This window comes from Myodes glareolus, chromosome 7 (assembly GCF_982192425.1).
Source record: "Myodes glareolus chromosome 7, mMyoGla1.1, whole genome shotgun sequence".
Taxonomy (NCBI): Eukaryota; Metazoa; Chordata; class Mammalia; order Rodentia; family Cricetidae; genus Myodes; species Myodes glareolus.
The window spans coordinates 107,528,151-107,599,523 of record NC_142032.1 but is presented as its reverse complement, the minus strand read 5'-3'; positions in this window follow the sequence as shown (position 1 = coordinate 107,599,523).

The following is a 71,373-nucleotide window of genomic DNA, read 5'->3' as shown; positions in this document are numbered from 1 at the left end:
CTTCCTAATGCTTGCAAGTAGCTTAAGGCACTTTCAAAGGAAAGTGATTTTCTCTGAAAGGACAGCATTTAGAAAGTGAGGCAACACTCCATTCACTTCGCACAGTGAATTGAAGTGTTGGAACAGACTGCTTCTCTTTCAGAGAAACGCATGTGAGTTTCTTCCTAATGCTTGCAAGTAGCTTAAGGCACTTTCAAAGGAAAGTGATTTTCTCTGAAAGGACAGCATTTAGAAAGTGAAGCAACACTCCATTCACTTCGCACAGTGAATTGAAGTGTTGGAACAGACTGCTTCTCTTTCAGAGAAACGCATGTGAGTTTCTGTTAAATGCTTGTAAGTAGCTTAAGGCACTTTCAAAGGAAAGTGATTTTCTCTGAAAGGACAGCATTTAGAAAGTGAGGCAACACTCCATTCACTTCGCACAGTGAATTGAAGTGTTGGAACAGACTGCTTCTCTTTCAGAGAAACGCATGTGAGTTTCTTCCTAATGCTTGTAAGTAGCTTAAGGCACTTTCAAAGGAAAGTGATTTTCTCTGAGATGACAGCATTTAGAAAGTGAGGCAACACTCCATTCACTTCACACAGTGAATTGAAGTGTTGGAACAGACTGCCTCTCTTTCAGAGAAACGCATGTGAGTTTCTTCCTAATGCTTGCAAGTAGCTTAAGGCACTTTCAAAGGAAAGTGATTTTCTCAGAAAGGACAGCATTTAGAAAGTGAAGCAACACTCCATTCACTTCGCACCGTGAATTGAAGTGTTGGAACAGACTGCTTCTCTTTCATAGAAACGCATGTGAGTTTCTTCCTAATGCTTGCAAGTAGCTTAAGGCACTTTCAAAGGAAAGTGATTTTCTCTGAAAGGACAGCATTTACAAAGTGAAGCAACACTCCATTCAATTCGCACAGTGAATTGAAGTGTTGGAACAGACTGCTTCTCTTTCAGAGAAACGCATGTGAGTTTCTGGTGAATGCTTGTAAGTAGCTTAAGGCACTTTCAAAGGAAAGTGATTTTCTCTGAAAGGACAGCATTTAGAAAGTGAAGCAACACTCCATTCACTTCGAACAGTGAATTGAAGTGTTGGAACAGACTGCTTCTCTTTCAGAGAAACGCATGTGAGTTTCTTCCTAATGCTTGCAAGTAGCTTAAGGCACTTTCAAAGGAAAGTGATTTTCTCTGAAAGGACAGCATTTAGAAAGTGAGGCAACACTCCATTCACTTCGCACAGTGAATTGAAGTGTTGGAACAGACTGCTTCTCTTTCAGAGAAACGCATGTGAGTTTCTGGTGAATGCTTGCAAGTAGCTTAAGGCACTTTCAAAGGAAAGTGATTTTCTCTGAAAGGACAGCATTTAGAAAGTGAAGCAACACTCCATTCACTTCGCACAGTGAATTGAAGCGTTGGAACCGACTGCTTCTCTTTCAGAGAAACGCATGTGAGTTTCTGGTGAATGCTTGTAAGAAGCTTAAGGCACTTTCAAAGGAAAGTGATTTTCTCTGAAAGGACAGCATTTAGAAAGTGAAGCAACACTCCATTCACTTCGTGCAGTGAATTGAAGTGTTGGAACAGAGTGCTTCTCTTTCATAGAAACGCATTAGTGTTTCTTGTGAATGCTTGCAAGTTGCTTAAGGCACTTTCAAAGGAAAGTGATTTTCTCTGAAAGGACATAATTTAGAAAGTGAAGCAACACTCCATTCACTTCGCACAGTGAATTGAAGTGTTGGAACAGACTGCTTCTCTTTCAGAGAAATGCATGTGAGTTTCTGTTGAATGCTTGTAAGTAGCTTAAGGCACTTTCAAAGGAAAGTGATTTTCTCTGAAAGGACAGCATTTAGAAAGTGAAGAAACACTCCATTCACTTCGCACAGTGAATTGAAGTGTTGGAACAGACTGCTTCACTTTCAGAGAAACGCATGTGAGTTTCTGTTGAATGCTTGTATTAGCTTAAGGCAGTTTCAAAGGAAAGTGATTTTCTCTGAGAGGACAGCATTTAGAAAGTGAGGCAACACTCCACTCACTTCACACAGTGAATTGAAGTGTTGGAACAGACTGCTTCTCTTTCAGAGAAACGCATGTGAGTTTCTTCCTAATGCTTGCAAGTAGCTTAAGGCACTTTCAAAGGAAAGTGATTTTCTCAGAAAGGACAGCATTTAGAAAGTGAAGCAACACTCCATTCACTTCGCACAGTGAATTGAAGTGTTGGAACTGACTGCTTCTCTTTCAGAGAAACGCATGTGAGTTTCTTTCTAATGCTTGCAAGTAGCTTAAGGCTCTTTCAAAGGAAAGTGATTTTCTCTGAAAGGACAGCATTTAGAAAGTGAAGCAACACTCCATTCACTTCGCACAGTGAACTGAAGTGTTGGAACAGACTGCTTCTCTTTCAGAGAAACGCATGTGAGTTTCTGTTGAATGCTTGTAAGTAGCTTAAGGCACTTTCAAAGGAAAGTGATTTTCTCTGAAAGGACAGCATTTAGAAAGTGAAGCAACACTCCATTCACTTCGCACACTGAATTGAAGTGTTGGAACAGACTGCTTCTCTTTCAGAGAAATGCATGTGAGTTTCTGTTGAATGCTTGTAAGTAGCTTAAGGCACTTTCAAAGGAAAGTTATTTTCTCTGAAAGGACAGCATTTAGAAAGTGAGGCAACACTCCATTTACTTCACACAGTGAATTGAAGTGTTGGAACAGACTGCTTCTCTTTCAGAGAAACGCATGTGAGTTTCTTCCTAATGCTTGCAAGTAGCTTAAGGCACTTTCAAAGGAAAGTGATTTTCTCTGAAAGGACAGCATTTAGAAAGTGAAGCAACACTCCATTCACTTCGCACAGTGAATTGAAATGTTGGAACTGACTGCTTCTCTTTCAGAGAAACGCATGTGAGTTTCTGGTGAATGCTTGTAAGTAGCTTAAGGCACTTTCAAAGGAAAGTGATTTTCTCTGAAAGGACAGCATTTAGAAAGTGAAGCAACACTATATTCACTTCGCACACTGAATTGAAGTGTTGGAACAGACTGCTTCTCTTTCAGAGAAACGCATGTGAGTTTCTGTTGAATGCTTGTAAGTAGCTTAAGGCACTTTCTAAGGAAAGTGATTTTCTCTGAAAGGACAGCATTTAGAAAGTGAGGCAACACTCCATTCACTTCACACAGTGAATTGAAGTGTTGGAACACACTGCTTCTCTTTCAGAGAAACGCATGTGAGTTTCTTCCTAATGCTTGCAAGTAGCTTAAGGCACTTTCAAAGGAAAGTGATTTTCTCTGAAAGGAGAGCATTTAGAAAGTTAGGCAACACTCCATTCACTTCGCACAGTGAATTGAAGTGTTGGAACAGACTGCTTCTCTTTCAGAGAAACGCATGTGAGTTTCTTCCTAATGCTTGCAAGTAGCTTAAGGCACTTTCAAAGGAAAGTGATTTTCTCTGAAAGGACAGCATTTAGAAAGTGAAGCAACACTCCATTCACTTCGCACAGTGAATTGAAGTCTTGGAACCGACTGCTTCTCTTTCAGAGAAACGCATGTGAGTTTCTGGTGAATGCTTGTAAGAGGCTTAAGGCACTTTCAAAGGAAAGAGATTTTCTCTGAAAGGACAGCATTTAGAAAGTGAAGCAACACTCCATTCACTACGTGCAGTGAATTGAAGTGTTGGAACAGAGTGCTTCTCTTTCATAGAAACGCATTAGTGTTTCTTGTGAATGCTTGCAAGTTGCTTAAGGCACTTTCAAAGGAAAGTGATTTTCTCTGAAAGGACATAATTTAGAAAGTGAAGCAACACTCCATTCACTTCGCACAGTGAATTGAAGTGTTGGAACAGACTGCTTCTCTTTCAGAGAAATGCATGTGAGTTTCTGTTGAATGCTTGTAAGTAGCTTAAGGCACTTTCAAAGGAAAGTGATTTTCTCTGAAAGGACAGCATTTAGAAAGTGAAGCAACACTCCATTCACTTCGAACAGTGAATTGACGGATTGTAACAGACTGCTTCTCTTTCAGAGAAATGCATGTGAGTTTCTGGTGAATGCTTGTAAGTAGCTTAAGGCACTTTCAAAGGAAAGTGATTTTCTCTGAAAGGACAGCATTAAGAAAGTGAGGCAACACTCCATTCACTTCACACAGTGAATTGAAGTGTTGGAACAGACTGCTTCTCTTTCAGAAAAACGCATGTGAGTTTCTTCCTAATGCTTGCAAGTAGCTTAAGGCACTTTCAAAGGAAAGTGATTTTCTCTGAAAGGACAGCATTTAGAAAGTGAGGCAACACTCCATTCACTTCGCACAGTGAATTGAAGTGTTGGAACAGACTGCTTCTCTTTCAGAGAAACGCATGTGAGTTTCTGGTGAATGCTTGCAAGTAGCTTAAGGCACTTTCAAAGGAAAGTGATTTTCTCTGAAAGGACAGCATTTAGAAAGTGAAGCAACACTCCATTGACTTCGCACAGTGAATTGAAGTGTTGGAACCGACTGCTTCTCTTTCAGAGAAACGCATGTGAGTTTCTGGTGAATGCTTGTAAGATGCTTAAGGCAATTTCAAAGAAAAGTGATTTTCTCTGAAAGGACAGCATTTAGAAAGTGAAGCAACACTCCATTCACTTCGTGCAGTGAATTGAAGTGTTGGAACAGAGTGCTTCTCTTTCATAGAAACGCATTAGTGTTTCTTGTGAATGCTTGCAAGTTGCTTAAGGCACTTTCAAAGGAAAGTGATTTTCTCTGAAAGGACATAATTTAGAAAGTGAAGCAACACTCTATTCACTTCGCACAGTGAATTGAAGTGTTGGAACAGACTGCTTCTCTTTCAGAGAAATGCATGTGAGTTTCTGTTGAATGCTTGCAAGTAGCTTAAGGCACTTTCAAAGGAAAGTGATTTTCTCAGAAAGGACAGCATTTAGAAAGTGAAGCAACACTCCATTCACTTCGCACAGTGAATTGAAGTGTTGGAACAGACTGCTTCTCTTTCAGAGAAACGCATGTGAGTTTCTTCCTAATGCTTGCAAGTAGCTTAAGGCACTTTCAAAGGAAAGTGATTTTCTCTGAAAGGACAGCATTTAGAAAGTGAAGCAACACTCCATTCACTTCGCACAGTGAATTGAAATGTTGGAACAGACTGCTTCTCTTTCAGAGAAACGCATGTGAGTTTCTGGTGAATGCTTGTAAGTAGCTTAAGGCACTTTCAAAGGAAAGTGATTTTCTCTGAAAGGACAGCATTTAGAAAGTGAAGCAACACTCCATTCACTTCGAACAGTGAATTGAAGTGTTGGAACAGACTGCTTCTCTTTCAGAGAAATGCATGTGAGTTTCTGTTGAATGCTTGTAAGTAGCTTAAGGCACTTTCAAAGGAAAGTGATTTTCTCTGAAAGGACAGCATTTAGAAAGTGAGGCAACACTCCATTCACTTCACACAGTGAATTGAAGTGTTGGAACAGACTGCTTCTCTTTCAGAGAAACGCATGTGAGTTTCTTCCTAATGCTTGCAAGTAGCTTAAGGCACTTTCAAAGGAAAGTGATTTTCTCTGAAAGGACAGCATTTAGAAAGTGAAGCAACACTCCATTCACTTCGCACAGTGAATTGAAGTGTTGGAACAGACTGCTTCTCTTTCAGAGAAACGCATGTGAGTTTCTGGTGAATGCTTGTAAGTAGCTTAAGGCACTTTCAAAGAAAGTGATTTTCTCTGAAAGGACAGCATTTAGAAAGTGAAGCAACACTCCCTTCACTTCGAACAGTGAATTGAAGTGTTGGAACAGACTGGTTCTCTTTCAGAGAAATGCATGTGAGTTTCTGTTGAATGCTTGTAAGTAGCTTAAGGCACTTTCAAAGGAAAGTGATTTTCTCTGAAAGGACAGCATTTAGAAAGTGAGGCAACACTCCATTCACTTCACACAGTGAATTGAAGTGTTGGAACAGACTGCTTCTCTTTCAGAGAAACGCATGTGATTTTCTGTTAAATGCTTGTAAGTAGCTTAGGGCACTCTCAAAGGAAAGTGATTTTCTCTGAAAGCACAGCATTTAGAAAGTGAGGCAACACTCTATTCACTTCACACAGTGAATTGAAGTGTTGGAACAGACTGCTTCTCTTTCAGAGAAACGCATGTGAGTTTCTTCCTAATGCTTGCAAGTAGCTTAAGGCACTATCAAAGGAAAGTGATTTTCTCTGAAAGGACAGCATTTAGAAAGTGAAGCAACACTCCATTCACTTCGCACAGTGAATTGAAGTTTTGGAACAGACTGCTTCTCTCTCAGAGAAGCGCATGTGCGTTTTTTGTGAATGCTTGAAAGTAGTTTAAGGCACTTTCAAAGGAAAGTGATTTTCTCTGAAAGGACAGCATTTAGAAAGTGAGGCAACACTCCATTCACTTCGCACAGTGAATTGAAGTGTTGGAACAGACTGCTTCTCTTTCAGAGAAACGCATGTGAGTTTCTTTCTAATGCTTGCAAGTAGCTTAAGGCACTTTCAAAGGAAAGTGATTTTCTCTGAAAGGACAGCATTTAGAAAAAGAAGCAACACTCCATTCACTTCGCACAGTGAATTGAAGTGTTGGAACCGACTGCTTCTCTTTCAGAGAAACGCATGTGAGTTTCTGGTGAATGCTTGTAAGAAGCATAAGGCACTTTCAAAGGAAAGTGATTTTCTCTGAAAGGACAGCATTTAGAAAGTGAAGCAACACTCCATTCACTTCGTGCAGTGAATTGAAGTGTTGGAACAGACTGCTTCTCTTTCAGAGAAACGCATGTGAGTTTCTTCCTAATGCTTGCAAGTAACTTAAGGCACTTTCAAAGGAAAGTGATTTTCTCTGAAAGGACAGCATTTAGAAAGTGAAGCAACACTCCATTCACTTCGCACAGTGAATTGAAGTGTTGGAACAGACTGCTTTTCTTTCAGAGAAACGCATGTGTGTTTCTGGTGAATGCTTGTAAGTAGCTTAAGGCACTTTCAAAGGAAAGTGATTTTCTCTGAAAGGACAGCATTTAGAAAGGGAAGTAACACTCCATTCACTTCGAACAGTGAATTGAAGTGTTGGAACAGACTGCTTCTCTTTCAGAGAAATGCATGTGAGTTTCTGGTGAATGCTTGTAAGTAGCTTAAGGCACTTTCAAAGGAAAGTGATTTTCTCTGAAAGGACAGCATTTAGAAAGTGAGGCAGCACTCCATTCACTTCACACAGTGAATTGAAGTGTATAACAGACTGCTTCTCTTTCAGAGAAACGCATGTGAGTTTCTTCCTATGCTTGCAAGTAGCTTAAGGCACTTTCAAAGGAAAGTGATTTTCTCTGAAAGGACAGCATTTAGAAAGTGAGGCCACACTCCATTCACTTCGCACAGTGAATTGAAGTGTTGGAACAGACTGCTTCTCTTTCAGAGAAACGCATCTGAGTTTCTTCCTAATGCTTGCAAGTAGCTTAAGGCACTTTCAAAGGAAAGTGATTTTCTCTGAAAGGACAGCATTTAGAAAGTGAAGCAACACTCCATTCACTTCGAACAGTGAATGAAGTGTTGTAACAGACTGCTTCTCTTTCAGAGAAATGCATGTGAGTTTCTGGTGAATGCTTGTAAGTAGCTTAAGGCACTTTCAAAGGAAAGTGATTTTCTCTGAAAGGACAGCATTTAGAAAGTGAGGCAGCACTCCATTCACTTCACACAGTGAATTGAAGTGTTGGAACAGACTGCTTCTCTTTCAGAGAAACGCATGTGAGTTGCTTCCTAATGCTTGCAAATAGCTTAAGGCACTTTCAAAGGAAAGTGATTTTCTCTGAAAGGACAGCATTTAGAAAATGAGGCAACACTCCATTCACTTCGCACAGTGAATTGAAGTGTTGGAACAGACTGCTTCTCTTTCAGAGAAACGCATGTGAGTTTCTGTTAAATGCTTGTAAGTAGCTTAAGGCACTCTCAAAGGAAAGTGATTTTCTCTGAAATCACAGCATTTAGAAAGTGAGGCAACACTCCGTTCACTTCACACAGTGAATTGAAGTGTTGGAACAGACTGCTTCTCTTTCAGAGAAACGCATGTGAGTTTCTTCCTAATGCTTGCAAGTAGCTTAAGGCACTATCAAAGGAAAGTGATTTTCTCTGAAAGGACAGCATTTAGAAAGTGAAGCAACACTCCATTCACTTCGCACAGTGAATTGAAGTGTTGGAACAGACTGCTTCTCTCTCAGAGAAGCGCATGTGAGTTTTTTGTGAATGCTTGAAAGTAGTTTAAGGCACTTTCAAAGGAAAGTGATTTTCTCTGAAAGGACAGCATTTAGAAAGTGAGGCAACACTCCATTCACTTCGCACAGTGAATTGAAGTGTTGGAACAGACTGCTTCTCTCTCAGAGAAGCGCATGTGAGTTTCTGGTGAATGCTTGTAAGAAGCTTAAGGCACTTTCAAAGGAAAGTGATTTTCTCTGAAAGGACAGCATTTAGAAAGTGAGGCAACACTCCATTCACTTCGCACAGTGAATTGAAGTGTTGGAACAGACTGCTTCTCTCTCAGAGAAGCGCATGTGAGTTTCTGGTGAATGCTTGTAAGAAGCTTAAGGCACTTTCAAAGGAAAGTGATTTTCTCTGAAAGGACAGCATTTAGAAAGTGAAGCAACACTCCATTCACTTCGTGCAGTGAATGAAGTGTTGGAACAGAGTGCTTCTCTTTCATAGAAACGCATTAGTGTTTCTTGTGAATGCTTGAAAGTTGCTTAAGGCACTTTCAAAGGAAAGTGATTTTCTCTGAAAGGACATAATTTAGAAAGTGAAGCAACACTCCATTCACTTCGCACAGTGAATTGAAGTGTTGGAACAGACTGCTTCTCTTTCAGAGAAATGCATGTGAGTTTCTGTTGAATGCTTGTAAGTAGCTTAAGGCAATTTCAAAGGAAAGTGATTTTCTCTGAAAGGACAGCATTTAGAAAGTGAAGCAACACTCCATCCACTTCGCACAGTGAATTGAAGTGTTGGAACAGACTGCTTCACTTTCAGAGAAACACATGTGAGTTTCTTCCTAATGCTTGCAAGTAGCTTAAGGCACTATCAAAGGAAAGTGATTTTCTCTGAAAGGACAGCATTTAGAAAGTGAAGCAACACTCCATTCACTTCGCACAGTGAATTGAAGTGTTGGAACAGACTGCTTCTCTCTCAGAGAAGCGCATGTGAGTTTTTTGTGAATGCTTGAAAGTAGTTTAAGGCACTTTCAAAGGAAAGTGATTTTCTCAGAAAGGACAGAATTTAGAAAGTGAGGCAACACTCCATTCACTTCGCACAGTGAATTCAAGTGTTGGAGCAGACTTCTTCTCTTTCAGAGAAACGCATGTGAGTTTCTTCCTAATGCTTGTAAGTAGCTTAAGGCACTTTCAAAGGAAAGTGATTTTCTCTGAAAGGACAGCATTTAGAAAGTGAAGCAACACTCCATTCACTTCGCACAGTGAATTGAAGTGTTGGAACAGACTGCTTCACTTTCAGAGAAACCCATGTGAGTTTCTGTTGAATGCTTGTAAGTAGCTTAAGGCACTTTCAAAGGAAAGTGATTTTCTCTGAGAGGACAGCATTTAGAAAGTGAGGCAACACTCCATTCACTTCACACAGTGAATTGAAGTGTTGGAACAGACTGCTTCTCTTTCAGAGAAACGCATGTGAGTTTCTTCCTAATGCTTGCAAGTAGCTTAAGGCACTTTCAAAGGAAAGTGATTTTCTCTGAAAGGACAGCATTTACAAAGTGAAGCAACACTCCATTCACTTCGCACAGTGAATTGAAGTTTTGGAACAGACTGCTTCTCTTTCAGAGAAACACATGTGATTTTCTGGTGAATGCTTGTAAGTAGCTTAAGGCACTTTCAAAGGAAAGTGATTTTCTCTGAAAGGACAGCATTTAGAAAGTGAAGCAACACTCCATTCACTTCGAACAGTGAATTGAAGTGTTGTAACAGACTGCTTCTCTTTCAGAGAAATGCATGTGAGTTTCTGTTGAATGCTTGTAAGTAGCTTAAGGCACTTTCAAAGGAAAGTGATTTTCTCTGAAAGGACAGCATTTAGAAAGTGAGGCAGTACTCCATTCACTTCACACAGTTAATTGAAGTGTTGGAACAGACTGCTTCTCTTTCAGAGAAACGCATGTGAGTTTCTTCCTAATGCTTGCAAGTAGCTTAAGGCACTTTCAAAGGAAAGTGATTTTCTCTGAAAGGACAGCATTTAGAAAGTGAGGCAACACTCCATTCACTTCGCACAGTGAATTGAAGTGTTGGAACAGACTGCTTCTCTTTCAGAGAAACGCATGTGAGTTTCTGGTGAATGCTTGTAAGTAGCATAGGGCACTCTCAAAGGAAAGTGATTTTCTCTGAAAGCACAGCATTTAGAAAGTGAGGCAACACTCCATTCACTTCGAACAGTGAATTGAAGTGTTGGAGCAGACTGCTTCTCTTTCAGAGAAACGCATGTGAGTTTCTTCCTAATGCTTGCAAGTAGCTTAAGGCACTATCAAAGGAAAGTGATTTTCTCTGAAAGGACAGCATTTAGAAAGTGAAGCAACACTCCATTCACTTCGCACAGTGAATTGAAGTGTTGGAACAGACTGCTTCTCTCTCAGAGAAGCGCATGTGAGTTTTTTGTGAATGCTTGAAAGTAGTTTAAGGCACTTTCAAAGGAAAGTGATTTTCTCTGAAAGGACAGCATTTAGAAAGTGAGGCAACACTCCATTCACTTCGCACAGTGAATTGAAGTGTTGGAACAGACTGCTTCTCTTTCAGAGAAACGCATATGAGTTTCTTCCTAATGCTTGCAAGTAGCTTAAGGCACTTTCAAAGGAAAGTGATTTTCTCTGAAAGGACAGCATTTAGAAAAAGAAGCAACACTCCATTCACTTCGCACAGTGAATTGAAGTGTTGGAACCGACTGCTTCTCTTTCAGAGAAACGCATGTGAGTTTCTGGTGAATGCTTGTAAGAAGCATAAGGCACTTTCAAAGGAAAGTGATTTTCTCTGAAAGGACAGCATTTAGAAAGTGAAGCAACACTCCATTCACTTCGTGCAGTGAATTGAAGTGTTGGAACAGACTGCTTCTCTTTCAGAGAAACGCATGTGAGTTTCTTCCTAATGCTTGCAAGTAGCTAAAGGCACTATCAAAGGAAAGTGATTTTCTCTGAAAGGACAGCATTTAGAAAGTGAAGCAACACTCCATTCACTTCGCACAGTGAATTGAAGTGTTGGAACAGACTGCTTCTCTCTCAGAGAAGCGCATGTGAGTTTTTTGTGAATGCTTGAAAGTAGTTTAAGGCACTTTCAAAGGAAAGTGATTTTCTCTGAAAGGACAGCATTTAGAAAGTGAGGCAACACTCCATTCACTTCGCACAGTGAATTGAAGTGTTGGAACAGACTGCTTCTCTTTCAGAGAAACGCATGTGAGTTTCTTCCTAATGCTTGCAAGTAGCTTAAGGCACTTTCAAAGGAAAGTGATTTTCTCTGAAAGGACAGCATTTAGAAAAAGAAGCAACACTCCATTCACTTGGCACAGTGAATTGAAGTGTTGGAACCGACTGCTTCTCTTTCAGAGAAACGCATGTGAGTTTCTTCCTAATGCTTGCAAGTAGCTTAAGGCACTTTCAAAGGAAAGTGATTTTCTCTGAAAGGACAGCATTTAGAAAAAGAAGCAACACTCCATTCACTTGGCACAGTGAATTGAAGTGTTGGAACAGACTGCTTCTCTTTCAGAGAAACTCATGTGAGTTTCTTCCTAATGCTTGCAAGTAGCTTAAGGCACTTTCAAAGGAAAGTGATTTTCTCTGAAAGGACAGCATTTACAAAGTGAAGCAACACTCCATTCACTTCGCACAGTGAATTGAAGTGTTGGAACAGACTGCTTTTCTTTCAGAGAAACGCATGTGTGTTTCTGGTGAATGCTTGTAAGTAGCTTAAGGCACTTTCAAAGGAAAGTGATTTTCTCTAAAAGGACAGAATTTAGAAAGTGAAGCAACACTCCATTCATTTCGAACAGTGAATTGAAGTGTTGGAACAGACTGCTTCTCTTTCAGAGAAATGCATGTGAGTTTCTGGTGAATGCTTGTAAGTAGCTTAAGGCACTTTCAAAGGAAAGTGATTTTCTCTGAAAGGACAGCATTTAGAAAGTGAGGCAGTACTCCATTCACTTCACACAGTGAATTGAAGTGTTGGAACAGACTGCTTCTCTTTCAGAGAAACGCATGTGAGTTTCTTCCTAATGCTTGCAAGTAGCTTAAGGCACTTTCAAAGGAAAGTGATTTTCTCTGAAAGGACAGCATTTAGAAAGTGAGGCAACACTCCATTCACTTCGCACAGTGAATTGAAGTGTTGGAACAGACTGCTTCTCTTTCAGAGAAACGCATGTGAGTTTCTGGTGAATGCTTGTAAGTAGCATAGGGCACTCTCAAAGGAAAGTGATTTTCTCTGAAAGCACAGCATTTAGAAAGTGAGGCAACACTCCATTCACTTCGAACAGTGAATTGAAGTGTTGGAGCAGACTGCTTCTCTTTCAGAGAAACGCATGTGAGTTTCTTCCTAATGCTTGCAAGTAGCTTAAGGCACTATCAAAGGAAAGTGATTTTCTCTGAAAGGACAGCATTTAGAAAGTGAAGCAACACTCCATTCACTTCGCACAGTGAATTGAAGTGTTGGAACAGACTGCTTCTCTCTCAGAGAAGCGCATGTGAGTTTTTTGTGAATGCTTGAAAGTAGTTTAAGGCACTTTCAAAGGAAAGTGATTTTCTCTGAAAGGACAGCATTTAGAAAGTGAGGCAACACTCCATTCACTTCGCACAGTGAATTGAAGTGTTGGAACAGACTGCTTCTCTTTCAGAGAAACGCATATGAGTTTCTTCCTAATGCTTGCAAGTAGCTTAAGGCACTTTCAAAGGAAAGTGATTTTCTCTGAAAGGACAGCATTTAGAAAAAGAAGCAACACTCCATTCACTTCGCACAGTGAATTGAAGTGTTGGAACCGACTGCTTCTCTTTCAGAGAAACGCATGTGAGTTTCTGGTGAATGCTTGTAAGAAGCATAAGGCACTTTCAAAGGAAAGTGATTTTCTCTGAAAGGACAGCATTTAGAAAGTGAAGCAACACTCCATTCACTTCGTGCAGTGAATTGAAGTGTTGGAACAGACTGCTTCTCTTTCAGAGAAACGCATGTGAGTTTCTTCCTAATGCTTGCAAGTAGCTAAAGGCACTATCAAAGGAAAGTGATTTTCTCTGAAAGGACAGCATTTAGAAAGTGAAGCAACACTCCATTCACTTCGCACAGTGAATTGAAGTGTTGGAACAGACTGCTTCTCTCTCAGAGAAGCGCATGTGAGTTTTTTGTGAATGCTTGAAAGTAGTTTAAGGCACTTTCAAAGGAAAGTGATTTTCTCTGAAAGGACAGCATTTAGAAAGTGAGGCAACACTCCATTCACTTCGCACAGTGAATTGAAGTGTTGGAACAGACTGCTTCTCTTTCAGAGAAACGCATGTGAGTTTCTTCCTAATGCTTGCAAGTAGCTTAAGGCACTTTCAAAGGAAAGTGATTTTCTCTGAAAGGACAGCATTTAGAAAAAGAAGCAACACTCCATTCACTTGGCACAGTGAATTGAAGTGTTGGAACCGACTGCTTCTCTTTCAGAGAAACGCATGTGAGTTTCTTCCTAATGCTTGCAAGTAGCTTAAGGCACTTTCAAAGGAAAGTGATTTTCTCTGAAAGGACAGCATTTAGAAAAAGAAGCAACACTCCATTCACTTGGCACAGTGAATTGAAGTGTTGGAACAGACTGCTTCTCTTTCAGAGAAACTCATGTGAGTTTCTTCCTAATGCTTGCAAGTAGCTTAAGGCACTTTCAAAGGAAAGTGATTTTCTCTGAAAGGACAGCATTTACAAAGTGAAGCAACACTCCATTCACTTCGCACAGTGAATTGAAGTGTTGGAACAGACTGCTTTTCTTTCAGAGAAACGCATGTGTGTTTCTGGTGAATGCTTGTAAGTAGCTTAAGGCACTTTCAAAGGAAAGTGATTTTCTCTAAAAGGACAGAATTTAGAAAGTGAAGCAACACTCCATTCATTTCGAACAGTGAATTGAAGTGTTGGAACAGACTGCTTCTCTTTCAGAGAAATGCATGTGAGTTTCTGGTGAATGCTTGTAAGTAGCTTAAGGCACTTTCAAAGGAAAGTGATTTTCTCTGAAAGAACAGCATTTAGAAAGTGAGGCAGCACTCCATTCACTTCACACAGTGAATTGAAGTGTATAACAGACTGCTTCTCTTTCAGAGAAACGCATGTGAGTCTCTTCCTAATGCTTGCAAGTAGCTTAAGGCACTTTCAAAGGAAAGTGATTTTCTCTGAAAGGACAGCACTTAGAAAGTGAGGCCACACTCCATTCACTTTGCACAGTGAATTGAAGTGTTGGAACAGACTGCTTCTCTTTCAGAGAAACGCATCTGAGTTTCTTCCTAATGCTTGCAAGTAGCTTAAGGCACTTTCAAAGGAAAGTGATTTTCTCTGAAAGGACAGCATTTAGAAAGTGAAGCAACACTCCATTCACTTCGAACAGTGAATGAAGTGTTGTAACAGACTGCTTCTCTTTCAGAGAAATGCATGTGAGTTTCTGGTGAATGCTTGTAAGTAGCTTAAGGCACTTTCAAAGGAAAGTGATTTTCTCTGAAAGGACAGCATTTAGAAAGTGAGGCAGCACTCCATTCACTTCACACAGTGAATTGAAGTGTTGGAACAGACTGCTTCTCTTTCAGAGAAACGCATGTGAGTTTCTTCCTAATGCTTGCAAGTAGCTTAAGGCACTTTCAAAGGAAAGTGATTTTCTCTGAAAGGACAGCATTTAGAAAATGAGGCAACACTCCATTCACTTCGCACAGTGAATTGAAGTGTTGGAACAGACTGCTTCTCTTTCAGAGAAACGCATGTGAGTTTCTTTTAAATGCTTGTAAGTAGCTTAAGGCACTCTCAAAGGAAAGTGATTTTCTCTGAAATCACAGCATTTAGAAAGTGAGGCAACACTCCGTTCACTTCACACAGTGAATTGAAGTGTTGGAACAGACTGCTTCTCTTTCAGAGAAACGCATGTGAGTTTCTTCCTAATGCTTGCAAGTAGCTTAAGGCACTATCAAAGGAAAGTGATTTTCTCTGAAAGGACAGCATTTAGAAAGTGAAGCAACACTCCATTCACTTCGCACAGTGAATTGAAGTGTTGGAACAGACTGCTTCTCTCTCAGAGAAGCGCATGTGAGTTTTTTGTGAATGCTTGAAAGTAGTTTAAGGCACTTTCAAAGGAAAGTGATTTTCTCTGAAAGGACAGCATTTAGAAAGTGAGGCAACACTCCATTCACTTCGCACAGTGAATTGAAGTGTTGGAACAGACTGCTTCTCTCTCAGAGAAGCGCATGTGAGTTTCTGGTGAATGCTTGTAAGAAGCTTAAAGCACTTTCAAAGGAAAGTGATTTTCTCTGAAAGGACAGCATTTAGAAAGTGAAGCAACACTCCATTCACTTCGTGCAGTGAATGAAGTGTTGGAACAGAGTGCTTCTCTTTCATAGAAACGCATTAGTGTTTCTTGTGAATGCTTGAAAGTTGCTTAAGGCACTTTCAAAGGAAAGTGATTTTCTCTGAAAGGACATAATTTAGAAAGTGAAGCAACACTCCATTCACTTCGCACAGTGAATTGAAGTGTTGGAACAGACTGCTTCTCTTTCAGAGAAATGCATGTGAGTTTCTGTTGAATGCTTGTAAGTAGCTTAAGGCAATTTCAAAGGAAAGTGATTTTCTCTGAAAGGACAGCATTTAGAAAGTGAAGCAACACTCCATCCACTTCGCACAGTGAATTGAAGTGTTGGAACAGACTGCTTCACTTTCAGAGAAACGCATGTGAGTTTCTTCCTAATGCTTGCAAGTAGCTTAAGGCACTATCAAAGGAAAGTGATTTTCTCTGAAAGGACAGCATTTAGAAAGTGAAGCAACACTCCATTCACTTCGCACAGTGAATTGAAGTGTTGGAACAGACTGCTTCTCTCTCAGAGAAGCGCATGTGAGTTTTTTGTGAATGCTTGAAAGTAGTTTAAGGCACTTTCAAAGGAAAGTGATTTTCTCAGAAAGGACAGAATTTAGAAAGTGAGGCAACACTCCATTCACTTCGCACAGTGAATTCAAGTGTTGGAGCAGACTTCTTCTCTTTCAGAGAAACGCATGTGAGTTTCTTCCTAATGCTTGTAAGTAGCTTAAGGCACTTTCAAAGGAAAGTGATTTTCTCTGAAAGGACAGCATTTAGAAAGTGAAGCAACACTCCATTCACTTCGCACAGTGAATTGAAGTGTTGGAACAGACTGCTTCACTTTCAGAGAAACCCATGTGAGTTTCTGTTGAATGCTTGTAAGTAGCTTAAGGCACTTTCAAAGGAAAGTGATTTTCTCTGAGAGGACAGCATTTAGAAAGTGAGGCAACACTCCATTCACTTCACACAGTGAATTGAAGTGTTGGAACAGACTGCTTCTCTTTCAGAGAAACGCATGTGAGTTTCTTCCTAATGCTTGCAAGTAGCTTAAGGCACTTTCAAAGGAAAGTGATTTTCTCTGAAAGGACAGCATTTACAAAGTGAAGCAACACTCCATTCACTTCGCACAGTGAATTGAAGTTTTGGAACAGACTGCTTCTCTTTCAGAGAAACACATGTGATTTTCTGGTGAATGCTTGTAAGTAGCTTAAGGCACTTTCAAAGGAAAGTGATTTTCTCTGAAAGGACAGCATTTAGAAAGTGAAGCAACACTCCATTCACTTCGAACAGTGAATTGAAGTGTTGTAACAGACTGCTTCTCTTTCAGAGAAATGCATGTGAGTTTCTGTTGAATGCTTGTAAGTAGCTTAAGGCACTTTCAAAGGAAAGTGATTTTCTCTGAAAGGACAGCATTTAGAAAGTGAGGCAGTACTCCATTCACTTCACACAGTGAATTGAAGTGTTGGAACAGACTGCTTCTCTTTCAGAGAAACGCATGTGAGTTTCTTCCTAATGCTTGCAAGTAGCTTAAGGCACTTTCAAAGGAAAGTGATTTTCTCTGAAAGGACAGCATTTAGAAAGTGAGGCAACACTCCATTCACTTCGCACAGTGAATTGAAGTGTTGGAACAGACTGCTTCTCTTTCAGAGAAACGCATGTGAGTTTCTGGTGAATGCTTGTAAGTAGCATAGGGCACTCTCAAAGGAAAGTGATTTTCTCTGAAAGCACAGCATTTAGAAAGTGAGGCAACACTCCATTCACTTCGAACAGTGAATTGAAGTGTTGGAGCAGACTGCTTCTCTTTCAGAGAAACGCATGTGAGTTTCTTCCTAATGCTTGCAAGTAGCTTAAGGCACTATCAAAGGAAAGTGATTTTCTCTGAAAGGACAGCATTTAGAAAGTGAGGCAACACTCCATTCACTTCGCACAGTGAATTGAAGTGTTGGAACAGACTGCTTCTCTTTCAGAGAAACGCATGTGAGTTTCTTCCTAATGCTTGCAAGTAGCTTAAGGCACTTTCAAAGAAAGTGATTTTCTCTGAAAGGACAGCATTTAGAAAAAGAAGCAACACTCCATTCACTTCGCACAGTGAATTGAAGTGTTGGAACCGACTGCTTCTCTTTCAGAGAAACGCATGTGAGTTTCTGGTGAATGCTTGTAAGAAGCATAAGGCACTTTCAAAGGAAAGTGATTTTCTCTGAAAGGACAGCATTTAGAAAGTGAAGCAACACTCCATTCACTTCGTGCAGTGAATTGAAGTGTTGGAACAGACTGCTTCTCTTTCAGAGAAACGCATGTGAGTTTCTTCCTAATGCTTGCAAGTAGCTAAAGGCACTATCAAAGGAAAGTGATTTTCTCTGAAAGGACAGCATTTAGAAAGTGAAGCAACACTCCATTCACTTCGCACAGTGAATTGAAGTGTTGGAACAGACTGCTTCTCTCTCAGAGAAGCGCATGTGAGTTTTTTGTGAATGCTTGAAAGTAGTTTAAGGCACTTTCAAAGGAAAGTGATTTTCTCTGAAAGGACAGCATTTAGAAAGTGAGGCAACACTCCATTCACTTCGCACAGTGAATTGAAGTGTTGGAACAGACTGCTTCTCTTTCAGAGAAACGCATGTGAGTTTCTTCCTAATGCTTGCAAGAAGCTTAAGGCACTTTCAAAGGAAAGTGATTTTCTCTGAAAGGACAGCATTTAGAAAAAGAAGCAACACTCCATTCACTTGGCACAGTGAATTGAAGTGTTGGAACCGACTGCTTCTCTTTCAGAGAAACGCATGTGAGTTTCTTCCTAATGCTTGCAAGTAGCTTAAGGCACTTTCAAAGGAAAGTGATTTTCTCTGAAAGGACAGCATTTAGAAAAAGAAGCAACACTCCATTCACTTGGCACAGTGAATTGAAGTGTTGGAACAGACTGCTTCTCTTTCAGAGAAACTCATGTGAGTTTCTTCCTAATGCTTGCAAGTAGCTTAAGGCACTTTCAAAGGAAAGTGATTTTCTCTGAAAGGACAGCATTTAGAAAGTGAAGCAACACTCCATTCACTTCGCACAGTGAATTGAAGTGTTGGAACAGACTGCTTTTCTTTCAGAGAAACGCATGTGTGTTTCTGGTGAATGCTTGTAAGTAGCTTAAGGCACTTTCAAAGGAAAGTGATTTTCTCTGAAAGGACAGAATTTAGAAAGTGAAGCAACACTCCATTCATTTCGAACAGTGAATTGAAGTGTTGGAACAGACTGCTTCTCTTTCAGAGAAATGCATGTGAGTTTCTGGTGAATGCTTGTAAGTAGCTTAAGGCACTTTCAAAGGAAAGTGATTTTCTCTGAAAGAACAGCATTTAGAAAGTGAGGCAGCACTCCATTCACTTCACACAGTGAATTGAAGTGTATAACAGACTGCTTCTCTTTCAGAGAAACGCATGTGAGTTTCTTCCTAATGCTTGCAAGTAGCTTAAGGCACTTTCAAAGGAAAGTGATTTTCTCTGAAAGGACAGCACTTAGAAAGTGAGGCCACACTCCATTCACTTTGCACAGTGAATTGAAGTGTTGGAACAGACTGCTTCTCTTTCAGAGAAACGCATCTGAGTTTCTTCCTAATGCTTGCAAGTAGCTTAAGGCACTTTCAAAGGAAAGTGATTTTCTCTGAAAGGACAGCATTTAGAAAGTGAAGCAACACTCCATTCACTTCGAACAGTGAATGAAGTGTTGTAACAGACTGCTTCTCTTTCAGAGAAATGCATGTGAGTTTCTGGTGAATGCTTGTAAGTAGCTTAAGGCACTTTCAAAGGAAAGTGATTTTCTCTGAAAGGACAGCATTTAGAAAGTGAGGCAGCACTCCATTCACTTCACACAGTGAATTGAAGTGTTGGAACAGACTGCTTCTCTTTCAGAGAAACGCATGTGAGTTTCTTCCTAATGCTTGCAAGTAGCTTAAGGCACTTTCAAAGGAAAGTGATTTTCTCTGAAAGGACAGCATTTAGAAAATGAGGCAACACTCCATTCACTTCGCAGAGTGAATTGAAGTGTTGGAACAGACTGCTTCTCTTTCAGAGAAACGCATGTGAGTTTCTTTTAAATGCTTGTAAGTAGCTTAAGGCACTCTCAAAGGAAAGTGATTTTCTCTGAAATCACAGCATTTAGAAAGTGAGGCAACACTTCGTTCACTTCACACAGTGAATTGAAGTGTTGGAACAGACTGCTTCTCTTTCAGAGAAACGCATGTGAGTTTCTTCCTAATGCTTGCAAGTAGCTTAAGGCACTATCAAAGGAAAGTGATTTTCTCTGAAAGGACAGCATTTAGAAAGTGAAGCAACACTCCATTCACTTCGCACAGTGAATTGAAGTGTTGGAACAGACTGCTTCTCTCTCAGAGAAGCGCATGTGAGTTTTTTGTGAATGCTTGAAAGTAGTTTAAGGCACTTTCAAAGGAAAGTGATTTTCTCTGAAAGGACAGCATTTAGAAAGTGAGGCAACACTCCATTCACTTCGCACAGTGAATTGAAGTGTTGGAACAGACTGCTTCTCTTTCAGAGAAACGCATGTGAGTTTCTGGTAAATGCTTGTAAGAAGCTTAAGGCACTTTCAAAGGAAAGTGATTTTCTCTGAAAGGACAGCATTTAGAAAGTGAAGCAACTCTCCATTCACTTCGTGCAGTGAATGAAGTGTTGGAACAGAGTGCTTCTCTTTCATAGAAACGCATTAGTGTTTCTTGTGAATGCTTGAAAGTTGCTTAAGGCACTTTCAAAGGAAAGTGATTTTCTCTGAAAGGACAGCATTTAGAAAGTGAAGCAACACTCCATTCATTTCGAACAGTGAATTGAAGTGTTGGAACAGACTGCTTCTCTTTCAGAGAAATGCATGTGAGTTTCTGTTGAATGCTTGTAATTAGCTTAAGGCACTTTCAAAGGAAAGTGATTTTCTCTGAAAGGACAGCATTTAGAAAGTGAGGCAGCACTCCACTCACTTCACACAGTGAATTGAAATGTTGGAACAGACTGCTTCTCTTTCAGAGAAACGCATGTGAGTTTTTTGTGAATGCTTGAAAGTAGTTTAAGGCACTTTCAAAGGAAAGTGATTTTCTCTGAAAGGACAGCATTTAGAAAGTGAAGCAACACTCCATTCACTTCGCACAGTGAATTGAAGTGTTGGAACAGACTGCTTCTCTTTCAGAGAAACGCACGTGATTTTCTGTTAAATGCTTGTAAGTAGCTTAGGGCACTCTCAAAGGAAAGTGATTTTCTCTGAAAGCACAGCATTTAGAAAGTGAGGCAACACTCTATTCACTTCACACAGTGAATTGAAGTGTTGGAACAGACTGCTTCTCTTTCAGAGAAACGCATGTGAGTTTCTTCCTAATGCTTGCAAGTAGCTTAAGGCACTATCAAAGGAAAGTGATTTTCTCTGAAAGGACAGCATTTAGAAAGTAAAGCAACACTCCATTCACTTCGCACAGTGAATTGAAGTGTTGGAACAGACTGCTTCTCTCTCAGAGAAGCGCATGTGAGTTTCTGGTGAATGCTTGTAAGTAGCTTAAGGCACTTTCAAAGGAAAGTGATTTTCTCTGAAAGGACAGCATTTAGAAAGTGAAGCAACACTCCCTTCACTTCGAACAGTGAATTGAAGTGTTGGAACAGACTGGTTCTCTTTCAGAGAAATGCATGTGAGTTTCTGTTGAATGCTTGTAATTAGCTTAAGGCACTTTCAAAGGAAAGTGATTTTCTCTGAAAGGACAGCATTTAGAAAGTGAGGCAACACTCCATTCACTTCACACAGTGAATTGAAGTGTTGGAACAGACTGCTTCTCTTTCAGAGAAACGCATGTGAGTTTCTGGTGAATGCTTGTAAGTAGCTTAAGGCACTTTCAAAGGAAAGTGATTTTCTCTGAAAGGACAGCATTTAGAAAGTGAGGCAGCACTCCATTCACTTCACACAGTGAATTGAAGTGTATAACAGACTGCTTCTCTTTCAGAGAAACGCATGTGAGTTTCTTCCTAATGCTTGCAAGTAGCTTAAGGCACTTTCAAAGGAAAGTGATTTTCTCTGAAAGGACAGCATTTAGAAAGTGAGGCCACACTCCATTCACTTCGAACAGTGAATTGAAGTTTTGGAACAGACTGCTTCTCTTTCAGAGAAACGCATCTGAGTTTCTTCCTAATGCTTGCAAGTAGCTTAAGGCACTTTCAAAGGAAAGTGATTTTCTCTGAAAGGACAGCATTTAGAAAGTGAAGCAACACTCCATTCACTTCGAACAGTGAATGAAGTGTTGTAACAGACTGCTTCTCTTTCAGAGAAACGCATGTGAGTTTCTGTTAAATGCTTGTAAGTAGCTTAAGGCACTCTCAAAGGAAAGTGATTTTCTCTGAAATCACAGCATTTAGAAAGTGAGGCAACACTCCGTTCACTTCACACAGTGAATTGAAGTGTTGGAACAGACTGCTTCTCTTTCAGAGAAACGCATGTGAGTTTCTTCCTAATGCTTGCAAGTAGCTTAAGGCACTATCAAAGGAAAGTTATTTTCTCTGAAAGGACAGCATTTAGAAAGTGAAGCAACACTCCATTCACTTCGCACAGTGAATTGAAGTGTTGGAACAGACTGCTTCTCTCTCAGAGAAGCGCATGTGAGTTTTTTGTGAATGCTTGAAAGTAGTTTAAGGCACTTTCAAAGGAAAGTGATTTTCTCTGAAAGGACAGCATTTAGAAAGTGAGGCAACACTCCATTCACTTCGCACAGTGAATTGAAGTGTTGGAACAGACTGCTTCTCTTTCAGAGAAACGCATGTGAGTTTCTGGTGAATGCTTGTAAGAAGCTTAAGGCACTTTCAAAGGAAAGTGATTTTCTCTGAAAGGACAGCATTTAGAAAGTGAAGCAACACTCCATTCACTTCGTGCAGTGAATGAAGTGTTGGAACAGAGTGCTTCTCTTTCATAGAAACGCATTAGTGTTTCTTGTGAATGCTTGAAAGTTGCTTAAGGCACTTTCAAAGGAAAGTGATTTTCTCTGAAAGGACATAATTTAGAAAGTGAAGCAACACTCCATTCACTTCGCACAGTGAATTGAAGTGTTGGAACAGACTGCTTCTCTTTCAGAGAAATGCATGTGAGTTTCTGTTGAATGCTTGTAAGTAGCTTAAGGCAATTTCAAAGGAAAGTGATTTTCTCTGAAAGGACAGCATTTAGAAAGTGAAGCAACACTCCATCCACTTCGCACAGTGAATTGAAGTGTTGGAACAGACTGCTTCACTTTCAGAGAAACGCATGTGAGTTTCTTCCTAATGCTTGCAAGTAGCTTAAGGCACTATCAAAGGAAAGTGATTTTCTCTGAAAGGACAGCATTTAGAAAGTGAAGCAACACTCCATTCACTTCGCACAGTGAATTGAAGTGTTGGAACAGACTGCTTCTCTCTCAGAGAAGCGCATGTGAGTTTTTTGTGAATGCTTGAAAGTAGTTTAAGGCACTTTCAAAGGAAAGTGATTTTCTTGAAAGGACAGAATTTAGAAAGTGATGCAACACTCCATTCACTTCGCACAGTGAATTGAAGTGTTGGAGCAGACTTCTTCTCTTTCAGAGAAACGCATGTGAGTTTCTTCCTAATGCTTGTAAGTAGCTTAAGGCACTTTCAAAGGAAAGTGATTTTCTCTGAAAGGACAGCATTTAGAAAGTGAGGCAACACTCCATTCCCTTCGTGCAGTGAATTGAAGTGTTGGAACAGAGTGCTTCTCTTTCAGAGAAACGCATTAGTGTTTCTTGTGAATGCTTGCAAGTGGCTTAAGGCACTTTCAAAGGAAAGTGATTTTCTCTGAAAGGACAGCATTTAGAAAGTGAAGCAACATTCCATTCACTTTGTACAGTGAATTGAAGTGTTGGAACAGACTGCTTCTCTTTCAGAGAAATGCATGTGAGTTTCTGTTGAATGCTTGTAAGTAGCTTAAGGCTCTTTCAAAGGAAAGTGGTTTTCTCTGAAAGGACAGCATTTGGAAAGTAAAGCGACACTCCATTCCCTTCGGGCAATGAATTGAAGTGTTGGAACAGACTGCTTCTCTTTCATAGAAACGCATTAGTGTTTCTTGTGAATGCTTGCAAGTAGCTTAAGGCACTTTCAAAAGAAAGTGATTTTCTCTGAAAGGACAGCATTTAGAAAGTGAAGCAACACTCCATTCACTTCGCAGAGTGAATTGAAGTGTTGGAACAGACTGCTTCTCTTTCAGAGAAACGCATGTGAGTTTCTTCCTAATGCTTGCAAGTAGCTTAAGGCACTTTCAAAGGAAAGTGATTTTCTCTGAAAGAACAGCATTTAGAAAGTGAAGCAACACTCCATTCACTTCGCACAGTGAATTGAAATGTTGGAACAGACTGCTTCTCTTTCAGAGAAACGCATGTGAGTTTCTTGTGAATTCTTGCAAGTTGCTTAAGGCACTTTCAAAGGAAAGTGATTTTCTCTGAAAGGACAGCATTTAGAAACTGAAGCAACACTCCATTCACTTCGCACAGTGAATTGAAGTGTTGGAACAGACTGCTTCTCTTTCAGAGAAACACATGTGAGTTTTTTGTGAATGCTTGAAAGTAGTTTAAGGCACTTTCAAAGGAAAGTGATTTTCTCTGAAAGGACAGAATTTAGAAAGTGATGCAACACTCCATTCACTTCGCACAGTGAATTGAAGTGTTGGAACAGACTGCTTCTCTTTCAGAGAAACGCATGTGAGTTTCTTCCTAATGCTTGTAAGAAGCTTAAGGCACTTTCAAAGGAAAGTGATTTTCTCTGAAAGGACAGCATTTAGAAAATGAAGCAACACTCCATTCACTTCGTGCAGTGAATTGAAGTGTTGGAACAGAGTGCTTCTCTTTCATAGAAACGCATTAGTGTTTCTTGTGAATGCTTGCAAGTTGCTTAAGGCACTTTCAAAGGAAAGTGATTTTCTAAGAAAGGACAGCATTTAGAAAGTGATGCAACACTCCATTCACTTCGCACCGTGAATTGAAGTGTTGGAACGGACTGCTTCTCTTTCAGAGAAACGCATGTGAGTTTCTTCCTAATGCTTGCAAGTAGCTTAAGGCACTTTCAAAGGAAAGTGATTTTCTCTGAAAGGACAGCATTTAGAAAGTGAAGCAACTCTCCATTCACTTCGCACAGTGAATTGAAGTGTTGGAACAGACTGCTTCTCTTTCAGAGAAACGCATGTGAGTTTCTGGTGAATGCTTGTAAGTAGCTTAAGGCACTTTCAAAGAAAAGTGATTTTCTCTGAAAGGACAGCATTTAGAAAGTGAAGCAACACTCCATTCACTTCGAACAGTGAATTGAAGTGTTGGAACAGACTGCTTCTCTTTCAGAGAAATGCATGTGAGTTTCTGTTGAATGCTTGTAATTAGCTTAATGCACTTTCAAAGGAAAGTGATTTTCTCTGAAAGGACAGCATTTAGAAAGTGAGGCAACACTCCATTCACTTCACACAGTAAATTGAAGTGTTGGAACAGACTGCTTCTCTTTCAGAGAAACGCATGTGAGTTTCTTCCTAATGCTTGCAAGTAGCTTAAGGCACTTTCAAAGGAAAGTGATTTTCTCTGAAAGGACAACATTTAGAAAGTGAAGCAACACTCCATTCACTTCGCAGAGTGAATTGAAGTGTTGGAACAGACTGCTTCTCTTTCAGAGAAACGCATGTGAGTTTCTTCCTAATGCTTGCAAGTAGCTTAAGGCACTTTCAAAGGAAAGTGATTTTCTCTGAAAGGACAGCATTTAGAAAGTGAAGCAACACTCCATTCACTTCGCACAGTGAATTGAAGTGTTGGAACAGACTGCTTCTCTTTCAGAGAAATGCATGTGAGTTTCTGTTGAATGCTTGTAAGTAGCTTAAGGCACTTTCAAAGGAAAGTGATTTTCTCTGAAACGACAGTATTTAGAAAGTGAAGCAACACTCCATTCACTTCGCAGAGTGAATTGAAATATTGGAACAGACTGCTTCTCTTTCAGAGAAACGCATGTGAGTTTCTGGTGAATGCTTGTAAGTAGCTTAAGGCACTTTCAAAGGAAAGTGATTTTCTCTGAAAGGACAGCATTTAGAATGTGAAGCAACACTCCATTCACTTCGCACAGTGAATTGAAGTGTTGGAACAGACTGCTTCTCTTTCAGAGAAACGCATGTGAGTTTCTTGTGAATTCTTGCAAGTTGCTTAAGGCACTTTCAAAGGAAAGTGATTTTCTCTGAAAGGACAGCATTTAGAAACTGAAGCAACACTCCATTCACTTCGCACAGTGAATTGAAGTGTTGGAACAGACTGCTTCTCTTTCAGAGAAACACATGTGAGTTTTTTGTGAATGCTTGAAAGTAGTTTAAGGAACTTTCAAAGGAAAGTGATTTTCTCTGAAAGGACAGAATTTAGAAAGTGATGCAACACTCCATTCACTTCGCACAGTGAATTGAAGTGTTGGAACAGACTGCTTCTCTTTCAGAGAAACGCATGTGAGTTTCTTCCTAATGCTTGTAAGAAGCTTAAGGCACTTTCAAAGGAAAGTGATTTTCTCTGAAAGGACAGCATTTAGAAAGTGAGGCAACACTCCATTCCATTCGTGCAGTGAATTGAAGTGTTGGAACAGAGTGCTTCTCTTTCATAGAATTGCATTAGTGTTTCTTGTGAATGCTTGCAAGTTGCTTAAGGCACTTTCAAAGGAAAGTGATTTTCTCTGAAAGGACAGCATTTAGAAAGTGATGCAACACTCCATTCACTTTTACAGTGAATTGAAGTGTTGGAACAGACTGCTTCTCTTTCAGAGAAATGCATGTGAGTTTCTGTTGAATGCTTGTAAGTAGCTTAAGGCTCTTTCAAAGGAAAGTGATTTTCTCTGAAAGGACAGCATTTGGAAAGTAAAGCGAAACTCCATTCCCTTCGGGCAATGAATTGAAGTGTTGGAACAGACTGCTTCTCTTTCATTGAAACGCATTAGTGTTTCTTGTGAATGCTTGCAAGTAGCTTAAGGCACTTTCAAAGGAAAGTGATTTTCTCTGAAAGGACAGCATTTAGAAAGTGAAGCAACACTCCATTCACTTCGCACAGTGAATTGAAGTGTTGGAACAGACTGCTTCTCTCTCAGAGAAGCGCATGTGAGTTTTTTGTGAATGCTTGAAAGTAGTTTAAGGCACTTTCAAAGGAAAGTGATTTTCTCTGAAAGGACAGCATTTAGAAAGTGAGGCAACACTCCATTCACTTCGCACAGTGAATTGAAGTGTTGGAACAGACTGCTTCTCTTTCAGAGAAACGCATGTGAGTTTCTTCCTAATGCTTGCAAGTAGCTTAAGGCACTTTCAAAGGAAAGTGATTTTCTCTGAAAGGACAGCATTTAGAAAGTGAGGCAACACTCCATTCACTTCGCACAGTGAATTGAAGTGTTGGAACAGACTGCTTCTCTTTCAGAGAAACGCATGTGAGTTTCTGTTAAATGCTTGTAAGTAGCTTAAGGCACTCTCAAAGGAAAGTGATTTTCTCTGAAATCACAGCATTTAGAAAGTGAGGCAACACTCCGTTCACTTCACACAGTGAATTGAAGTGTTGGAACAGACTGCTTCTCTTTCAGAGAAACGCATGTGAGTTTCTTCCTAATGCTTGCAAGTAGCTTAAGGCACTATCAAAGGAAAGTGATTTTCTCTGAAAGGACAGCATTTAGAAAGTGAAGCAACACTCCATTCCCTTCGTGCAGTGAATTGAAGTGTTGGAACAGAGTGCTTCTCTTTCATAGAAACGCATTAGTGTTTCTTGTGAATGCTTGAAAGTTGCTTAAGGCACTTTCAAAGGAAAGTGATTTTCTCTGAAAGGACATAATTTAGAAAGTGAGGCAACACTCCATTCACTTCGCACAGTGAATTGAAGTGTTGGAACAGACTGCTTCTCTTTCAGAGAAATGCATGTGAGTTTCTGTTGAATGCTTGTAAGTAGCTTAAGGAAATTTCAAAGGAAAGTGATTTTCTCTGAAAGGACAGCATTTAGAAAGTGAAGCAACACTCCATCCACTTCGCACAGTGAACTGAAGTGTTGGAACAGACTGCTTCACTTTCAGAGAAACGCATGTGAGTTTCTTCCTAATGCTTGCAAGTAGCTTAAGGCACTATCAAAGGAAAGTGATTTTCTCTGAAAGGACAGCATTTAGAAAGTGAAGCAACACTCCATTCACTTTGCACAGTGAATTGAAGTGTTGGAACAGACTGCTTCTCTCTCAGAGAAGCGCATGTGAGTTTTTTGGGAATGCTTGAAAGTAGTTTAAGGCACTTTCAAAGGAAAGTGATTTTCTCTGAAAGGACAGAATTTAGAAAGTGATGCAACACTCCATTCACTTCGCACAGTGAATTGAAGTGTTGGAGCAGACTTCTTCTCTTTCAGAGAAACACATGTGAGTTTCTTCCTAATGCTTGTAAGTAGCTTAAGGCACTTTCAAAGGAAAGTGATTTTCTCTGAAAGGACAGCATTTAGAAAGTGAGGCAACACTCCATTCCCTTCGTGCAGTGAATTGAAGTGTTGGAACAGAGTGCTTCTCTTTCATAGAAACGCATTAGTGTTTCTTGTGAATGCTTGCAAGTGGCTTAAGGCACTTTCAAAGGAAAGTGATTTTCTCTGAAAGGACAGCATTTAGAAAGTGAAGCAACACTCCATTCACTTTGTACAGTGAATTGAAGTGTTGGAACAGACTACTTCTCTTTCAGAGAAATGCATGTGACTTTCTGTTGAATGCTTGTAAGTAGCTTAAGGCTCTTTCAAAGGAAAGTGGTTTTCTCTGAAAGGACAGCATTTGGAAAGTAAAGCGACACTCCATTCCCTTCGGGCAATGAATTGAAGTGTTGGAACAGACTGCTTCTCTTTCATAGAAACGCATTAGTGTTTCTTGTGAATGCTTGCAAGTAGCTTAAGGCACTTTCAAAGGAAAGTGATTTTCTCTGAAAGGACAGCATTTAGAAAGTGAAGCAACACTCCATTCACTTCGCAGAGTGAATTGAAGTGTTGGAACAGACTGCTTCTCTTTCAGAGAAACGCATGTGAGTTTCTTCCTAATGCTTGCAAGTAGCTTAAGGCACTTTCAAAGGAAAGTGATTTTCTCTGAAAGAACAGCATTTAGAAAGTGAAGCAACACTCCATTCACTTCGCACAGTGAATTGAAGTATTGGAACAGACTGCTCCTCTTTCAGAGAAACGCATGTGAGTTTCTGTTAAATGCTTGTAAGTAGCTTAAGGCACTTTAAAAGGAAAGTGATTTTCTCTGAAAGGACAGCATTTAGAAAATGAAGCAACACTCCATTCACTTCGTGCAGTGAATTGAAGTGTTGGAACAGAGTGCTTCTCTTTCATAGAAACGCATTAGTGTTTCTTGTGAATGCTTGCAAGTTGCTTAAGGCACTTTCAAATGAAAGTGATTATCTAAGAAAGGACAGCATTTAGAAAGTGATGCAACACTCCATTCACTTCGCACCGTGAATTGAAGTGTTGGAACGGACTGCTTCTCTTTCAGAGAAACGCATGTGAGTTTCTTCCTAATGCTTGCAAGTAGCTTAAGGCACTTTCAAAGGAAAGTGATTTTCTCTGAAAGGACAGCATTTAGAAAGTGAAGCAACTCTCCATTCACTTCGCACAGTGAATTGAAGTGTTGGAACAGACTGCTTCTCTTTCAGAGAAACGCATGTGAGTTTCTGGTGAATGCTTGTAAGTAGCTTAAGGCACTTTCAAAGGAAAGTGATTTTCTCTGAAAGGACAGCATTTAGAAAGTGAAGCAACACTCCATTCACTTCGAACAGTGAATTGAAGTGTTGGAACAGACTGCTTCTCTTTCAGAGAAATGCATGTGAGTTTCTGTTGAATGCTTGTAATTAGCTTAAGGCACTTTCAAAGGAAAGTGATTTTCTCTGAAAGGACAGCATTTAGAAAGTGAGGCAACACTCCATTCACTTCACACAGTAAATTGAAGTGTTGGAACAGACTGCTTCTCTTTCAGAGAAACGCATGTGAGTTTCTTCCTAATGCTTGCAAGTAGCTTAAGGCACTTTCAAAGGAAAGTGATTTTCTCTGAAAGGACAGCATTTAGAAAGTGAAGCAACACTCCATTCACTTCGCGCAGTGAATTGAAGTGTTGGAACAGACTGCTTCTCTTTCAGAGAAACGCATGTGAGTTTCTTCCTAATGCTTGCAAGTAGCTTAAGGCACTTTCAAAGGAAAGTGATTTTCTCTGAAAGGACAGCATTTAGAAAGTGAAGCAACACTCCATTCATTTCGAGCAGTGAATTGAAGTGTTGGAACAGAGTGCTTCTCTTTCATAGAAACGCATTAGTGTTTCTTGTGAATGCTTGCAAGTTGCTTAAGGCACTTTCAAAGGAAAGTGATTTTCTCTGAAAGGACATAATTTAGAAAGTGAAGCAACACTCCATTCATTTCGCACAGTGAATTGAAGTGTTGGAACAGACTGCTTCACTTTCAGAGAAACGCATGTGAGTTTCTGTTGAATGCTTGTAAGTAGCTTAAGGCACTTTCAAAGGAAAGTGATTTTCTCTGAGATGACAGCATTTAGAAAGTGAGGCAACACTCCATTCACTTCACACAGAGAATTGAAGTGTTGGAACAGACTGCCTCTCTTTCAGAGAAACGCATGTGAGTTTCTTCCTAATGCTTGCAAGTAGCTTAAGGCACTTTCAAAGGAAAGTGATTTTCTCAGAAAGGACAGCATTTAGAAAGTGAAGCAACACTCCGTTCACTTCGCACAGTGAATTGAAGTGTTGGAACAGACTGCTTCTCTTTCAGAGAAACGCATGTGAGTTTTTTCCTAATGCTTGCAAGTAGCTTAAGGCACTTTCAAAGGAAAGTGATTTTCTCTGAAAGGACAGCATTTAGAAAGTGAAGCAACACTCCATTCACTTCGAACAGTGAATTGACGTGTTGGAACAGACTGCTTCTCTTTCAGAGAAATGCATGTGAGTTTCTGGTGAATGCTTGTAAGTAGCTTAAGGCACTTTCAAAGGAAAGTGATTTTCTCTGAAAGGACAGCATGTAGAAAGTGAGGCAGCACTCCTTTCACTTCACACAGTGAATTGAAGTGTTGAAACAGACTGCTTCTCTTTCAGAGAAACGCATGTGAGTTTCTTCCTAATGCTTGCAAGTAGCTTAAGGCACGTTTAAAGGAAAGTGATTTTCTCTGAAAGGACAGCATTTAGAAAGTGAGGCAACACTCCATTCACTTCGCACAGTGAATTGAAGTGTTGGAACAGACTGCTTCTCTTTCAGAGAAAAGCATGTGAGTTTCTGGTGAATGCTTGTAAGTAGCTTAAGGCACTTTCAAAGGAAAGTGATTTTCTCTGAAAGGACAGCATTTAGAAAGTGAAGCAACACTCCATTCACTTCGAACAGTGAATTGAAGTGTTGTAACAGACTGCTTCTCTTTCAGAGAAATGCATGTGAGTTTCTGGTGAATGCTTGTAAGTAGCTTAAGGCACTTTCAAAGGAAAGTGATTTTCTCTGAAAGGACAGCATTTAGAAAGTGAGGCAGCACTCCATTCACTTCACACAGTGAATTGAAGTGTTGGAACAGACTGCTTCTCTTTCAGAGAAACGCATGTGAGTTTCGTCCTAATGCTTGCAATTAGCTTAAGGCACTTTCAAAGGAAAGTGATTTTCTCTGAAAGGACAGCATTTAGAAAGTGAGGCAACACTCCATTCACTTCGCACAGTATATTGAAGTGTTGGAACAGACTGCTTCTCTTTCAGAGAAACGCATGTGAGTTTCTTCCTAATGCTTGCAAGTAGCTTAAGGCACTTTCAAAGGAAAGTTATTTTCTCTGAAAGGACAGCATTTAGAAAGTGAAGCAACACTCCATTCACTTCGCACAGTGAATTGAAGTGTTGGAACAGACTGCTTCTCTTTCAGAGAAACGCATGTGAGTTTCTGGTGAATGCTTGTAAGAAGCTTAAGGCACTTTCAAAGGAAAGTGATTTTCTCTGAAAGGACAGCATTTAGAAAGTGAAGCAACACTCCATTCACTTCGTGCAGTGAATTGAAGTGTTGGAACAGAGTGTTTCTCTTTCATAAAAACGCATTAGTGTTTCTTGTGAATGCTTGCAAGTTGCTTAAGGCACTTTCAAAGGAAAGTGATTTTCTCTGAAAGGACATAATTTAGAAAGTGAAGCAACACTCCATTCACTTCGCACAGTGAATTGAAGTGTTGGAACAGACTGCTTCTCTTTCAGAGAAATGCATGTGAGTTTCTGTTGAATGCTTGTAAGTAGCTTAAGGCACTTCCAAAGGAAAGTGATTTTCTCTGAAAGGACAGCATTTAGAAAGTGAAGCAACACTCCATTCACTTCGAACAGTGAATTGAAGTGTTGGAACAGACTGCTTCTCTTTCAGAGAAATGCATGTGAGTTTCTGTTGAATGCTTGTAAGTAGCTTAAGGCACTTACAAAGGAAAGTGATTTTCTCTGAAAGGACAGCATTTAGAAAGTGAGGCAACACTCCATTCACTTCACACAGTGAATTGAAGTGTTGGAACAGACTGCTTCTCTTTCAGAGAAACGCTTGTGAGTTTCTTCCTAATGCTTGCAAGTAGCTTAAGGCACTATCAAAGGAAAGTGATTTTCTCTGAAAGGACAGCATTTAGAAAGTGAAGCAACACTCCATTCACTTCGCACAGTGAATTGAAGTGTTGGAACAGACTGCTTCTCTCTCAGAGAAGCGCATGTGAGTTTTTTGTGAATGCTTGAAAGTAGTTTAAGGCACTTTCAAAGGAAAGTGATTTTCTCTGAAAGGACAGCATTTAGAAAGTGAGGCAACACTCCATTCACTTCGCACAGTGAATTGAAGTGTTGGAACAGACTGCTTCTCTTTCAGAGAAACGCATGTGAGTTTCTTCCTAATGCTTGCAAGTAGCTTAAGGCACTTTCAAAGGAAAGTGATTTTCTCTGAAAGGACAGCATTTAGAAAATGAAGCAACACTCCATTCACTTCGCACAGTGAATTGAAGTGTTGGAACCGACTGCTTCTCTTTCAGAGAAACGCATGTGAGTTTCTGGTGAATGCTTGTAAGAAGCTTAAGGCACTTTCAAAGGAAAGTGATTTTCTCTGAAAGGACAGCATTTAGAAAGTGAAGCAACACTCCATTCACTTCGTGCAGTGAATTGAAGTGTTGGAACAGAGTGCTTCTCTTTCATAGAAACGCATTAGTGTTTCTTGTGAATGCTTGCAAGTTGTTTAAGGCACTTTCAAAGGAAAGTGATTTTCTCTGAAAGGACATAATTTAGAAAGTGAAGCAACACTCCATTCACTTCGCACAGTGAATTGAAGTGTTGGAGCAGACTGCTTCTCTTTCAGAGAAATGCATGTGAGTTTCTGTTGAATGCATGTAAGTAGCTTAAGGCACTTTCAAAGGAAAGTGATTTTCTCTGAAAGGACAGCATTTAGAAAGTGAAGCAAGACTCCATCCACTTCGCACAGTGAATTGAAGTGTTGGAACAGACTGCTTCACTTTCAGAGAAACGCATGTGAGTTTCTGTTGAATGCTTGTAAGTAGCTTAAGGCACTTTCAAAGGAAAGTGATTTTCTCTGAGATGACAGCATTTAGAAAGTGAGGCAACACTCCATTCACTTCACACAGTGAATTGAAGTGTTGGAACAGACTGCCTCTCTTTCAGAGAATCGCATGTGAGTTTCTTCCTAATGCTTGCAAGTAGCTTAAGGCACTTTCAAAGGAAAGTGATTTTCTCAGAAAGGACAGCATTTAGAAAGTGAAGCAACACTCCATTCACTTCGCAGAGTGAATTGAAGTATTGGAACAGACTGCTTCTCTTTCAGAGAAACGCATGTGAGTTTCTGGTGAATGCTTGTATGTAGCTTAAGGCACTTTCAAAGGAAAGTGATTTTCTCTGAAAGGACAGCATTTAGAAAGTGAAGCAACACTCCATTCACTTCGCACAGTGAATTGAAGTGTTGGAACAGACTGCTTCTCTTTCAGAGAAACGCATGTGAGTTTCTTGTGAATTCTTGCAAGTTGCTTAAGGCACTTTCAAAGGAAAGTGATTTTCTCTGAAAGGACAGCATTTAGAAACTGAAGCAACACTCCATTCACTTCGCACAGTGAATTGAAGTGTTGAAACAGACTGCTTCTCTTTCAGAGAAACGCATGTGAGTTTTTTGTGAATGCTTGAAAGTAGTTTAAGGCACTTTCAAAGGAAAGTGATTTTCTCTGAAAGGACAGAATTTAGAAAGTGATGCAACACTCCATTCACTTCGCACAGTGAATTGAAGTGTTGGAACAGACTGCTTCTCTTTCAGAGAAATGCATGTGAGTTTCTGTTGAATGCTTGTAAGTAGCTTAAGGCACTTTCAAAGGAAAGTGATTTTCTCTGAAAGGACAGCATTTAGAAAGTGAAGCAACACTCCATTCACTTCGCACAGTGAATTGAAGTGTTGGAACAGACTGCTTCTCTTTCAGAGAAACGCATGTGAGTTTCTTCCTAATGCTTGCAAGTAGCTTAAGGCACTTTCAAAGGAAAGTGATTTTCTCTGAAAGGACAGCATTTAGAAAGTGACGCAACACTCCCTTCACTTCGAACAGTGAATTGAAGTGTTGGAACAGACTGCTTCTCTTTCAGAGAAATGCATGTGAGTTTCTGTTGAATGCTTGTAAGTAGCTTAAGGCACTTTCAAAGGAAAGTGATTTTCTCTGAAAGGACAGCATTTAGAAAGTGAGGCAACACTCCATTCACTTCACACAGTGAATTGAAGTGTTGGAACAAACTGCTTCTCTTTCAGAGGCGCATGTGAGTTTCTTCCTAATGCTTGCAAGTAGCTTAAGGCACTTTCAAAGGAAAGTGATTTTCTCTGAAAGGACAGCATTTAGAAAGTGAAGCAACACTCCATTCACTTCGCACAGTGAATTGAAGTGTTGGAACAGACTGCTTCTCTCTCAGAGAAGCGCATGTGAGTTTTTTGTGAATGCTTGAAAGTAGTTTAAGGCACTTTCAAAGGAAAGTGATTTTCTCTGAAAGGACAGCATTTAGAAAGTGAGGCAACACTCCATTCACTTCGCACAGTGATTTGAAGTGTTGGAACAGACTGCTTCTCTTTCAGAGAAACGCATGTGAGTTTCTTCCTAATGCTTGCAAGTAGCTTAAGGCACTTTCAAAGGAAAGTGATTTTCTCTGAAAGGACAGCATTTAGAAAATGAAGCAACACTCCATTGACTTCGCACAGTGAATTGAAGTGTTGGAACAGACTGCTTCTCTTTCAGAGAAACGCATGTGAGTTTCTGGTGAATGCTTGTAAGAAGCTTAAGGCACTTTCAAAGGAAAGTGATTTTCTCTGAAAGGACAGCATTTAGAAAGTGAAGCAACACTCCATTCACTTCGTGCAGTGAATGAAGTGTTGGAACAGAGTGCTTCTCTTTCATAGAAACGCAATAGTGTTTCTTGTGAATGCTTGAAAGTTGCTTAAGGCACTTTCAAAGGAAAGTGATTTTCTCTGAAAGGACATAATTTAGAAAGTGAAGCAACACTCCATTCACTTCGCACAGTGAATTGAAGTGTTGGAACAGACTGCTTCTCTTTCAGAGAAATGCATGTGAGTTTCTGTTGAATGCTTGTAAGTAGCTTAAGGCACTTTCAAAGGAAAGTGATTTTCTCTGAAAGGACAGCATTTAGAAAGTGAGGCAACACTCCATTCACTTCGCACAGTGAATTGAAGTGTTGGAACAGACTGCTTCTCTTTCAGAGAAACGCATGTGAGTTTCTTCCTAATGCTTGCAAGTAGCTTAAGGCACTTTCAAAGGAAAGTGATATTCTCTGAAAGGACAGCATTTAGAAAATGAAGCAACACTCCATTCACTTCGCACAGTGAATTGAAGTATTGGAACCGACTGCTTCTCTTTCAGAGAAACGCATGTGAGTTTCTGGTGAATGCTTGTAAGAAGCTTAAGGCACTTTCAAAGGAAAGTGATTTTCTCTGAAAGGACAGCATTTAGAAAGTGAAGCAACACTCCATTCACTTCGTGCAGTGAATTGAAGTGTGGGAACAGAGTGCTTCTCTTTTATAGAAACGCATTAGTGTTTCTTGTGAATGCTTGCAAGTTGCTTAAGGCACTTTCAAAGGAAAGTGATTTTCTCTGAAAGGACATAATTTAGAAAGTGAAGCAACACTCCATTCACTTCGCACAGTGAATTGAAGTGTTGGAACAGACTGCTTCTCTTTCAGAGAAATGCATGTGAGTTTCTTTTGAATGCTTGTAAGTAGCTTAAGGCACTTTCAAAGGAAAGTGATTTTCTCTGAAAGGACATCATTTAGAAAGTGAAACAACACTCCATCCACTTCGCACAGTGAATTCAAGTGTTCGAACAGACTGCTTCACTTTCAGAGAAACGCATGTGAGTTTCTGTTGAATGCTTGTAAGTAGCTTAAGGCACTTTCAAAGGAAAGTGATTTTCTCTGAGATGACAGCATTTAGAAAGTGAGGCAACACTCCATTCATTTCACACAGTGAATTGAAGTGTTGGAACAGACTGCCTCTCTTTCAGAGAAACGCATGTGAGTTTCTTCCTAATGCTTGTAAGTAGCTTAAGGCACTTTCAAAGGAAAGTGATTTTCTCTGAAAGGACAGCATTTAGAAAGTGAGGCAACACTCCATTCACTTCACACAGTGAATTGAAGTGTTGGAACAGACTGCTTCTCTTTCAGAGAAACGCATGTGAGTTTCTTCCTAATGCTTGCAAGTAGCTTAAGGCACTATCAAAGGAAAGTGATTTTCTCTGAAAGGACAGCATTTAGAAAGTGAAGCAACACTCCATTCACTTCGCACAGTGAATTGAAGTGTTGGAACAGACTGCTTCTCTTTCAGAGAAGCGCATGTGAGTTTTTTGTGAATGCTTGAAAGTAGTTTAAGGCACTTTCAAAGGAAAGTGATTTTCTCTGAAAGGACAGCATTTAGAAAGTGAGGCAACACTCCATTCACTTCGCACAGTGAATTGAAGTGTTGGAACAGACTGCTTCTCTTACAGAGAAACGCATGTGAGTTTCTTCCTAATGCTTGCAAGTAGCTTAAGGCACTTTCAAAGGAAAGTGATATTCTCTGAAAGGACAGCATTTAGAAAATGAAGCAACACTCCATTCACTTCGCACAGTGAATTGAAGTGTTGGAACCGACTGCTTCTCTTTCAGAGAAACGCATGTGAGTTTCTGGTGAATGCTTGTAAGAAGCTTAAGGCACTTTCAAAGGAAAGTGATTTTCTCTGAAAGGACATAATTTAGAAAGTGAAGCAACACTCCATTCACTTCGCACAGTGAATTGAAGTGTTGGAACAGACTGCTTCTCTTTCAGAGAAATGCATGTGAGTTTCTGTTGAATGCTTGTAAGTAGCTTAAGGCACTTTCAAAGGAAAGTGATTTTCTCTGAAAGGACAGCATTTAGAAAGTGAGGCAACACTCCATTCACTTCGCACAGTGAATTGAAGTGTTGGAACAGACTGCTTCTCTTTCAGAGAAACGCATGTGAGTTTCTTCCTAATGCTTGCAAGTAGCTTAAGGCACTTTCAAAGGAAAGTGATATTCTCTGAAAGGACAGCATTTAGAAAATGAAGCAACACTCCATTCACTTCGCACAGTGAATTGAAGTGTTGGAACCGACTGCTTCTCTTTCAGAGAAACGCATGTGAGTTTCTGGTGAATGCTTGTAAGAAGCTTAAGGCACTTTCAAAGGAAAGTGATTTTCTCTGAAAGGACAGCATTTAGAAAGTGAAGCAACACTCCATTCACTTCGTGCAGTGAATTGAAGTGTTGGAACAGAGTGCTTCTCTTTCATAGAAACGCATTAGTGTTTCTTGTGAATGCTTGCAAGTTGCTTAAGGCACTTTCAAAGGAAAGTGATTTTCTCTGAAAGGACATAATTTAGAAAGTGAAGCAACACTCCATTCACTTCGCACAGTGAATTGAAGTGTTGGAACAGACTGCTTCTCTTTCAGAGAAATGCATGTGAGTTTCTTTTGAATGCTTGTAAGTAGCTTAAGGCACTTTCAAAGGAAAGTGATTTTCTCTGAAAGGACAGCATTTAGAAAGTGAAACAACACTCCATCCACTTCGCACAGTGAATTGAAGTGTTGGAACAGACTGCTTCACTTTCAGAGAAACGCATGTGAGTTTCTGTTGAATGCTTGTAAGTAGCTTAAGGCACTTTGAAAGGAAAGTGATTTTCTCTGAGATGGCAGCATTTAGAAAGTGAGGCAACACTCCATTCATTTCACACAGTGAATTGAAGTGTTGGAACAGACTGCCTCTCTTTCAGAGAAACGCATGTGAGTTTCTTCCTAATGCTTGTAAGTAGCTTAAGGCACTTTCAAAGGAAAGTGATTTTCTCTGAAAGGACAGCATTTAGAAAGTGAGGCAACACTCCATTCACTTCACACAGTGAATTGAAGTGTTGGAACAGACTGCTTCTCTTTCAGAGAAACGCATGTGAGTTTCTTCCTAATGCTTGCAAGTAGCTTAAGGCACTATCAAAGGAAAGTGATTTTCTCTGAAAGGACAGCATTTAGAAAGTGAAGCAACACTCCATTCACTTCGCACAGTGAATTGAAGTGTTGGAACAGACTGCTTCTCTTTCAGAGAAGTGCATGTGAGTTTTTTGTGAATGCTTGAAAGTAGTTTAAGGCACTTTCAAAGGAAAGTGATTTTCTCTGAAAGGACAGCATTTAGAAAGTGAGGCAACACTCCATTCACTTCGTGCAGTGAATTGAAGTGTTGGAACAGAGTGCTTCTCTTTCATAGAAACGCATTAGTGTTTCTTGTGAATGCTTGCAAGTTGCTTAAGGCACTTTCAAAGGAGAGTGATTTTCTCTGAAAGGACATAATTTAGAAAGTGAAGCAACACTCCATTCACTTCGCACAGTGAATTGAAGTGTTGGAACAGACTGCTTCTCTTTAAGAGAAATGCATGTGAGTTTCTGGTGAATGCTTGTAAGTAGCTTAAGGCACTTTCAAAGGAAAGTGATTTTCTCTGAAAGGACAGCATTTAGAAAGTGAGGCAACACTCCATTCACTTCGCACAGTGAATTGAAGTGTTGGAACAGACTGCTTCTCTTTCAGAGAAACGCATGTGAGTTTCTTCCTAATGCTTGCAAGTAGCTTAAGGCACTTTCAAAGGAAAGTGATATTCTCTGAAAGGACAGCATTTAGAAAATGAAGCAACACTCCATTCACTTCGCACAGTGAATTGAAGTGTTGGAACCGACTGCTTCTCTTTCAGAGAAACGCATGTGAGTTTCTGGTGAATGCTTGTAAGAAGCTTAAGGCACTTTCAAAGGAAAGTGATTTTCTCTGAAAGGACATAATTTAGAAAGTGAAGCAACACTCCATTCACTTCGCACAGTGAATTGAAGTGTTGGAACAGACTGCTTCTCTTTCAGAGAAATGCATGTGAGTTTCTGTTGAATGCTTGTAAGTAGCTTAAGGCACTTTCAAAGGAAAGTGATTTTCTCTGAAAGGACAGCATTTAGAAAGTGAGGCAACACTCCATTCACTTCGCACAGTGAATTGAAGTGTTGGAACAGACTGCTTCTCTTTCAGAGAAACGCATGTGAGTTTCTTCCTAATGCTTGCAAGTAGCTTAAGGCACTTTCAAAGGAAAGTGATATTCTCTGAAAGGACAGCATTTAGAAAATGAAGCAACACTCCATTCACTTCGCACAGTGAATTGAAGTGTTGGAACCGACTGCTTCTCTTTCAGAGAAACGCATGTGAGTTTCTGGTGAATGCTTGTAAGAAGCTTAAGGCACTTTCAAAGGAAAGTGATTTTCTCTGAAAGGACAGCATTTAGAAAGTGAAGCAACACTCCATTCACTTCGTGCAGTGAATTGAAGTGTTGGAACAGAGTGCTTCTCTTTCATAGAAACGCATTAGTGTTTCTTGTGAATTCTTGCAAGGTGCTTAAGGCACTTTCAAAGGAAAGTGATTTTCTCTGAAAGGACAGCATTTAGAAAGTGAAGCAACACTCCATTCACTTCGCACAGTGAATTGAAGTGTTGGAACAGACTGCTTCTCTTTCAGAGAAATGCATGTGAGTTTCTTTTGAATGCTTGTAAGTAGCTTAAGGCACTTTCAAAGGAAAGTGATTTTCTCTGAAATGACAGCATTTAGAAAGTGAAACAACACTCCATCCACTTCGCACAGTGAATTGAAGTGTTGGAACAGACTGCTTCACTTTCAGAGAAACGCATGTGAGTTTCTGTTGAATGCTTGTAAGTAGCTTAAGGCACTTTCAAAGGAAAGTGATTTTCTCTGAGATGACAGCATTTAGAAAGTGAGGCAACACTCCATTCATTTCACACAGTGAATTGAAGTGTTGGAACAGACTGCCTCTCTTTCAGAGAAACGCATGTGATTTTCTTCCTAATGCTTGTAAGTAGCTTAAGGCACTTTCAAAGGAAAGTGATTTTCTCTGAAAGGACAGCATTTAGAAAGTGAGGCAACACTCCATTCACTTCACACAGTGAATTGAAGTGTTGGAACAGACTGCTTCTCTTTCAGAGAAACGCATGTGAGTTTCTTCCTAATGCTTGCAAGTAGCTTAAGGCACTATCAAAGGAAAGTTATTTTCTCTGAAAGGACAGCATTTAGAAAGTGAAGCAACACTCCATTCACTTCGCACAGTGAATTGAAGTGTTGGAACAGACTGCTTCTCTCTCAGAGAAGCGCATGTGAGTTTTTTGTGAATGCTTGAAAGTAGTTTAAGGCACTTTCAAAGGAAAGTGATTTTCTCTGAAAGGACAGCATTTAGAAAGTGAGGCAACACTCCATTCACTTCGTGCAGTGAATTGAAGTGTTGGAACAGAGTGCTTCTCTTTCATAGAAACGCATTAGTGTTTCTTGTGAATGCTTGCAAGTTGCTTAAGGCACTTTCAAAGGAAAGTGATTTTCTCTGAAAGGACATAATTTAGAAAGTGAAGCAACACTCCATTCACTTCGCACAGTGAATTGAAGTGTTGGAACAGACTGCTTCTCTTTCAGAGAAATGCATGTGAGTTTCTGGTGAATGCTTGTAAGTAGCTTAAGGCACTTTCAAAGGAAAGTGATTTTCTCTGAAAGGACAGCATTTAGAAAGTGAGGCAACACTCCATTCACTTCACACAGTGAATTGAAGTGTTGGAACAGACTGCTTCTCTTTCAGAGAAACGCATGTGAGTTTCTTCCTAATGCTTGCAAGTAGCTTAAGGCACTTTCAAAGGAAAGTGATTTTCTCTGAAAGGACAGCATTTAGAAAGTGAAGCAACACTCCATTCACTTCGCACAGTGAATTGAAGTGTTGGAACAGACTGCTTCTCTCTCAGAGAAGCGCATGTGAGTTTTTTGTGAATGCTTGAAAGTAGTTTAAGGCACTTTCAAAGGAAAGTGATTTTCTCTGAAAGGACAGCATTTAGAAAGGGAGGCAACACTCCATTCACTTCGCACAGTGAATTGAAGTGTTGGAACAGACTGCTTCTCTTTCAGAGAAACGCATGTGAGTTTCTTCCTAATGCTTGCAAGTAGCTTAAGGCACTTTCAAAGGAAAGTGATTTTCTCTGAAAGGACAGCATTTAGAAAATGAAGCAACACTCCATTCACTTCGCACAGTGAATTGAAGTGTTGGAACTGACTGCTTCTCTTTCAGAGAAATGCATGTGAGTTTCTGGTGAATGCTTGTAAGAAGCTTAAGGCACTTTCAAAGGAAAGTGATTTTCTCTGAATGGACAGCATTTAGAAAGTGAAGCAATACTCCATTCACTTCGTGCAGTGAATTGAAGTGTTGGAACAGAGTGCTTTTCTTTCATAGAAACGCATTAGTGTTTCTTGTGAATGCTTGCAAGTTGCTTAAGGCACTTTCAAAGGAAAGTGATTTTCTCTGAAAGGACATAATTTAGAAAGTGAAGCAACACTCCATTCACTTCGCACAGTGAATTGAAGTGTTGGAACAGACTGCTTCTCTTTCAGAGAAATGCATGTGAGTTTCTGTTGAATGCTTGTAAGTAGCTTAAGGCACTTTCAAAGGAAAGTGATTTTCTCTGAAAGGACAGCATTTAGAAAGTGAAGCAAGACTCCATCCACTTCGCACAGTGAATTGAAGTCTTGGAACAGACTGCTTCACTTTCAGAGAAACGCATGTGAGTTTCTGTTGAATGCTTGTAAGTAGCTTAAGGCACTTTCAAAGGAAAGTGATTTTCTCTGAGATTACAGCATTTAGAAAGTGAGGCAACACTCCATTCACTAAACACAGTGAATTGAAGTGTTGGAACAGACTGCCTCTCTTTCAGAGAAACGCATGTGAGTTTCTTCCTAATGCTTGCAAGTAGCTTAAGGCACTTTCAAAGGAAAGTGATTTTCTCAGAAAGGACAGCATTTAGAAAGTGAAGCAACACTCCATTCACTTCGCACAGTGAATTGAAGTGTTGGAACAGACTGCTTCTCTTTCATAGAAATGCATTAGTGTTTCTTGTGAATGCTTGCAAGTTGCTTAAGGCACTTTCAAAGGAAAGTGATTTTCTCTGAAAGGACATAATTTAGAAAGTGAGGCAACACTCCATTCACTTCACACAGTGAATTGAAGTGTTGGAACAGACTGCCTCTCTTTCAGAGAAACGCATGTGAGTTTCTTCCTAATGCTTGCAAGTAGCTTAAGGCACTTTCAAAGGAAAGTGATTTTCTCTGAAAGGACAGCATTTAGAAAGTGAAGCAACACTCCATTCACTTCGCAGAGTGAATTGAAGTATTGGAACAGACTGCTTCTCTTTCAGAGAAACGCATGTGAGTTTCTGGTGAATGCTTGTAAGTAGCTTAAGGCACTTTCAAAGGAAAGTGATTTTCTCTGAAAGGACAGCATTTAGAAAGTGAAGCAACACTCCATTCACTTCGCACAGTGAATTGAAGTGTTGGAACAGACTGCTTCTCTTTCAGAGAAACGCATGTGAGTTTCTTGTGAATTCTTGCAAGTTGCTTAAGGCAGTTTCAAAGGAAAGTGATTTTCTCTGAAAGGACAGCATTTAGAAAGTGAGGCAACACTCCATTCACTTCGCACAGTGAATTGAAGTGTTGGAACAGACTGCTTCTCTTTCAGAGAAATGCATGTGAGTTTCTGGTGAATGCTTGTAAGTAGCTTAAGGCACTTTCAAAGGAAAGTGATTTTCTCTGAAAGGACAGCATTTAGAAACTGAAGCAACACTCCATTCACTTCGCACAGTGAATTGAAGTGTTGGAACAGACTGCTTCTCTTTCAGAGAAATGCATGTGAGTTTCTGGTGAATGCTTGTAAGTAGCTTAAGGCACTTTCAAAGGAAAGTGATTTTCTCTGAAAGGACAGCATGTAGAAAGTGAGGCAGCACTCCTTTCACTTCACACAGTGAATTGAAGTGTTGAAACAGACTGCTTCTCTTTCAGAGAAACGCATGTGAGTTTCTTCCTAATGCTTGCAAGTAGCTTAAGGCACGTTTAAAGGAAAGTGATTTTCTCTGAAAGGACAGCATTTAGAAAGTGAGGCAACACTCCATTCACTTCGCACAGTGAATTGAAGTGTTGGAACAGACTGCTTCTCTTTCAGAGAAAAGCATGTGAGTTTCTGGTGAATGCTTGTAAGTAGCTTAAGGCACTTTCAAAGGAAAGTGATTTTCTCTGAAAGGACAGCATTTAGAAAGTGAAGCAACACTCCATTCACTTCGAACAGTGAATTGAAGTGTTGTAACAGACTGCTTCTCTTTCAGAGAAATGCATGTGAGTTTCTGGTGAATGCTTGTAAGTAGCTTAAGGCACTTTCAAAGGAAAGTGATTTTCTCTGAAAGGACAGCATTTAGAAAGTGAGGCAGCACTCCATTCACTTCACACAGTGAATTGAAGTGTTGGAACAGACTGCTTCTCTTTCAGAGAAACGCATGTGAGTTTCGTCCTAATGCTTGCAATTAGCTTAAGGCACTTTCAAAGGAAAGTGATTTTCTCTGAAAGGACAGCATTTAGAAAGTGAGGCAACACTCCATTCACTTCGCACAGTATATTGAAGTGTTGGAACAGACTGCTTCTCTTTCAGAGAAACGCATGTGAGTTTCTTCCTAATGCTTGCAAGTAGCTTAAGGCACTTTCAAAGGAAAGTTATTTTCTCTGAAAGGACAGCATTTAGAAAGTGAAGCAACACTCCATTCACTTCGCACAGTGAATTGAAGTGTTGGAACAGACTGCTTCTCTTTCAGAGAAACGCATGTGAGTTTCTGGTGAATGCTTGTAAGAAGCTTAAGGCACTTTCAAAGGAAAGTGATTTTCTCTGAAAGGACAGCATTTAGAAAGTGAAGCAACACTCCATTCACTTCGTGCAGTGAATTGAAGTGTTGGAACAGAGTGTTTCTCTTTCATAAAAACGCATTAGTGTTTCTTGTGAATGCTTGCAAGTTGCTTAAGGCACTTTCAAAGGAAAGTGATTTTCTCTGAAAGGACATAATTTAGAAAGTGAAGCAACACTCCATTCACTTCGCACAGTGAATTGAAGTGTTGGAACAGACTGCTTCTCTTTCAGAGAAATGCATGTGAGTTTCTGTTGAATGCTTGTAAGTAGCTTAAGGCACTTCCAAAGGAAAGTGATTTTCTCTGAAAGGACAGCATTTAGAAAGTGAAGCAACACTCCATTCACTTCGAACAGTGAATTGAAGTGTTGGAACAGACTGCTTCTCTTTCAGAGAAATGCATGTGAGTTTCTGTTGAATGCTTGTAAGTAGCTTAAGGCACTTACAAAGGAAAGTGATTTTCTCTGAAAGGACAGCATTTAGAAAGTGAGGCAACACTCCATTCACTTCACACAGTGAATTGAAGTGTTGGAACAGACTGCTTCTCTTTCAGAGAAACGCTTGTGAGTTTCTTCCTAATGCTTGCAAGTAGCTTAAGGCACTATCAAAGGAAAGTGATTTTCTCTGAAAGGACAGCATTTAGAAAGTGAAGCAACACTCCATTCACTTCGCACAGTGAATTGAAGTGTTGGAACAGACTGCTTCTCTCTCAGAGAAGCGCATGTGAGTTTTTTGTGAATGCTTGAAAGTAGTTTAAGGCACTTTCAAAGGAAAGTGATTTTCTCTGAAAGGACAGCATTTAGAAAGTGAGGCAACACTCCATTCACTTCGCACAGTGAATTGAAGTGTTGGAACAGACTGCTTCTCTTTCAGAGAAACGCATGTGAGTTTCTTCCTAATGCTTGCAAGTAGCTTAAGGCACTTTCAAAGGAAAGTGATTTTCTCTGAAAGGACAGCATTTAGAAAATGAAGCAACACTCCATTCACTTCGCACAGTGAATTGAAGTGTTGGAACCGACTGCTTCTCTTTCAGAGAAACGCATGTGAGTTTCTGGTGAATGCTTGTAAGAAGCTTAAGGCACTTTCAAAGGAAAGTGATTTTCTCTGAAAGGACAGCATTTAGAAAGTGAAGCAACACTCCATTCACTTCGTGCAGTGAATTGAAGTGTTGGAACAGAGTGCTTCTCTTTCATAGAAACGCATTAGTGTTTCTTGTGAATGCTTGCAAGTTGTTTAAGGCACTTTCAAAGGAAAGTGATTTTCTCTGAAAGGACATAATTTAGAAAGTGAAGCAACACTCCATTCACTTCGCACAGTGAATTGAAGTGTTGGAGCAGACTGCTTCTCTTTCAGAGAAATGCATGTGAGTTTCTGTTGAATGCATGTAAGTAGCTTAAGGCACTTTCAAAGGAAAGTGATTTTCTCTGAAAGGACAGCATTTAGAAAGTGAAGCAAGACTCCATCCACTTCGCACAGTGAATTGAAGTGTTGGAACAGACTGCTTCACTTTCAGAGAAACGCATGTGAGTTTCTGTTGAATGCTTGTAAGTAGCTTAAGGCACTTTCAAAGGAAAGTGATTTTCTCTGAGATGACAGCATTTAGAAAGTGAGGCAACACTCCATTCACTTCACACAGTGAATTGAAGTGTTGGAACAGACTGCCTCTCTTTCAGAGAATCGCATGTGAGTTTCTTCCTAATGCTTGCAAGTAGCTTAAGGCACTTTCAAAGGAAAGTGATTTTCTCAGAAAGGACAGCATTTAGAAAGTGAAGCAACACTCCATTCACTTCGCAGAGTGAATTGAAGTATTGGAACAGACTGCTTCTCTTTCAGAGAAACGCATGTGAGTTTCTGGTGAATGCTTGTATGTAGCTTAAGGCACTTTCAAAGGAAAGTGATTTTCTCTGAAAGGACAGCATTTAGAAAGTGAAGCAACACTCCATTCACTTCGCACAGTGAATTGAAGTGTTGGAACAGACTGCTTCTCTTTCAGAGAAACGCATGTGAGTTTCTTGTGAATTCTTGCAAGTTGCTTAAGGCACTTTCAAAGGAAAGTGATTTTCTCTGAAAGGACAGCATTTAGAAACTGAAGCAACACTCCATTCACTTCGCACAGTGAATTGAAGTGTTGAAACAGACTGCTTCTCTTTCAGAGAAACGCATGTGAGTTTTTTGTGAATGCTTGAAAGTAGTTTAAGGCACTTTCAAAGGAAAGTGATTTTCTCTGAAAGGACAGAATTTAGAAAGTGATGCAACACTCCATTCACTTCGCACAGTGAATTGAAGTGTTGGAACAGACTGCTTCTCTTTCAGAGAAATGCATGTGAGTTTCTGTTGAATGCTTGTAAGTAGCTTAAGGCACTTTCAAAGGAAAGTGATTTTCTCTGAAAGGACAGCATTTAGAAAGTGAAGCAACACTCCATTCACTTCGCACAGTGAATTGAAGTGTTGGAACAGACTGCTTCTCTTTCAGAGAAACGCATGTGAGTTTCTTCCTAATGCTTGCAAGTAGCTTAAGGCACTTTCAAAGGAAAGTGATTTTCTCTGAAAGGACAGCATTTAGAAAGTGACGCAACACTCCCTTCACTTCGAACAGTGAATTGAAGTGTTGGAACAGACTGCTTCTCTTTCAGAGAAATGCATGTGAGTTTCTGTTGAATGCTTGTAAGTAGCTTAAGGCACTTTCAAAGGAAAGTGATTTTCTCTGAAAGGACAGCATTTAGAAAGTGAGGCAACACTCCATTCACTTCACACAGTGAATTGAAGTGTTGGAACAAACTGCTTCTCTTTCAGAGGCGCATGTGAGTTTCTTCCTAATGCTTGCAAGTAGCTTAAGGCACTTTCAAAGGAAAGTGATTTTCTCTGAAAGGACAGCATTTAGAAAGTGAAGCAACACTCCATTCACTTCGCACAGTGAATTGAAGTGTTGGAACAGACTGCTTCTCTCTCAGAGAAGCGCATGTGAGTTTTTTGTGAATGCTTGAAAGTAGTTTAAGGCACTTTCAAAGGAAAGTGATTTTCTCTGAAAGGACAGCATTTAGAAAGTGAGGCAACACTCCATTCACTTCGCACAGTGATTTGAAGTGTTGGAACAGACTGCTTCTCTTTCAGAGAAACGCATGTGAGTTTCTTCCTAATGCTTGCAAGTAGCTTAAGGCACTTTCAAAGGAAAGTGATTTTCTCTGAAAGGACAGCATTTAGAAAATGAAGCAACACTCCATTGACTTCGCACAGTGAATTGAAGTGTTGGAACAGACTGCTTCTCTTTCAGAGAAACGCATGTGAGTTTCTGGTGAATGCTTGTAAGAAGCTTAAGGCACTTTCAAAGGAAAGTGATTTTCTCTGAAAGGACAGCATTTAGAAAGTGAAGCAACACTCCATTCACTTCGTGCAGTGAATGAAGTGTTGGAACAGAGTGCTTCTCTTTCATAGAAACGCAATAGTGTTTCTTGTGAATGCTTGAAAGTTGCTTAAGGCACTTTCAAAGGAAAGTGATTTTCTCTGAAAGGACATAATTTAGAAAGTGAAGCAACACTCCATTCACTTCGCACAGTGAATTGAAGTGTTGGAACAGACTGCTTCTCTTTCAGAGAAATGCATGTGAGTTTCTGTTGAATGCTTGTAAGTAGCTTAAGGCACTTTCAAAGGAAAGTGATTTTCTCTGAAAGGACAGCATTTAGAAAGTGAGGCAACACTCCATTCACTTCGCACAGTGAATTGAAGTGTTGGAACAGACTGCTTCTCTTTCAGAGAAACGCATGTGAGTTTCTTCCTAATGCTTGCAAGTAGCTTAAGGCACTTTCAAAGGAAAGTGATATTCTCTGAAAGGACAGCATTTAGAAAATGAAGCAACACTCCATTCACTTCGCACAGTGAATTGAAGTATTGGAACCGACTGCTTCTCTTTCAGAGAAACGCATGTGAGTTTCTGGTGAATGCTTGTAAGAAGCTTAAGGCACTTTCAAAGGAAAGTGATTTTCTCTGAAAGGACAGCATTTAGAAAGTGAAGCAACACTCCATTCACTTCGTGCAGTGAATTGAAGTGTGGGAACAGAGTGCTTCTCTTTTATAGAAACGCATTAGTGTTTCTTGTGAATGCTTGCAAGTTGCTTAAGGCACTTTCAAAGGAAAGTGATTTTCTCTGAAAGGACATAATTTAGAAAGTGAAGCAACACTCCATTCACTTCGCACAGTGAATTGAAGTGTTGGAACAGACTGCTTCTCTTTCAGAGAAATGCATGTGAGTTTCTTTTGAATGCTTGTAAGTAGCTTAAGGCACTTTCAAAGGAAAGTGATTTTCTCTGAAAGGACATCATTTAGAAAGTGAAACAACACTCCATCCACTTCGCACAGTGAATTCAAGTGTTCGAACAGACTGCTTCACTTTCAGAGAAACGCATGTGAGTTTCTGTTGAATGCTTGTAAGTAGCTTAAGGCACTTTCAAAGGAAAGTGATTTTCTCTGAGATGACAGCATTTAGAAAGTGAGGCAACACTCCATTCATTTCACACAGTGAATTGAAGTGTTGGAACAGACTGCCTCTCTTTCAGAGAAACGCATGTGAGTTTCTTCCTAATGCTTGTAAGTAGCTTAAGGCACTTTCAAAGGAAAGTGATTTTCTCTGAAAGGACAGCATTTAGAAAGTGAGGCAACACTCCATTCACTTCACACAGTGAATTGAAGTGTTGGAACAGACTGCTTCTCTTTCAGAGAAACGCATGTGAGTTTCTTCCTAATGCTTGCAAGTAGCTTAAGGCACTATCAAAGGAAAGTGATTTTCTCTGAAAGGACAGCATTTAGAAAGTGAAGCAACACTCCATTCACTTCGCACAGTGAATTGAAGTGTTGGAACAGACTGCTTCTCTTTCAGAGAAGCGCATGTGAGTTTTTTGTGAATGCTTGAAAGTAGTTTAAGGCACTTTCAAAGGAAAGTGATTTTCTCTGAAAGGACAGCATTTAGAAAGTGAGGCAACACTCCATTCACTTCGCACAGTGAATTGAAGTGTTGGAACAGACTGCTTCTCTTACAGAGAAACGCATGTGAGTTTCTTCCTAATGCTTGCAAGTAGCTTAAGGCACTTTCAAAGGAAAGTGATATTCTCTGAAAGGACAGCATTTAGAAAATGAAGCAACACTCCATTCACTTCGCACAGTGAATTGAAGTGTTGGAACCGACTGCTTCTCTTTCAGAGAAACGCATGTGAGTTTCTGGTGAATGCTTGTAAGAAGCTTAAGGCACTTTCAAAGGAAAGTGATTTTCTCTGAAAGGACATAATTTAGAAAGTGAAGCAACACTCCATTCACTTCGCACAGTGAATTGAAGTGTTGGAACAGACTGCTTCTCTTTCAGAGAAATGCATGTGAGTTTCTGTTGAATGCTTGTAAGTAGCTTAAGGCACTTTCAAAGGAAAGTGATTTTCTCTGAAAGGACAGCATTTAGAAAGTGAGGCAACACTCCATTCACTTCGCACAGTGAATTGAAGTGTTGGAACAGACTGCTTCTCTTTCAGAGAAACGCATGTGAGTTTCTTCCTAATGCTTGCAGGTAGCTTAAGGCACTTTCAAAGGAAAGTGATATTCTCTGAAAGGACAGCATTTAGAAAATGAAGCAACACTCCATTCACTTCGCACAGTGAATTGAAGTGTTGGAACCGACTGCTTCTCTTTCAGAGAAACGCATGTGAGTTTCTGGTGAATGCTTGTAAGAAGCTTAAGGCACTTTCAAAGGAAAGTGATTTTCTCTGAAAGGACAGCATTTAGAAAGTGAAGCAACACTCCATTCACTTCGTGCAGTGAATTGAAGTGTTGGAACAGAGTGCTTCTCTTTCATAGAAACGCATTAGTGTTTCTTGTGAATGCTTGCAAGTTGCTTAAGGCACTTTCAAAGGAAAGTGATTTTCTCTGAAAGGACATAATTTAGAAAGTGAAGCAACACTCCATTCACTTCGCACAGTGAATTGAAGTGTTGGAACAGACTGCTTCTCTTTCAGAGAAATGCATGTGAGTTTCTTTTGAATGCTTGTAAGTAGCTTAAGGCACTTTCAAAGGAAAGTGATTTTCTCTGAAAGGACAGCATTTAGAAAGTGAAACAACACTCCATCCACTTCGCACAGTGAATTGAAGTGTTGGAACAGACTGCTTCACTTTCAGAGAAACGCATGTGAGTTTCTGTTGAATGCTTGTAAGTAGCTTAAGGCACTTTGAAAGGAAAGTGATTTTCTCTGAGATGACAGCATTTAGAAAGTGAGGCAACACTCCATTCATTTCACACAGTGAATTGAAGTGTTGGAACAGACTGCCTCTCTTTCAGAGAAACGCATGTGAGTTTCTTCCTAATGCTTGTAAGTAGCTTAAGGCACTTTCAAAGGAAAGTGATTTTCTCTGAAAGGACAGCATTTAGAAAGTGAGGCAACACTCCATTCACTTCACACAGTGAATTGAAGTGTTGGAACAGACTGCTTCTCTTTCAGAGAAACGCATGTGAGTTTCTTCCTAATGCTTGCAAGTAGCTTAAGGCACTATCAAAGGAAAGTGATTTTCTCTGAAAGGACAGCATTTAGAAAGTGAAGCAACACTCCATTCACTTCGCACAGTGAATTGAAGTGTTGGAACAGACTGCTTCTCTTTCAGAGAAGTGCATGTGAGTTTTTTGTGAATGCTTGAAAGTAGTTTAAGGCACTTTCAAAGGAAAGTGATTTTCTCTGAAAGGACAGCATTTAGAAAGTGAGGCAACACTCCATTCACTTCGTGCAGTGAATTGAAGTGTTGGAACAGAGTGCTTCTCTTTCATAGAAACGCATTAGTGTTTCTTGTGAATGCTTGCAAGTTGCTTAAGGCACTTTCAAAGGAGAGTGATTTTCTCTGAAAGGACATAATTTAGAAAGTGAAGCAACACTCCATTCACTTCGCACAGTGAATTGAAGTGTTGGAACAGACTGCTTCTCTTTAAGAGAAATGCATGTGAGTTTCTGGTGAATGCTTGTAAGTAGCTTAAGGCACTTTCAAAGGAAAGTGATTTTCTCTGAAAGGACAGCATTTAGAAAGTGAGGCAACACTCCATTCACTTCGCACAGTGAATTGAAGTGTTGGAACAGACTGCTTCTCTTTCAGAGAAACGCATGTGAGTTTCTTCCTAATGCTTGCAAGTAGCTTAAGGCACTTTCAAAGGAAAGTGATATTCTCTGAAAGGACAGCATTTAGAAAATGAAGCAACACTCCATTCACTTCGCACAGTGAATTGAAGTGTTGGAACCGACTGCTTCTCTTTCAGAGAAACGCATGTGAGTTTCTGGTGAATGCTTGTAAGAAGCTTAAGGCACTTTCAAAGGAAAGTGATTTTCTCTGAAAGGACATAATTTAGAAAGTGAAGCAACACTCCATTCACTTCGCACAGTGAATTGAAGTGTTGGAACAGACTGCTTCTCTTTCAGAGAAATGCATGTGAGTTTCTGTTGAATGCTTGTAAGTAGCTTAAGGCACTTTCAAAGGAAAGTGATTTTCTCTGAAAGGACAGCATTTAGAAAGTGAGGCAACACTCCATTCACTTCGCACAGTGAATTGAAGTGTTGGAACAGACTGCTTCTCTTTCAGAGAAACGCATGTGAGTTTCTTCCTAATGCTTGCAAGTAGCTTAAGGCACTTTCAAAGGAAAGTGATATTCTCTGAAAGGACAGCATTTAGAAAATGAAGCAACACTCCATTCACTTCGCACAGTGAATTGAAGTGTTGGAACCGACTGCTTCTCTTTCAGAGAAACGCATGTGAGTTTCTGGTGAATGCTTGTAAGAAGCTTAAGGCACTTTCAAAGGAAAGTGATTTTCTCTGAAAGGACAGCATTTAGAAAGTGAAGCAACACTCCATTCACTTCGTGCAGTGAATTGAAGTGTTGGAACAGAGTGCTTCTCTTTCATAGAAACGCATTAGTGTTTCTTGTGAATTCTTGCAAGGTGCTTAAGGCACTTTCAAAGGAAAGTGATTTTCTCTGAAAGGACATAATTTAGAAAGTGAAGCAACACTCCATTCACTTCGCACAGTGAATTGAAGTGTTGGAACAGACTGCTTCTCTTTCAGAGAAATGCATGTGAGTTTCTTTTGAATGCTTGTAAGTAGCTTAAGGCACTTTCAAAGGAAAGTGATTTTCTCTGAAATGACAGCATTTAGAAAGTGAAACAACACTCCATCCACTTCGCACAGTGAATTGAAGTGTTGGAACAGACTGCTTCACTTTCAGAGAAACGCATGTGAGTTTCTGTTGAATGCTTGTAAGTAGCTTAAGGCACTTTCAAAGGAAAGTGATTTTCTCTGAGATGACAGCATTTAGAAAGTGAGGCAACACTCCATTCATTTCACACAGTGAATTGAAGTGTTGGAACAGACTGCCTCTCTTTCAGAGAAACGCATGTGATTTTCTTCCTAATGCTTGTAAGTAGCTTAAGGCACTTTCAAAGGAAAGTGATTTTCTCTGAAAGGACAGCATTTAGAAAGTGAGGCAACACTCCATTCACTTCACACAGTGAATTGAAGTGTTGGAACAGACTGCTTCTCTTTCAGAGAAACGCATGTGAGTTTCTTCCTAATGCTTGCAAGTAGCTTAAGGCACTATCAAAGGAAAGTTATTTTCTCTGAAAGGACAGCATTTAGAAAGTGAAGCAACACTCCATTCACTTCGCACAGTGAATTGAAGTGTTGGAACAGACTGCTTCTCTCTCAGAGAAGCGCATGTGAGTTTTTTGTGAATGCTTGAAAGTAGTTTAAGGCACTTTCAAAGGAAAGTGATTTTCTCTGAAAGGACAGCATTTAGAAAGTGAGGCAACACTCCATTCACTTCGTGCAGTGAATTGAAGTGTTGGAACAGAGTGCTTCTCTTTCATAGAAACGCATTAGTGTTTCTTGTGAATGCTTGCAAGTTGCTTAAGGCACTTTCAAAGGAAAGTGATTTTCTCTGAAAGGACATAATTTAGAAAGTGAAGCAACACTCCATTCACTTCGCACAGTGAATTGAAGTGTTGGAACAGACTGCTTCTCTTTCAGAGAAATGCATGTGAGTTTCTGGTGAATGCTTGTAAGTAGCTTAAGGCACTTTCAAAGGAAAGTGATTTTCTCTGAAAGGACAGCATTTAGAAAGTGAGGCAACACTCCATTCACTTCACACAGTGAATTGAAGTGTTGGAACAGACTGCTTCTCTTTCAGAGAAACGCATGTGAGTTTCTTCCTAATGCTTGCAAGTAGCTTAAGGCACTTTCAAAGGAAAGTGATTTTCTCTGAAAGGACAGCATTTAGAAAGTGAAGCAACACTCCATTCACTTCGCACAGTGAATTGAAGTGTTGGAACAGACTGCTTCTCTCTCAGAGAAGCGCATGTGAGTTTTTTGTGAATGCTTGAAAGTAGTTTAAGGCACTTTCAAAGGAAAGTGATTTTCTCTGAAAGGACAGCATTTAGAAAGGGAGGCAACACTCCATTCACTTCGCACAGTGAATTGAAGTGTTGGAACAGACTGCTTCTCTTTCAGAGAAACGCATGTGAGTTTCTTCCTAATGCTTGCAAGTAGCTTAAGGCACTTTCAAAGGAAAGTGATTTTCTCTGAAAGGACAGCATTTAGAAAATGAAGCAACACTCCATTCACTTCGCACAGTGAATTGAAGTGTTGGAACTGACTGCTTCTCTTTCAGAGAAATGCATGTGAGTTTCTGGTGAATGCTTGTAAGAAGCTTAAGGCACTTTCAAAGGAAAGTGATTTTCTCTGAATGGACAGCATTTAGAAAGTGAAGCAATACTCCATTCACTTCGTGCAGTGAATTGAAGTGTTGGAACAGAGTGCTTTTCTTTCATAGAAACGCATTAGTGTTTCTTGTGAATGCTTGCAAGTTGCTTAAGGCACTTTCAAAGGAAAGTGATTTTCTCTGAAAGGACATAATTTAGAAAGTGAAGCAACACTCCATTCACTTCGCACAGTGAATTGAAGTGTTGGAACAGACTGCTTCTCTTTCAGAGAAATGCATGTGAGTTTCTGTTGAATGCTTGTAAGTAGCTTAAGGCACTTTCAAAGGAAAGTGATTTTCTCTGAAAGGACAGCATTTAGAAAGTGAAGCAAGACTCCATCCACTTCGCACAGTGAATTGAAGTCTTGGAACAGACTGCTTCACTTTCAGAGAAACGCATGTGAGTTTCTGTTGAATGCTTGTAAGTAGCTTAAGGCACTTTCAAAGGAAAGTGATTTTCTCTGAGATTACAGCATTTAGAAAGTGAGGCAACACTCCATTCACTAAACACAGTGAATTGAAGTGTTGGAACAGACTGCCTCTCTTTCAGAGAAACGCATGTGAGTTTCTTCCTAATGCTTGCAAGTAGCTTAAGGCACTTTCAAAGGAAAGTGATTTTCTCAGAAAGGACAGCATTTAGAAAGTGAAGCAACACTCCATTCACTTCGCACAGTGAATTGAAGTGTTGGAACAGACTGCTTCTCTTTCATAGAAATGCATTAGTGTTTCTTGTGAATGCTTGCAAGTTGCTTAAGGCACTTTCAAAGGAAAGTGATTTTCTCTGAAAGGACATAATTTAGAAAGTGAGGCAACACTCCATTCACTTCACACAGTGAATTGAAGTGTTGGAACAGACTGCCTCTCTTTCAGAGAAACGCATGTGAGTTTCTTCCTAATGCTTGCAAGTAGCTTAAGGCACTTTCAAAGGAAAGTGATTTTCTCTGAAAGGACAGCATTTAGAAAGTGAAGCAACACTCCATTCACTTCGCAGAGTGAATTGAAGTATTGGAACAGACTGCTTCTCTTTCAGAGAAACGCATGTGAGTTTCTGGTGAATGCTTGTAAGTAGCTTAAGGCACTTTCAAAGGAAAGTGATTTTCTCTGAAAGGACAGCATTTAGAAAGTGAAGCAACACTCCATTCACTTCGCACAGTGAATTGAAGTGTTGGAACAGACTGCTTCTCTTTCAGAGAAACGCATGTGAGTTTCTTGTGAATTCTTGCAAGTTGCTTAAGGCAGTTTCAAAGGAAAGTGATTTTCTCTGAAAGGACAGCATTTAGAAACTGAAGCAACACTCCATTCACTTCGCACAGTGAATTGAAGTGTTGGAACAGACTGCTTCTCTTTCAGAGAAACGCATGTGAGTTTTTTGTGAATGCTTGAAAGTAGTTTAAGGCACTTTCAAAGGAAAGTGATTTTCTCTGAAAGGACAGAATTTAGAAAGTGATGCAATACTCCATTCACTTCGCACAGTGAATTGAAGTGTTGGAACAGACTGCTTCTCTTTCAGAGAAACGCATGTGAGTTTCTTCCTAATGCTTGTAAGAAGCTTAAGGCACTTTCAAAGGAAAGTGATTTTCTCTGAAAGGACAGCATTTAGAAAGTGAGGCAACACTCCATTACCTTCGTGCAGTGAATTGAAGTGTTGGAACAGACTGCTTCTCTTTCATAGAAACGCATTAGTGTTTCTTGTGAATGCTTGCAAGTAGCTTAAGGCACTTTCAAAGGAAAGTGATTTTCTCTGAAAGGACAGCATTTAGAAAGTGAAGCAACACTCCATTCACTTCGCACAGAGAATTGAAGTGTTGGAACAGACTGCTTCTCTCTCAGAGAAGCGCATGTGAGTTTTTTGTGAATGCTTGAAAGTAGTTTAAGGCACTTTCAAAGGAAAGTGATTTTCTCTGAAAGGACAGCATTTAGAAAGTGAGGCAACACTCCATTCACTTCGCACAGTGAATTGAAGTGTTGGAACAGACTGCTTCTCTTTCAGAGAAACGCATGTGAGTTTCTTCCTAATGCTTGCAAGTAGCTTAAGGCACTTTCAAAGGAAAGTGATTTTCTCTGAAAGGACAGCATTTAGAAACTGAAGCAACACTCCATTCACTTCGCACAGTGAATTGAAGTGTTGGAACAGACTGCTTCTCTTTCAGAGAAACGCATGTGAGTTTTTTGTGAATGCTTTAAAGTAGTTTAAGGCACTTTCAAAGGAAAGTGATTTTCTCTGAAAGGACAGAATTTAGAAAGTGATGCAACACTCCATTCACTTCGCACAGTGAATTGAAGTGTTGGAACAGACTGCTTCTCTTTCAGAGAAACGCATGTGAGTTTCTTCCTAATGCTTGCAAGTAGCTTAAGGCACTTTCAAAGGAAAGTGATTTTCTCAGAAAGGACAGCATTTAGAAAGTGAAGCAACACTCCATTCACTTCGCACAGTGAATTGAAGTGTTGGAACAGACTGCTTCTCTTTCATAGAAATGCATTAGTGTTTCTTGTGAATGCTTGCAAGTTGCTTAAGGCACTTTCAAAGGAAAGTGATTTTCTCTGAAAGGACATAATTTAGAAAGTGAGGCAACACTCCATTCACTTCACACAGTGAATTGAAGTGTTGGAACAGACTGCCTCTCTTTCAGAGAAACGCATGTGAGTTTCTTCCTAATGCTTGCAAGTAGCTTAAGGCACTTTCAAAGGAAAGTGATTTTCTCTGAAAGGACAGCATTTAGAAAGTGAAGCAACACTCCATTCACTTCGCAGAGTGAATTGAAGTATTGGAACAGACTGCTTCTCTTTCAGAGAAACGCATGTGAGTTTCTGGTGAATGCTTGTAAGTAGCTTAAGGCACTTTCAAAGGAAAGTGATTTTCTCTGAAAGGACAGCATTTAGAAAGTGAAGCAACACTCCATTCACTTCGCACAGTGAATTGAAGTGTTGGAACAGACTGCTTCTCTTTCAGAGAAACGCATGTGAGTTTCTTGTGAATTCTTGCAAGTTGCTTAAGGCAGTTTCAAAGGAAAGTGATTTTCTCTGAAAGGACAGCATTTAGAAACTGAAGCAACACTCCATTCACTTCGCACAGTGAATTGAAGTGTTGGAACAGACTGCTTCTCTTTCAGAGAAACGCATGTGAGTTTTTTGTGAATGCTTGAAAGTAGTTTAAGGCACTTTCAAAGGAAAGTGATTTTCTCTGAAAGGACAGAATTTAGAAAGTGATGCAACACTCCATTCACTTCGCACAGTGAATTGAAGTGTTGGAACAGACTGCTTCTCTTTCAGAGAAACGCATGTGAGTTTCTTCCTAATGCTTGTAAGAAGCTTAAGGCACTTTCAAAGGAAAGTGATTTTCTCTGAAAGGACAGCATTTAGAAAGTGAGGCAACACTCCATTCCCTTCGTGCAGTGAATTGAAGTGTTGGAACAGACTGCTTCTCTTTCATAGAAACGCATTAGTGTTTCTTGTGAATGCTTGCAAGTAGCTTAAGGCACTTTCAAAGGAAAGTGATTTTCTCTGAAAGGACAGCATTTAGAAAGTGAAGCAACACTCCATTCACTTCGCACAGAGAATTGAAGTGTTGGAACAGACTGCTTCTCTCTCAGAGAAGCGCATGTGAGTTTTTTGTGAATGCTTGAAAGTAGTTTAAGGCACTTTCAAAGGAAAGTGATTTTCTCTGAAAGGACAGCATTTAGAAAGTGAGGCAACACTCCATTCACTTCGCACAGTGAATTGAAGTGTTGGAACAGACTGCTTCTCTTTCAGAGAAACGCATGTGAGTTTCTTCCTAATGCTTGCAAGTAGCTTAAGGCACTTTCAAAGGAAAGTGATTTTCTCTGAAAGGACAGCATTTAGAAACTGAAGCAACACTCCATTCACTTCGCACAGTGAATTGAAGTGTTGGAACAGACTGCTTCTCTTTCAGAGAAACGCATGTGAGTTTTTTGTGAATGCTTTAAAGTAGTTTAAGGCACTTTCAAAGGAAAGTGATTTTCTCTGAAAGGACAGAATTTAGAAAGTGATGCAACACTCCATTCACTTCGCACAGTGAATTGAAGTGTTGGAACAGACTGCTTCTCTTTCAGAGAAACGCATGTGAGTTTCTTCCTAATGCTTGTAAGAAGCTTAAGGCACTTTCAAAGGAAAGTGATTTTCTCTGAAAGGAAAGCATTTAGAAAGTGAGGCAACACTCCATTCCCTTCGTGCAGTGAATTGAAGTGTTGGAACAGAGTGCTTCTCTTTCATAGAATTGCATTAGTGTTTCTTGTGAATGCTTGCAAGTAGCTTAAGGCACTTTCAAAGGAAAGTGATTTTCTCTGAAAGGACAGCATTTAGAAAGTGAAGCAACACTCCATTCACTTCGCACAGAGAATTGAAGTGTTGGAACAGACTGCTTCTCTCTCAGAGAAGCGCATGTGAGTTTTTTGTGAATGCTTGAAAGTAGTTTAAGGCACTTTCAAAGGAAAGTGATTTTCTCTGAAAGGACAGCATTTAGAAAGTGAGGCAACACTCCATTCACTTCGCACAGTGAATTGAAGTGTTGGAACAGACTGCTTCTCTTTCAGAGAAACGCATGTGAGTTTCTTCCTAATGCTTGCAAGTAGCTTAAGGCACTTTCAAAGGAAAGTGATTTTCTCTGAAAGGACAGCATTTAGAAACTGAAGCAACACTCCATTCACTTCGCACAGTGAATTGAAGTGTTGGAACAGACTGCTTCTCTTTCAGAGAAACGCATGTGAGTTTTTTGTGAATGCTTGAAAGTAGTTTAAGGCACTTTCAAAGGAAAGTGATTTTCTCTGAAAGGACAGAATTTAGAAAGTGATGCAACACTCCATTCACTTCGCACAGTGAATTGAAGTGTTGGAACAGACTGCTTCTCTTTCAGAGAAACGCATGTGAGTTTCTTCCTAATGCTTGTAAGAAGCTTAAGGCACTTTCAAAGGAAAGTGATTTTCTCTGAAAGGACAGCATTTAGAAAGTGAGGCAACACTCCATTCCCTTCGTGCAGTGAATTGAAGTGTTGGAACAGAGTGCTTCTCTTTCATAGAATTGCATTAGTGTTTCTTGTGAATGCTTGCAAGTTGCTTAAGGCACTTTCAAAGGAAAGTGATTTTCTCTGAAAGGACAGCATTTAGAAAGTGAAGCAACACTCCATTCACTTTGTACAGTGAATTGAAGTGTTGGAACAGACTGCTTCTCTTTCAGAGAAATGCATGTGAGTTTCTGTTGAATGCTTGTAAGTAGCTTAAGGCTCTTTCAAAGGAAAGTGATTTTCTCTGAAAGGACAGCATTTGGAAAGTAATGCGACACTCCATTCCCTTCGGGCAATGAATTTAAGTGTTGGAACAGACTGCGTCTCTTTCATAGAAACGCATTAGTGTTTCTTGTCAATGCTTGCAAGTAGCTTAAGGCTCTTTCAAAGGAAAGTGATTTTCTCTGAAAGGACAGCATTTAGAAAGTGAAGCAACACTCCATTCACTTCGCACAGTGAATTGAAGTGTTGGAACAGACTGCTTCTCTCTCAGAGAAGCGCATGTGAGTTTTTTGTGAATGCTTGAAAGTAGTTTAAGGCACTTTCAAAGGAAAGTGATTTTCTCTGAAAGGACAGCATTTAGAAAGTGAGGCAACACTCCATTCACTTCGCACAGTGTATTGAAGTGTTGGAACAGACTGCTTCTCTTTCAGAGAAACGCATGTGAGTTTCTTCCTAATGCTTGCAAGTAGCTTAAGGCACTTTCAAAGGAAAGTGATTTTCTCTGAAAGGACAGCATTTAGAAAATGAAGCAACACTCCATTCACTTCGCACAGTGAATTGAAGTTTTGGAACCGACTGCTTCTCTTTCAGAGAAACGCATGTGAGTTTCTGGTGAATGCTTGTAAGAAGCTTAAGGCACTTTCAAAGGAAAGTGATTTTCTCTGAAAGGACAGCATTTAGAAAGTGAAGCAACACTCCATTCACTTCGTGCAGTGAATGAAGTGTTGGAACAGAGTGCTTCTCTTTCATAGAAACGCATTAGTGTTTCTTGTGAATGCTTGAAAGTTGCTTAAGGCACTTTCAAAGGAAAGTGATTTTCTCTGAAAGGACATAATTTAGAAAGTGAAGCAACACTCCATTCACTTCGCACAGTGAATTGAAGTGTTGGAACAGACTGCTTCTCTTTCAGAGAAATGCATGTGAGTTTCTGTTGAATGCTTGTAAGTAGCTTAAGGCAATTTCAAAGGAAAGTGATTTTCTCTGAAAGGACAGCATTTAGAAAGTGAAGCAACACTCCATCCACTTCGCACAGTGAATTGAAGTGTTGGAACAGACTGCTTCACTTTCAGAGAAACGCATGTGAGTTTCTTCCTAATGCTTGCAAGTAGCTTAAGGCACTATCAAAGGAAAGTGATTTTTCTGAAAGGACAGCATTTAGAAAGTGAAGCAACACTCCATTCACTTCGCACAGTGAATTGAAGTGTTGGAACAGACTGCTTCTCTCTCAGAGAAGCGCATGTGAGTTTTTTGTGAATGCTTGAAAGTAGTTTAAGGCACTTTCAAAGGAAAGTGATTTTCTCTGAAAGGACAGCATTTAGAAAGTGAGGCAACACTCCATTCACTTCGCACAGTGAATTGAAGTGTTGGAACAGACTGCTTCTCTTTCAGAGAAACGGATGTGAGTTTCTTCCTAATGCTTGCAAGTAGCTTAAGGCACTTTCAAAGGAAAGTGATATTCTCTGAAAGGACAGCATTTAGAAAATGAAGCAACACTCCATTCACTTCGCACAGTGAATTGAAGTGTTGGAACCGACTGCTTCTCTTTCAGAGAAACGCATGTGAGTTTCTGGTGAATGCTTGTAAGTAGCTTAAGGCACTTTCAAAGGAAAGTGATTTTCTCTGAAAGGACAGCATTTAGAAAGTGAAGCAACACTCCATCCACTTCGCACAGTGAATTGAAGTGTTGGAACAGACTACTTCACTTTCAGAGAAACGCATGTGAGTTTCTGTTAAATGCTTGTAAGTAGCTTAAGGCACTTTCAAAGGAAAGTGATTTTCTCTGAGATGACAGCATTTAGAAAGTGAGGCAACACTCCCTTCACTTCACACAGTGAATTGAAGTGTTGGAACAGACTGCCTCTCTTTCAGAGAAACGCATGTGAGTTTCTTCCTAATGCTTGCAAGTAGCTTAAGGCACTTTCAAAGGAAAGTGATTTTCTCAGAAAGGACAGCATTTAGAAAGTGAAGCAACACTCCGTTCACTTCGCACAGTGAATTGAAGTGTTGGAACAGACTGCTTCTCTTTCAGAGAAACGCATGTGAGTTTCTTCCTAATGCTTGCAAGTAGCTTAAGGCACTTTCAAAGGAAAGTAATTTTCTCTGAAAGGACAGCATTTACAAAGTGAAGCAACACTCCATTCACTTCGCACAGTGAATTGAAGTGTTGGAACAGACTGCTTCTCTTTCAGAGAAACGCATGTGAGTTTCTGGTGAATGCTTGTAAGTAGCTTAAGGCACTTTCAAAGGAAAGTGATTTTCTCTGAAAGGACAGCATTTAGAAAGTGAAGCAACACTCCATTCACTTCGAACAGTGAATTGACGTGTTGGAACAGACTGCTTCTCTTTCAGAGAAATGCATGTGAGTTTCTGGTGAATGCTTGTAAGTAGCTTAAGGCACTTTCAAAGGAAAGTGATTTTCTCTGAAAGGACAGCATTTAGAAAGTGAAGCAACACTCCATTCACTTCGAACAGTGAATTGAAGTGTTGGAACAGACTGCTTCTCTTTCAGAGAAATGCATGTGAGTTTCTGTTGAATGCTTGTAAGTAGCTTAAGGCACTTTCAAAGGAAAGTGATTTTCTCTGAAAGGACAGCATTTAGAAAGTGAGGCAACACTCCATTCACTTCACACAGTGAATTGAAGTGTTGGAACAGACTGCTTCTCTTTCAGAGAAACGCATGTGAGTTTCTTCCTAATGCTTGCAAGTAGCTTAAGGAACTATCAAAGGAAAGTGATTTTCTCTGAAAGGACAGCATTTAGAAAGTGAAGCAACACTCCATTCACTTCGCACAGTGAATTGAAGTGTTGGAACAGACTGCTTCTCTCTCAGAGAAGCGCATGTGAGTTTTTTGTGAATGCTTGAAAGTAGTTTAAGGCACTTTCAAAGGAAAGTGATTTTCTCTGAAAGGACAGCATTTAGAAAGTGAGGCAACACTCCATTCACTTCGCACAGTGAATTGAAGTGTTGGAACAGACTGCTTCTCTTTCAGAGAAACGCATGTGAGTTTCTTCCTAATGCTTGCAAATAGCTTAAGGCACTTTCAAAGGAAAGTGATTTTCTCTGAAAGGACAGCATTTAGAAAATGAAGCAACACTCCATTCACTTCGCACAGTGAATTGAAGTGTTGGAACTGACTGCTTCTCTTTCAGAGAAACGCATGTGAGTTTCTGGTGAATGCTTGTAAGAAGCTTAAGGCACTTTCAAAGGAAAGTGATTTTCTCTGAAAGGACAGCATTTAGAAAGTGAAGCAACACTCCATTCACTTCGTGCAGTGAATTGAATTGTTGGAACAGAGTGCTTCTCTTTCATAGAAACGCATTAGTGTTTCTTGTGAATGCTTGCAAGTTGCTTAAGGCACTTTCAAAGGAAAGTGATTTTCTCTGAAAGGACATAATTTAGAAAGTGAAGCAACACTCCATTCACTTCGCACAGTGAATTGAAGTGTTGGAACAGACTGCTTCTCTTTCAGAGAAATGCATGTGAGTTTCTGTTGAATGCTTGTAAGTAGCTTAAGGCACTTTCAAAGGAAAGTGATTTTCTCTGAAAGGACATAATTTAGAAAGTGAAGCAACACTCCATTCACTTCGCACAGTGAATTGAAGTGTTGGAACAGACTGCTTCTCTTTCAGAGAAATGCATGTGAGTTTCTGTTGAATGCTTGTAAGTAGCTTAAGGCACTTACAAAGGAAAGTGATTTTCTCTGAAAGGACAGCATTTAGAAAGTGAAGTAACACTCCATTCACTTCGCAGAGTGAATTGAAGTATTGGAACAGACTGCTTCTCTTTCAGAGAAACGCATGTGAGTTTCTGGTGAATGCTTGTAAGTAGCTTAAGGCACTTTCAAAGGAAAGTGATTTTCTCTGAAAGGACAGCATTTAGAAAGTGAGGCAACACTCCATTCACTTCACACAGTGAATTGAAGTGTTGGAACAGACTGCTTCTCTTTCAGAGAAACGCATGTGAGTTTCTTCCTAATGCTTGCAAGTAGCTTAAGGCACTATCAAAGAAAAGTGATTTTCTCTGAAAGGACAGCATTTAGAAAGTGAAGCAACACTCCATTCACTTCGCACAGTGAATTGAAGTGTTGGAACAGACTGCTTCTCTCTCAGAGAAGCGCATGTGAGTTTTTTGTGAATGCTTGAAAGTAGTTTAAGGAACTTTCAAAGGAAAGTGATTTTCTCTGAAAGGACAGCATTTAGAAAGTGAGGCAACACTCCATTCACTTCGCACAGTGAATTGAAGTGTTGGAACAGACTGCTTCTCTTTCAGAGAAACGCATGTGAGTTTCTTCCTAATGCTTGCAAGTAGCTTAAGGCACTTTCAAAGGAAAGTGATTTTCTCTGAAAGGACAGCATTTAGAAAATGAAGCAACACTCCATTCACTTCGCACAGTGAATTGAAGTGTTGGAACCGACTGCTTCTCTTTCAGAGAAACGCATGTGAGTTTCTGGTGAATGCTTGTAAGAAGCTTAAGGCACTTTCAAAGGAAAGTGATTTTCTCTGAAAGGACAGCATTTAGAAAGTGAAGCAACACTCCATTCACTTCGTGCAGTGAATTGAAGTGTTGGAACAGAGTGCTTCTCTTTCATAGAAACGCATTAGTGTTTCTTGTGAATGCTTGCAAGTTGCTTAAGGCACTTTCAAAGGAAAGTGATTTTCTCTGAAAGGACATAATTTAGAAAGTGAAGCAACACTCCATTCACTTCGCACAGTGAATTGAAGTTTTGGAGCAGACTGCTTCTCTTTCAGAGAAATGCATGTGAGTTTCTGTTGAATGCTTGTAAGTAGCTTAAGGCACTTTCAAAGGAAAGTGATTTTCTCTGAAAGGACAGCATTTAGAAAGTGAAGCAAGACTCCATCCACTTCGCACAGTGAATTGAAGTGTTGGAACAGACTGCTTCACTTTCAGAGAAACGCATGTGAGTTTCTGTTGAATGCTTGTAAGTAGCTCAAGGCACTTTCAAAGGAAAGTGATTTTCTCTGAGATGACAGCATTTAGAAAGTGAGGCAACACTCCATTCACTTCACACAGTGAATTGAAGTGTTGGAACAGACTGCCTCTCTTTCAGAGAAACGCATGTGAGTTTCTTCCTAATGCTTGCAAGTAGCTTAAGGCACTTTCAAAGGAAAGTGATTTTCTCAGAAAGGACAGCATTTAGAAAGTGAAGCAACACTCCGTTCACTTCGCACAGTGAATTGAAGTGTTGGAACAGACTGCTTCTCTTTCAGAGAAACACATGTGAGTTTCTTAATAATGCTTGCAAGTAGCTTAAGGCACTTTCAAAGGAAAGTGATTTTCTCTGAAAGGACAGCATTTAAAAAATGAAGCAACACTCCATTCACTTCGCACAGTGAATTGAAGTGTTGGAACGGACTGCTTCTCTTTCAGAGAAACGCATGTAAGTTTCTTCCTAATGCTTGCAAGTAGCTTAAGGCACTTTCAAAGGAAAGTGATTTTCTCTGAAAGAACAGCATTTAGAAAGTGAAGCAACACTCCATTCACTTCGCACAGTGAATTGAAGTGTTGGAACAGACTGCTTCTCTTTCAGAGAAACGCATGTGAGTTTCTGTTAAATGCTTGTAAGTAGCTTAAGGCACTCTCAAAGGAAAGTGATTTTCTCTGAAAGCACAGCATTTAGAAAGTGAGGCAACACTCTATTCACTTCACACAGTGAATTGAAGTGTTGGAACAGACTGCTTCTCTTTCAGAGAAACGCATGTGAGTTTCTTCCTAATGCTTGCAAGTAGCTTAAGGCACTATCAAAGGAAAGTGATTTTCTCTGAAAGGACAGCATTTAGAAAGTGAAGCAACACCCCATTCACTTCGTACAGTGAATTGAAGTGTTGGAACAGACTGCTTCTCTCTCAGAGAAGCGCATGTGAGTTTTTTGTGAATGCTTGAAAGTAGTTTAAGGCACTTTCAAAGGAAAGTGATTTTCTCTGAAAGGACAGCATTTAGAAAGTGAGGCAACACTCCATTCACTTCGCACAGTGAATTGAAGTGTTGGAACAGACTGCTTCACTTTCAGAGAAACGCATGTGAGTTTCTTCCTAATGCTTGCAAGTAGCTTAAGGCACTTTCAAAGGAAAGTGATTTTCTCTGAAAGGACAGCATTTAGAAAATGAAGCAACACTCCATTCACTTCGCACAGTGAATTGAAGTGTTGGAACAGACTGCTTCTCTTTCAGAGAAACGCATGTGAGTTTCTGTTGAATGCTTGTAAGTAGCTTAAGGCACTTTCAAAGGAAAGTGATTTTCTCTGAAAGGACAGCATTTAGAAAGTGAAGCAACACTCCATTCACTTCGCACAGTGAATTGAAGTGTTGGAACAGACTGCTTCACTTTCAGAGAAACGCATGTGAGTTTTTTGTGAATGCTTGTAAGTAGCTTAAGGCACTTTCAAAGGAAAGTGATTTTCTCTGAGATGACAGCATTTAGAAAGTGAGGCAACACTCCATTCACTTCACACAGTGAATTGAAGTGTTGGAACAGACTGCTTCTCTTTCAGAGAAACGCATGTGAGTTTCTTCCTAATGCTTGCAAGTAGCTTAAGGCACTTTCAAAGGAAAGTGATTTTCTCAGAAAGGACAGCATTTAGAAAGTGAGGCAACACTCCATTCACTTCGCACAGTGAATTGAAGTGTTGGAACAGACTGCTTCTCTTTCAGAGAAACGCATGTGAGTTTCTTCCTAATGCTTGCAAGTAGCTTAAGGCACTTTCAAAAGGAAATTGATTTTCTCTGAAAGGACAGCATTTACAAAGTGAAGAAACACTCCATTCATTTCGCACAGTGAATTGAAGTGTTGGAACAGACTGCTTCTCTTTCAGAGAAACGCATGTGAGTTTCTGGTGAATGCTTGTAAGTAGCTTAAGGCACTTTCAAAGGAAAGTGATTTTCTCTGAAAGGACAGCATTTAGAAAGTGAAGCAACACTCCATTCACTTCGCACAGTGAATTGAAGTGTTGGAACAGACTGCTTCTCTTTCAGAGAAACGCATGTGAGTTTCTGGTGAATGCTTGTAAGAAGCTTAAGGCACTTTCAAAGGAAAGTGATTTTCTCTGAAAGGACATAATTTAGAAAGTGAAGCAACACTCCATTCACTTCGCACAGTGAATTGAAGTGTTGGAACAGACTGCTTCTCTTTCAGAGAAATGCATGTGAGTTTCTGTTGAATGCTTGTAAGTTGCTTAAGGCACTTTCAAAGGAAAGTGATTTTCTCTGAAAGGACAGCATTTAGAAAGTGAAGCAACACTCCCTTCACTTCGCACAGTGAATTGAAGTGTTGCAACAGACTGCTTCTCTTTCAGAGAAATGCATGTGAGTTTCTGGTGAATGCTTGTAAGTAGCTTAAGGCACTTTCAAAGGAAAGTGATTTTCTCTGAAAGGACAGCATTTAGAAAGTGAGGCAACACTCCATTCACTTCACACAGTGAATTGAAGTGTTGGAACAGACTGCTTCTCTTTCAGAGAAACGCATGTGAGTTTCTTCCTAATGCTTGCAAGTAGCTTAAGGCACTTTCAAAGGAAAGTGATTTTCTCTGAAAGGACAGCATTTAGAAAGTGAAGCAACACTCCATTCACTTCGCACAGTGAATTGAAGTGTTGGAACAGACTGCTTCTCTTTCAGAGAAACGCATGTGAGTTTCTTCCTAATGCTTGCAAGTAGCTTAATGCACTTTCAAAGGAAAGTGATTTTCTCTGAAAGGACAGCATTTAGAAAGTGAAGCAACACTCCATTCACTTCGCACAGTGAATTGAAGTGTTGGAACAGACTGCTTCTCTTTCAGAGAAACGCATGTGAGTTTCTGTTGAATGCTTGTAAGTAGCTTAAGGCACTTTCAAAGGAAAGTGATTTTCTCTGAAAGGACAGCATTTAGAAAGTGAAGCAACACTCCATTCACTTCGCACAGTGAATTGAAGTGTTGGAACAGACTGCTTCTCTTTCAGAGAAACGCATGTCAGTTTCTGTTAAATGCTTGTAAGTAGCTTAAGGCACTTTCAAAGGAAAGTGATTTTCTCTGAAAGGACAGCATTTAGAAAGTGAGGCAACACTCGATTCACTTCGCACAGTGAATTGAAGTGTTGGAACAGACTGCTTCTCTTTCAGAGAAACGCATGTGAGTTTCTTCCTAATGCTTGCAAGTAGCTTAAGGCACTTTCAAAGGAAAGTGATTTTCTCTGAAAGGACAGCATTTAGAAAGTGAGGCAACACTCCATTCACTTCGCACAGTGAATTGAAGTGTTGGAAGAGACTGCTTCTCTTTCAGAGAAACGCATGTGAGTTTCTGGTGAATGCATGCAAGTAGCTTAAGGCACTTTCAAAGGAAAGTGATTTTCTCTGAGATGACAGCATTTAGAAAGTGAGGCAACACTCCATTCACTTCACACAGTGAATTGAAGTGTTGGAACAGACTGCTTCTCTTTCAGAGAAACGCATGTGAGTTTCTTCCTAATGCTTGCAAGTAGCTTAAGGCACTTTCAAAGGAAAGTGATTTTCTCAGAAAGGACAGCATTTAGAAAGTGAAGCAACACTCCATTCACTTCGCACAGTGAATTGAAGTGTTGGAACAGACTGCTTCTCTTTCAGAGAAACGCATGTGAGTTTCTTCCTAATGCTTGCAAGTAGCTTAAGGCACTTTCAAAGGAAAGTGATTTTCTCTGAAAGGACAGCATTTAGAAAGTGAAGCAACACTCCATTCACTTCATGCAGTGAATTGAAGTGTCGGAACAGAGTGCTTCTCTTTCATAGAAACGCATTAGTGTTTCTTGTGAATGCTTGCAAGTTGCTTAAGGCACTTTCAAAGGAAAGTGATTTTCTCTGAAAGGACATAATTTAGAAAGTGAAGCAACACTCCATTCACTTCGCACAGTGAATTGAAGTGTTGGAACAGACTGCTTCTCTTTCAGAGAAATGCATGTGAGTTTCTGTTGAATGCTTGTAAGTAGCTTAAGGCACTTTCAAAGGAAAGTGATTTTCTCTGAAAGGACAGCATTTAGAAAGTGAAGAAACACTCCATTCACTTCGCACAGTGAACTGAAGTGTTGGAACAGACTGCTTCACTTTCAGAGAAACGCATGTGAGTTTCTGTTGAATGCTTGTAAGTAGCTTAAGGCACTTTCAAAGGAAAGTGATTTTCTCTGAGAGGACAGCATTTAGAAAGTGAGGCAACACTCCATTCACTTCACACAGTGAATTGAAGTGTTGGAACAGACTGCTTCTCTTTCAGAGCAATGCATGTGAGTTTCTTCCTAATGCTTGCAAGTAGCTTAAGGCACTTTCAAAGGAAAGTGATTTTCTCAGAAAGGACAGCATTTAGAAAGTGAAGCAACACTCCATTCACTTCGCACAGTGAATTGAAGTGTTGGAACAGACTGCTTCTCTTTCAGAGAAACGCATGTGAGTTTCTTCCTAATGCTTGCAAGTAGCTTAAGGCACTTTCAAAGGAAAGTGATTTTCTCTGAAAGGACAGCATTTAGAAAGTGAAGCAACACTCCATTCACTTCGCACAGTGAATTGAAGTGTTGGAACAGACTGCTTCTCTTTCAGAGAAACGCATGTGAGTTTCTGGTGAATGATTGTAAGTAGCTTAAGGCACTTTCAAAGGAAAGTGATTTTCTCTGAAAGGACAGCATTTAGAAAGTGAAGCATCACTCCCTTCACTTCGAACAGTGAATTGAAGTGTTGGAACAGACTGCTTCTCTTTCAGAGAAATGCATGTGAGTTTCTGTTGAATGCTTGTAAGTAGCTTAAGGCACTTTCAAAGGAAAGTGATTTTCTCTGAAAGGACAGCATTTTGAAAGTGAGGCAACACTCCATTCACTTCACACAGTGAATTGAAGTGTTGGAGCAGACTGCTTTGCTTTCAGAGAAACGCATGTGAATTTCTGTTGAATGCTTGCAAGTAGTTTAAGGCACTTTCAAAGGAAAGTGATTTTCTCTGAAAGGACAGCATTTAGAAAGTGAAGCAACACTCCATTCACTTCGCACAGTGAATTGAAGTGTTGGAACAGACTGCTTCTCTTTCAGAGAAACGCATGTGAGTTTCTTCCTAATGCTTGCAAGTAGCTTAAGGCACTTTCAAAGGAAAGTGATTTTCTCTGAAAGGACAGCATTTAGAAAGTGAAGCAACACTCCATTCACTTCGCACATTGAATTGAAGTGTTGGAACAGACTGCTTCTCTTTCAGAGAAACGCATGTGAGTTTCTGTTGAATGCTTGTAAGTAGCTTAAGGCACTTTCAAAGGAAAGTGATTTTCTCTGAAAGGACAGCATTTAGAAAGTGAAGCAACACTCCATTCACTTCGCACAGTGAATTGAAGTTTTGGAACAGACTGCTTCTCTTTCAGAGAAACACATGTGAGTTTCTGTTAAATGCTTGTAAGTAGCTTAAGGCACTTTCAAAGGAAAGTGATTTTCTCTGAAAGCACAGCATTTAGAAAGTGAGGCAACACTCTATTCACTTCGCACAGTGAATTGAAGTGTTGGAACAGACTGCTTCTCTTTCAGAGAAACGCATGTGAGTTTCTTCCTAATGCTTGCAAGTAGCTTAAGGCACTTTCAAAGGAAAGTGATTTTCTCTAAAAGGACAGCATTTAGAAAATGAAGCAACACTCCATTCACTTCGCACAGTGAATTGAAGTGTTGGAACCGACTGCTTAACTTTCAGAGAAATGCATGTGAGTTTCTGGTGAATGCTTGTAAGAATCTAAAGGCACTTTCAAAGGAAAGTGATTTTCTCTGAAAGGACAGCATTTAGAAAGTGAAGCAACACTCCATTCACTTCGTGCAGTGAATTGAAGTGTTGGAACAGAGTGCTTCTCTTTCAAAGAAACGCATTAGTGTTTCTTGTGAATGCTTGCAAGTTGCTTAAGGCACTTTCAAAGGAAAGTGATTTTCTCTGAAAGGACATAATTTAGAAAGTGAAGCAACACTCCATTCACTTCGAACAGTGAATTGAAGTGTTGGAACAGACTGCTTCTCTTTCAGAAAAATGCATGTGAGTTTCTGTTGAATGCTTGTAAGTAGCTTAGGCACTTTCAAAGGAAAGTGATTTTCTCTGAAAGGACAGCATTTAGAAAGTGAAGCAACACTCCCTTCACTTCGCACAGTGAATTGAAGTGTTGGAACAGACTGCTTCTCTTTCAGAGAAACGCATGTGAGTTTCTGGTGAATGCTTGTAAGTAGCTTAAGGCACTTTCAAAGGAAAGTGATTTTCTCTGAAAGGACAGCATTTAGAAAGTGAAACAACACTCCATTCACTTCGAACAGTGAATTGAAATGTTGGAACAGACTGCTTCTCTTTCAGAGAAATGCATGTGAGTTTCTGGTGAATGCTTGTAAGTAGCTTAAGGCACTTTCAAAGGAAAGTGATTTTTCTGAAAGGACAGCATTTAGAAAGTGAGGCAACACTCCATTCACTTCGCACAGTGAATTGAAGTGTTGGAACAGACTGCATTCTTTCATAGAAACGCATGTGAGTTTCTTCCTAATGCTTGCAAGTAGCTTAAGGCACTTTCAAAGGAAAGTGATTTTCTCTGAAAGGACAGCATTTAGAAAGTGGAGCAATACTCCATTCACTTCGCACAGTGAATTGAAGTGTTGGAACAGACTGCTTCTCTTTCAGAGAAACGCATGTGAGTTTCTGGTGAATGCTTGTAAGAAGCTTAAGGCACTTTCAAAGGAAAGTGATTTTCTCTGAAAGGACAGCATTTAGAAAGTGAAGCAACACTCCATTCACTTCGTGCAGTGAATTGAAGTGTTGGAACAGAGTGCTTCTCTTTCATAGAAACGCATTAGTGTTTCTTGTGAATGCTTGCAAGTTGCTTAAGGCACTTTCAAAGGAAAGTGATTTTCTCTGAAAGGACATAATTTAGAAAGTGAAGCCACACTCCATTCACTTCGCACAGTGAATTGAAGTGTTGGAACAGACTGCTTCTCTTTCAGAGAAATGCATGTGAGTTTCTGTTGAATGCTTGTAAGTAGCTTAAGGCACTTTCAAAGGAAAGTGATTTTCTCTGAAAGGACAGCATTTAGAAAGTGAAGCAATACTCCATTCACTTCGCACAGTGAATTGAAGTGTTGGAACAGACTGCTTCACTTTCAGGGAAACGCATGTGAGTTTCTGTTGAATGCTTGTAAGTAGCTTAAGGCACTTTCAAAGGAAAGTGATTTTCTCTGAGAGGACAGCATTTAGAAAGTGAGGCAACACTCCATTCACTTCACACAGTGAATTGAAGTGTTGGAACAGACTGCTTCTCTTTCAGAGAAACGCATGTGAGTTTCTTCCTAATGCTTGCAAGTAGCTTAAGGCACTTTCAAAGGAAAGTGATTTTCTCTGAAAGGACAGCATTTAGAAAGTGAAGCAACACTCCATTCACTTCGCACAGTGAATTGAAGTGTTGGAACAGACTGCTTCTCTTTCAGAGAAACGCATGTGAGTTTCTGGTGAATGCTTGTAAGTAGCTTAAGGCACTTTCAAAGGAAAGTGATTTTCTCTGAAAGGACAGCATTTAGAAAGTGAAGCAACACTCCCTTCACTTCGAACAGTGAATTGAAGTGTTGGAACAGAATGCTTCTCTTTCAGAGAAACGCATGTGAGTTTCTGTTGAAGGCTTGTAAGTAGCTTAAGGCACTTTCAAAGGA